The sequence below is a fragment of the Ranitomeya imitator genome, chromosome 10 (genome assembly GCF_032444005.1).
Source record: "Ranitomeya imitator isolate aRanImi1 chromosome 10, aRanImi1.pri, whole genome shotgun sequence".
NCBI classification, from domain to species: Eukaryota; Metazoa; Chordata; class Amphibia; order Anura; family Dendrobatidae; genus Ranitomeya; species Ranitomeya imitator.
In genome coordinates, this window is record NC_091291.1 from 47,096,372 (window position 1) to 47,168,460 (window position 72,089).

Below are 72,089 nucleotides of genomic sequence, written 5' to 3' on the forward strand. Positions count from 1 at the left end.
CATCACTGCTCTAGAGGAGATCTGCATGGAGGAATGGGCCAACATACCAACAACAGTGTGTGGCAACCTTGTGAAGACTTACAGAAAACATTTGAACTCTGTCATTGCCAACAAAGGATATATTACAAAGTATTGAGATGAAATTTTGTTTCTGACCAAATACTTATTTTCCACCATAATATGCAAATAAAATGTTAAAAAAAACAGACAATATGATTTTCTGGATTTTTTTTTCTCAGTTTGTCTCCCATAGTTGAGGTCTACCTATGATGTAAATTACAGATGCCTCTCATCTTTTTAAGTGGTGGAACTTGCACTATTGCTGACTGACTAAATACTTTTTTGCCCCACTGTAAGTAAAGCTCTTATGCCTGAAAAATTGAGAATAAGCTTTGAAAAGTCACAAAATATTGGCGAAACTCAGATTGTTTCCAAAATTTTGAGCCTTTTGGCATTTTGAAGTCAGTACTTTCCAGCTTCCACAGAATAGTTGGAGCTGAGGCAGGACACCAGAGCTTGTCTAATTCATGGTGAGCTGTGGTATTCCCTAAGCCAGAAACCTTACTCCGCCACCTCTTCATGGATCAGGAGTAGTGATAAGCGAATATACTCGTTACTCGAGATTTCCCGAGCATGCTCGAGTGACCTCCGAGTATTTTTTAGTGCTCGGAGATTTAGTTTTTATTGCCGCAGCTGAATTATTTACATCTGTTAGCCAGCATAAGTACATGTGGGGGTTGCCTAGTTGCTAGGGAATCTCCACATGTACTTATGCTGGCTAACAGATGTAAATCATTCAGCTGCGGCAATAAAAATTAAATCTCAAAGCACTAAAAAATACTCGAAGGACACTCGAGCGTGCTCGGGAAATCTCGAGTAACTAGTATATTCGCTCATCACTAATCAGGAGTGTTCAACTCCAGCACCTCTTAATGGATCAGGAGCTTTGGACTCCAGCACCTCTTCATGGATCAGGAGCGTTGGATTCCAGCCCCTCTTCATGGATCAGGAGCGTTGGACTCCAGCACCTCTTCATGTAATAGAAGCTTTGGACTCCAGTACCTTTTCATGGATCAGGAGCGTTGGATTCCAGCACCTCTTCATGGATCAGGAGAGTTGGACTCCAGCCTCTCTTCATGGATCAGGAGCTTTGGACTCCAGCACCTCTTCATGGATCAGGAACGTTGGACTCCAGCACCTCTTCATGGATCAGGAGAGTTGGACTCCAGCACCTCTTCATGGATCAGGAGTGTTGGACTCCAGCACCTCTTCATGAATCAGGAGCGTTGCATTCCAGCACCTCTTCATGGATCAGGAGCGTTGGATCCCAGTCTCTCTTCATGGATCAGGAGCGTTGGACTCCAGCACCTCTTCATGGATCAGGAGCGTTGGACACCAGCACCTCTACATGGATCAGGAGCGTTGGACTCCAGCACCTCTTCATGGATCAGTAACGTTGCATTCAAGCACCTCTTCATGGATCAGGAGCATTTGACTTCAGCACCCCTTCATGGATCAGGAGCGTTGGACTCCAGCACCTGTTCATGAATCAGGAGAGTTGGATTCCAGCACCTCTTCATGGATCAGGAGCGTTGGATCCCAGCCTCTCTTCATGGATCAGGAGCGTTGGACTCCAGCACCTCTTCATGGATCAGGAGCGTTGGACTCCAGCACCTCTTCATGGATCAGTAGCGTTGGATTTAAGCACCTCTTCATGGATCAGGAGCGTTCGACTCCAGCACCCCTTCATGGATCAGGAGCGTTGGACTCCAGCAGCTCTTAATGGATCCGGAGCGTTGGATTCCAGCACCTCTTCATGGATCAGGAGCGTTGGACTCCATCATCTCTTTATGGATCAGGAGCGTTGGACTCCAGCACCTCTTCATGGATCAAGAGCGTTGGACTCCAGCACCTCTATGGATCAGGAGTGTTGGACTCCAGCACGCCTCCTCATCAAGACCAGTCTTAACAACACTGATCTTAATTAATCAGGTGATTCATTAATACTGAAGTGAGGCCCGCTAGTCTTAATGAAGCTCTCGCTGCAGTAAAATTACTTAATTTGTTGATAACTGGGGAACATCTAATGTCTAGCGAGCCCCGTCAAAAGAAATGTACGCCAGACAGATTTATGGCTTAAAGAGAACCTGTCAGCAGGTCACTGGAGAATCGTCCGGTGTCCCTGTGCTCCAGTCCGACCCTGCTGATGACACACTCATTCAAACACTGATGATACACTGATCCAAACACTGATGACACACTGGATCAAACACTAATGACACACAGAACCAAACTAAATGACACACTGACCAAACACTAATGACACACGGATCCAAACTAAATGACAAACTGGCCAAACACTGATGACAAACAAACCAAACACTGATGACCCTGATCCAAACACTGAAGACACACTGACCAAAGAAAATGACTAACTGGTCAAGCACTGATGACACACTGACCAAAGAAAATGACAAACTGGTCACACACAGAAGACACACTGACCAAAGAAAAAGACAAACTGGTCACACACAGAAGACACACTGACCAAAGAAAATGACAAACTGGTCAAACACTAATGACACACTGACCAAAGAAAATGACACACTGACCAAACACTGATGACATACAAACCAAAGAAAATGACAAACTGGCAAAACACCGATGACACACTGATCCAAACATTGATGACAACCGGACCAAACACTGATGACACAGGGACCAAACACTGATGAGACAAGGACCAAACCAAATGACACTCTGGTCAAACATTGGTAACACTCGGATCCATAACACATTTTTTTGTGTACGTGAAAAACAGTGACTTCTGAATGAGGCCCGCATCAGTCTGCTCAAACGCCTGTTCTAGCATCTATAGGACAGATAAAACATACAGGGGAAGAGTTTAGGGTACCGTACACAATGTTCAGATGTTTACTCCTGTTTCCACCAGTCCTTCCAGCTTACAGGTAGAAGAAGCTCTCCATATGTTGTGATGCAATAAGGAACGTAAAGGAAAGTGAGTTTTCCTTGCTAAGTATAAATGTGTTTTTATTCTGTGTTGCACTCTGAGGTCATTAATAAGGAGTTGTCCACTACCTGTCCATCTTTGGGACAATGCAGAATGTGCTGTTCGGGGCTTGTCAGGCCCCTTTCATCTATTTTGTACCAACTGTGAGAGGCTGCGGTCAAATGCTGCATCTCGCACAAGTGTCATTCTAGGCGCAACTTGCATTGAAGTCTATGACAAGTGCGTCGCGCGTGGCTCTCAACACATTTGCAAACTTTTTTGATTCTGTCGCACAGTTTTGGAGGTTGCAACGTGACACCATAGGAAATCATTACATCTAATTTTGCAATTTGTTACTGTGATTTCAGTGTCGCACAACACATCACTTTATCGCCCTAATGGGAACCCCAAAGTGACCCTAAAGGAAAATGGAGGTTTAATGCAGTACAAGATTGGTGACTGTCATAAAGCCCTTGCTTGGGAGTTACACTTATAACAGGTGCCTCAGCATTGTTTTTTACTTGGGGAATCCAATATTTGCTAAAACAGACATTTTAAAAGGATCGTTCTTTTTAAAACAGGTGTAACTAAGCTTTCAGTATGATTTTTTATATTTGGCAGCCACTTTAATTGCCTTGCAGATAAGGGTTTTGGGACCTGAGACCTCCATGATCATTAAATGCAGGTGTGTGGATGCAACGAGCAGAGATCACGAGGCGGAAACAGCCAGGGGTTGATATAATGGTATTTATATACAACAGTAACTGTTAGTAGATATGTAATGTAACAGTAGAGAGAATAACAACAGGTTTAGAATAAACAAGAAAGTCTTGTCCTTTTGACAAAGGTGGTGCACCCAGTCTTGGGATTCACCATGTAAGTTCTCTCTGAAGCTTTGGCCCTAGCGGGGGTCACCGGGTTTTCCCGCTAGGCCACAAGTTTCTTCCTGACATAGTTTATTAAAGCCCATTGAGCCTCCCATGCATCAATCGGCCCCCTACCAATTTTCAGTGGAAGTCTCTCAGGCTCATGGAGAAGACTGGGCCTTAGATCTTGACAGGTATAGTTGGGCTTCAGAGGCTTGACCAATGCTGACCAGTGTAATCCATTCTTGGGTTTACCATCTGGGGAATCCAGACCTTACCAGGTGGTGACCAGCACCTGGGTGGTATAGGCTCCCTTCTGAGGCCTGTCTCCTTGGTCTCAGCAGTGTTTCTGGAGCACATCTGCCCGGTTCCCTTCCCTGGCGCCAAATCTCATGGTTGGGCACGCAGGGCTTTTATACCAGGAAAGTCTTTCGTGTGGGTCATCTGATCCAGTCCAGCACATGAGATCACTCCCACTGCAAACCTTTCAGCATGCTTTGGTTCCCCTTGATTTTGGCTTACTTGCAGATGACAGCCTCTCCTCATCAATGGCACCATCTGCAAGAGTTCTCCAGATATATCATGGCTTTTTGTTACACTTGCTCAATAGATCCCCAAACAGTGCGCCGCTCAGCAGACAGAAGCACATAGCTATGAAACCTATACTTTTGATTGAATAAATGGCTCACTCTGTGTGCGCTCAGACAGGAGCCTTATGCTCCTGTCTGCTGTACTGATTACTGTTCCAGAGTCTATTGAGCAACTAAAATACCTGCCAAGTATGAAAAATCATCATATCCAAAGTTTTGCTATTCTTTAACCTTTTCAGGACTGACCATAGACTTTAAACGCGCTCGCGGTCCACCTCCTGTTCTTTAGTGATGTTCTAAAACATTACTGTATAGTGGCTTAGCTGCATGCGATCTTGTAGCTGAGGAAGTAGGGATCTAGCTTTCAGAGACAACTGGAGTTCCATAGAAACAGGAACACATGGGCTACTTGCACAGTGAACAAGTCTGTATGATCATGTTCACACACCACCAAGAAACCTGAAGACACAAAAGAGAATAGTAAAACCAAAAACACTCAGTTTGAAAAAATGTTGCAGTAATCCGCAAGTGCTAGTAAAAGATGTAAAAAACAGGGTATTTGGTTGATACGTTTTTTGCAAAAAATGTATACTAAGCTGCTCTACCAATCTTCACGGTATACCCTTATCAGAGCAGTCCTAACTAATGTATGCAATCCCTATCTGATGTATTTAAAAACCTGATCATCTGTATATAACCTGTGTGAACAGGGTTCAGAGAGGAAAGGATTTTTCCTCTCTGAACCCTGTTCACACAGGTTATATACAGATGATCAGGTTTTTAAATACATCAGATAGGGATTGCATACATTAGTTAGGACTGCTCTGATAAGGGTATACCGTGAAGATTGGTAGAGCAGCTTAGTATACATTTTTTGCAAAAAACGTATCAACCAAATACCCTGTTTTTTACATCTTTTACTAGCACTTGCGGATTACTGCAACATTTTTTCAAACTGAGTGTTTTTGGTTTTACTATTCTCTTTTGTGTCTTCAGGTTTCTTGGTGGTGTGTGAACATGATCATACAGACTTGTTCACTGTGCAAGTAGCCCATGTGTTCCTGTTTCCATAATTGTTCTCTTGTGTCTACAAGACTGGGGAGTTCCACCACTCCTCTTGGGCTATCTGCACAATAGCTGTTCTACCCTGTATGCACACATGGATTTTTCCTCTCTGAACCCTGTTCACACAGGTTATATACAGATGATCAGGTTTTTAAATACATCAGATAGGGATTGCATACATTAGTTAGGACTGCTCTGATAAGGGTATACCGTGAAGATTGGTAGAGCAGCCTAGTATACATTTTTTGCAAAAAACGTATCAACCAAATACCCTGTTTTTTACATCTTTTACTAGCACTTGCGGATTACTGCAACATTTTTTCAAACTGAGTGTTTTTGGTTTTACTATTCTCTTTTGTGTCTTCAGGTTTCTTGGTGGTGTGTGAACATGATCATACAGACTTGTTCACTGTGCAAGTAGCCCATGTGTTCCTGTTTCCATAATTGTTCTCTTGTGTCTACAAGACTGGGGAGTTCCACCACTCCTCTTGGGCTATCTGCACAATAGCTGTTCTACCCTGTATGCACACATGGATTTTTCCTCTCTGAACCCTGTTCACACAGGTTATATACAGATGATCAGGTTTTTAAATACATCAGATAGGGATTGCATACATTAGTTAGGACTGCTCTGATAAGGGTATACCGTGAAGATTGGTAGAGCAGCCTAGTATACATTTTTTGCAAAAAACGTATCAACCAAATACCCTGTTTTTTACATCTTTTACTAGCACTTGCGGATTACTGCAACATTTTTTCAAACTGAGTGTTTTTGGTTTTACTATTCTCTTTTGTGTCTTCAGGTTTCTTGGTGGTGTGTGAACATGATCATACAGACTTGTTCACTGTGCAAGTAGCCCATGTGTTCCTGTTTCCATAATTGTTCTCTTGTGTCTACAAGACTGGGGAGTTCCACCACTCCTCTTGGGCTATCTGCACAATAGCTGTTCTACCCTGTATGCACACATGGATTTTTCCTCTCTGAACCCTGTTCACACAGGTTATATACAGATGATCAGGTTTTTAAATACATCAGATAGGGATTGCATACATTAGTTAGGACTGCTCTGATAAGGGTATACCGTGAAGATTGGTAGAGCAGCTTAGTATACATTTTTTGCAAAAAACGTATCAACCAAATACCCTGTTTTTTACATCTTTTACTAGCACTTGCGGATTACTGCAACATTTTTTCAAACTGAGTGTTTTTGGTTTTACTATTCTCTTTTGTGTCTTCAGGTTTCTTGGTGGTGTGTGAACATGATCATACAGACTTGTTCACTGTGCAAGTAGCCCATGTGTTCCTGTTTCCATAATTGTTCTCTTGTGTCTACAAGACTGGGGAGTTCCACCACTCCTCTTGGGCTATCTGCACAATAGCTGTTCTACCCTGTATGCACACATGGATTTTTCCTCTCTGAACCCTGTTCACACAGGTTATATACAGATGATCAGGTTTTTAAATACATCAGATAGGGATTGCATACATTAGTTAGGACTGCTCTGATAAGGGTATACCGTGAAGATTGGTAGAGCAGCTTAGTATACATTTTTTGCAAAAAACGTATCAACCAAATACCCTGTTTTTTACATCTTTTACTAGCACTTGCGGATTACTGCAACATTTTTTCAAACTGAGTGTTTTTGGTTTTACTATTCTCTTTTGTGTCTTCAGGTTTCTTGGTGGTGTGTGAACATGATCATACAGACTTGTTCACTGTGCAAGTAGCCCATGTGTTCCTGTTTCCATAATTGTTCTCTTGTGTCTACAAGACTGGGGAGTTCCACCACTCCTCTTGGGCTATCTGCACAATAGCTGTTCTACCCTGTATGCACACATGGATTTTTCCTCTCTGAACCCTGTTCACACAGGTTATATACAGATGATCAGGATTTTAAATACATCAGATAGGGATTGCATACATTAGTTAGGACTGCTCTGATAAGGGTATACCGTGAAGATTGGTAGAGCAGCTTAGTATACATTTTTTGCAAAAAACGTATCAACCAAATACCCTGTTTTTTACATCTTTTACTAGCACTTGCGGATTACTGCAACATTTTTTCAAACTGAGTGTTTTTGGTTTTACTATTCTCTTTTGTGTCTTCTGGAGTTCCATAGAGTAGGCAGAGATGGTTTATTTCCATCTGTGTATTTTACATCTCTTTATATGCAATGCTGGACAAGCGTTGTGTGCACAGTAATAAGTAGCGCTGATATCGCTTCCTTCTCTATACACAGTGGTCATGTGATCACTGTATATATGGAGGGTCGTGGAACTATTGGGTCATAGGAGACCCAGACAGCTCTGCCATTCAGCCTGGAGGCTGCATTTCCTTGTAGGGACTAATATACAGTGGGGGAAAAAAGTATTTAGTCAGCCACCAATTGTGCAAGTTCTCCCACTTATAAAGATGATAGAGGCCTGTAATCGACATCATAGGTAGACCACAACTATGAGAATCAAAAGGGGAACCAAATCCAGAAAATCACCTTGTCTGATTTGGCAAGATTTATTTTGCAAATTACAGTGGAAAATAAAATAAGAATTTGGTCACCTAAAAACATGCAAGATTTCTGGCTCTCACAGACCTGTAACTTCTTCTTTAAGAGGCTCCTCTGTCCTCCACTCATTACCTGTAGCACAATTGGTGGCTGCCTGGCTCTCACAGACCTGTAACTTCTTCTTTAAGAGGCTCCTCTGTCCTCCACCTCATTACCTGTAGCACAATTGGTGGCTGCCTAAATACTTTCTTTCCCCACTGTACCATCCCTAGTTACAGGGGAAATAAGAGGAAAATAAAAATATTTCAATATTGAAATGACCCACAGAGGTCTTTTATGATATTAAAGGGGGCACAATGTGTAACATAAATGAAAAATAAAATGAATGACTAAATAAAAAATAGCAGGTAAAAGATAAATAATTAAAACTAATAAATATGAATGCTACTGTAAGTCCAAATTGCTGTTACTAGTTCGTCCCCTGTAAAATAAAAAGAAAAAGCATGTACTATATATAAAAATAATTTTCACGGTATTGGATAACATTTTACAAGGCATTTTAGTGCTCCTTTGTGGTTATACAAAAAACATGGGGAAAACATGCTAATTTCCCCACTTGAATCACCCCGATATATGCAAAAGAAAGCATGACAGTGACATAGAAATAAAGCCCCGTGTATCTGTTACGCTGTGACTGTACGTAAATAGGGAAGGGGCTTTGCACTGTCCCTAGGGCTATGCCTGCTTCCTAAGGTACCTCTGAAGGTGAAGAGCTTTGGGCCACCAACCTTACTGTTCTCCTGTTATACCCCGATTTCTCCCCACCCACTCCCCATGGTGCCTGGGGCAGAAGAAATGCTAGTGTATAAACACGTAAGACCAACAGTGTTAACAAAATGCAACTAACACAAAACACTCACCAAAGGTAGAGAGGTATATAGAGAAGGGTAGGAATGTACAAACCAAATGGGAATAGGACAATGAGGAATGCATACACCCAAAACCAGCACGCAACAATGATCCCCAACTCAGCACAGCAACTCCAAGGAGCTAGGAAGTGAACTTTCAATGGCGAGGAAGAGACGGTCTGGACAGATTTTATCAAGAGAGGAAATGACCAGGTCAGGAACAGCTGTGAGATGTGTCTGCAAGTTTCTAACCAGCATAGAAAAGGTCGTTACCTCTTCAGCACCAAAAGGAAACAAAATCCATTTAATATGAAACACAAACACACAGGCTAAATGGAAGATTTGAGATTCACAATACTTAGTGATTTTCTAACCCTAGATCTCCCAGAAGGACGTGACAATATCTTGAAAAGAAGATACAAAAAGTACTTGAATATCTGAACGAGAATATTTTTACAATTATTTAAAATGCATGTACAGAAAAAAAGTTAATTTGCATGGTCAGTGTGTGATGACGGTGGGTGAGGGCCCACTGCGCCACTGACCTGGCTTACCATGGAGGGGCATAACTATGTGATTACTTTGTCTTCACTACAATCTCCGATGGTGCAGATTGGCTAGGGCCTTAAGGCTAGTCACCTTGTGCCACTCCAGGGCAGTGCCTGGACCTACAGCAGCTGACCAGAAGGTCCAAGGCACAAAACAAAGGACAGAGGGTGAATACAGAGATGTGGTCAGGAAGTCTGAGTTCAGGGCGGGCAGCACAGGATCAGAATACAAAGTCGGGGTCAAGAGCAGAGAGTTAAGACAGAACAAGTCCTGTCAGTAACAAGAAGCGATAATGTACCTTGGCAGGAAACTAGAGACAGGCTTAAATTCAAGTAAGATGTGAAGGGAGAAGATGCCTAATATATCCACTGCTGGCAGAGGGTAGCCAAGGGAAGCAAAACTCTGCAAGATTAGAGTGATTTTAGGTTCCTGCAGAGACTGGTGGTGCCTCCCTATTGCCAGGTGGAGACTCTCCGGCAACTGGAGAATGTAGCAGTGCTGGCATGACGCAGCTCAGCAAGATGGTCAGTTACTGGGAGAAGCAGAGCGGTGCATACAATGAATAGGATGGCGCCTACCACCAGTGCACGTCACCAGCATAACAATCAAAAACTGGAAGAAAATGGCCCAGTCTTGAACTGGTTAATAATATCAGTTAAGGCAGTTCAGAAGTGGAGATATTGAGAATACATTTGTGTTTTCATGGGATGTTTACAACGCAAATCTGTATTTTTGCCATTCACACCTCTGTGCAATCCTTACATTTAATACTTTCTGCATACACTGACTTTGCAGATGGATGCACCCCTGAACATTCTCTAGTTGAAGAAGAGTGAGCATCATATATGGCATATCCGCAAATTCCTGGTATTTGTTCCGGAAAGCATTTACCACTAGGCTTGACTATATGCTAGATATTTATGCCAGCAATGTTCTAGACCTTTATAAATCTGCAATCTTCAGTCACTCCATCTGCCTCTGATTTCATGGTCCGACTAGTGTTGCTAAACGCTGCAGCAAGAAACACTTCAGCGAGTCTTCTTTTCTCTTTCAAGCTTTGCAGAACAAATTTCTAACCTATTACACTACAGAAGGAAAAAAAACATTTATTTTGAAACGATGAACCTATCAATCAGGCCGGAGGCAAGTTTGTGATGGTGACTGAACACTACATGCGGCACAGTTGATATTGTGAGGTATTTTCATTCACGCTTCAAAGATGGGGAGAGTCATGCATGTAATTTACGGTGACTAAAAGAAATTAACTCTGGTTTTATTGTAGAAGTTTATTCTTTTTATTCATTTTCTGGCATATAGTAGAGAACAATACACCTGTTACTGCATTTATCACAATTAAAACAATTTCTGCATTATTTAACTTTGTCAAAACTAATGACAATGTAACACTGTAATTCATCTTCATTGTAGGGCTAATTCAGTAAAGGGGCCTGTGAACGGGGCTCTGGGTTTCCCTCTGAATGAAGCAACGGTGTGGCATGCACACTACCATCCTGTGCCTCTGGGACTGATGGAGAAAGCCAACTACTGAGCGCAGGCATTCCCCAAAACAATGAATGAAACACTGGTGCACGTGCGAGACCACCACTCCATTCAAATTCGAGACTCTAGAGATCCGCTCATGGGATTGGTGGTCAGTGGATAGGTAGTAAATTTCTATGATGGGCCAACTACTAGAACTGCTGCTGCTGTTTGACTATGTAAAAGTCACCGAGTCCGACCGCTGCATTTAAATGAGCTTCTGTGCCAGTCCCTATTGGCTTCTTCCATGACACAATCATGGAGAATTGATGAGTTACCATGTTAGAGGGCTGCCAATTGAGGATATGAGCCCACCCAACAATGGCCCTGATTTATCAAAACTGTTATGTGAAAAATCTGACAAAAATTTTTTGAAACGTCACAAAACTTTTCTCAACGCATGGCTACACAAAAATGTTGCAACTTACGGCGTTCTGATGCCATTTTTGTCTCAGCTTCAACAAAGTGGACAGTGGCATAACCCAATAATCTTATTCCAGATGCATCTTGCCTAGCCGTGTGCCTCTTAACAAAGTGGTCAGGATGGGGGCATGGCAGGGCATGACGTGTCTTACCCCAATAATCTTATTCCAGATGCCTCTTGCCTAGCTGTGCGCCTCTTAACAAAGTGTACGGGATGGGGGCATGGCAGGGCATGACGAGTCTTACCCCAATAATCTTTTTCCAGATACCTCTTGCCTAGCCATGTGCCGCTTAACAAAGTGGAAGGGATGGGGGCATGGCAGGGCATGACGTGTCTTACCCCAATAATCTTATTCCAGATGCCTCCTGCCTAGCCATGTGCCTCTTAACAAAGTGTACGGGATGGGGGCATGACAGGGTATGATGAGTCTTACCCCAATAATCTTATTCCAGATGCCTCTTGCCTAGCTGTGCACCTCTTAACAAAGTGGACGGGATGGGGGCATGGCAGGGCATGACGAGTCTTACCCCAATAATCTTATTCCAGATGCCTCTTGCCTAGCCGTGTGCCTCTTAACAAAGTGGATGGGATGGGGGCATGGCAGGGCATGACGTGTCTTACCCCAATAATCTTATTCCAGATGCCTCTTGCCTAGCCGTGTGCCTCTTAACAAAGTGTACGGGATGGGGGCATGGCAGGGCATGACGAGTCTTACCCCAATAATCTTATTCCAGATGCCTCTTGCCTAGCTGTGCGCCTCTTAACAAAGTGGATGGGATGGGGGCATGGCAGGGCATGACGTGTCTTACCCCATTAATCTTATTCCAGACGCCTCTTGCCTAGCCATGTGCCGCTTAGCAAAGTGGATGGGATGGGGGCATAACAGGGCATGATGTGTCTTACCCCATAAATCTTATTCCAGACGCCTCTTGCCTAGCCGCCTCTTAATTAATCTGGCCCTTCACACTCCACCCCACGCCCCATCATGAAAAAATCCGACCTTAATGAATATGAGTTTTTTTAGTGGAGGCTGCCTCAGCAATGCTTTCCTTCTTTGCAGAGATTTTGAAGGAGTTTTTCGTTTTCTGAAGCATGTTTGAAGCGTGTTTTTTTAAGCGATTTGGAAGAATTTTGTTCCCCGTAGCGTTTTTTTTTTTTTGTGCAGCCTTTTGATTTGACAGTGACTAATTTGGAGGAGTATATTCCATCAGAAACCACTTCAAAGAAGTAACATGCACATATCTTTTGTCCTACCAGGCATTTCTCAAAAGCTGAAGCTGACAAAAAACACGCTCAAAATATTGTATATTTTATTTATATTTATTGTATATTTTATCACCAATTAACCTTCATTGAATTTGTTTACTCCATTTTTCAGTACATCATATTATTAATTAATTAATTAATATTAATTTTATAATTCAAAACTACAAATCTTCCCCACCCCCCCCAAAAAAAAACAAAAAAAAAAACCCTTATATGGCTGTGTCGATGTAAAATGTAAAAAGTTATAGCTGTTGAAAGAAGGGGAAGGAAAAACAAAAGCACAGAAATTAAAAATTGCAGGTCATGAATGGGTTAAGCTAAATTTGATCTGCCTCTTCCGCAAATAGTGCTTCATTGATTCTCAGAGTGTGTGTAGTATCGTAGGTTAGCTCTGCACACTTACAGTAAGTGGACCTGAGCTGCAATACAACACACAACCTGTGGACAAGAGTGGTCACCATGGTTACAGACTACAAACAGATGAATCAGACTACACAGTTTGTAGTCTGTAACCATGGAGATGTATATGACTGCTTAAATCTATAGACATAAAATAGTAGGAGATTTTTCAGAAAAAAATTGCAAAGATGCTTCACAAATTAGTTTACATGCATTGGATCAATTAAAAATGGAAATAACGTTGTGTCTAAATATTAAAATATTTACTGCAATGTTTTCTATGAGGCTTCAGATCTACCATAGCTCTTCAGCCTCATTTACATATCAATTCAAAGGCTGATTTCACAGTAATAGAGGAACGGACTGGCCATGTAAAGGCAATGTTGGACTTACAGTCATATATAAATAGTTTGGTGAGTAAAATCAGGCAGTTTTCCTTTAAACATAGATATTTTCTTCACAGCATGTGATATTATTGGTACAGTTATATGCTGATAATACGTTGCAAAGTCTAAGGCTTATCCACAAGGTGTGAACACAGCCCAATGTTCTGTTAGTCAAGAAATAACGTATTCAGGTTGCTTCCGTGGCTCTAGTTTTCAAAGCGTAGACTTCAGACAGAATGTGAAAATTGGTTCCATCAAGATCTCCGCATGGAGCATTTCTGGTGTAAAAAAGTACTAATAAGTTTATGGAGTGGTGAGGACCTGTTTACAGCTGAATATAAAGTTCTCTAAGTTACAATTTACCTAAGGGGTAAATGTTATGGTCCGCATCTGCATGTGATGGATGCATGGTTTGATACACCAATAAAAGTATATTTAGTATAAATCATGGTAAAACAATAATTAATTGATACAAAAAAATATACTAGCAAGACCTGGGAAACATTCATCTGAAGAGCTATGGTAGAATAACATTTTCAGAAAATATAACAACTCATATTGCAGGAAAGTAAAATTCACATATTAGATTGCTTTATTTAGTTGTACAGCATGAAAAGAAGCAAGTTTGCAAATGCTTTGCTTTTTTGTGTCATATCATTCTCCTGATACAATAGCTTTTATCGTACATAGTGTACAGCTTGATTTCAGGAGAGGAGTTAACTCCTAACATCCTAGTTAGCTTTCTCCTGCACATTGACTTCTGTAGCACAGTTACAGAGAATATTTAAAATCTACAAACCCCTGTATCAAAAATCATATCAAGAAGGATAATTTCAGATTTTTTTCCACCAATAATGTCAGCAATAATTGGTAGAAGTCCATTGAGACATAAGCTGAAATAATATGAGGGAGAAAATAAAAATAATGTGATAGCATAAGTGTGAACACCATCTTATAATTGTACATGTGATTGTGTTCATATTTAGCCAATCATGGTTAAACTCATGTTGAATAGAAGTCAGTACACCGCCGCCATCATTTACGGTAATTCTGAAAAGCCCCATATAAAGTTTAGCTATTTTAGTAGGACTTTCCTAGCATTTTCTTAGTTTAATTTTGCAGTAAAAACCTTTGTCCTTAAACAGCTTACAACACAGAAATAAAAACTAATTTTTCAAAATGATCATTCAGGGACAAGATAAAATAACATTTTAAAGGTAATATATATATATAGATATATATATATATATATATCATGGAACACTGTCAGGATAGTCATTAAGAAGAGGTTCAAATTTGGCACAACGGTCACAGCATGTCAGCATGCTGACAGCAGGTGACAGCATATTGAGGGACAGGAAAGTCCCTCAAAAATTGATGAAAAGACATTTTTTCATTTGTCAAACTTGTGTGGTAGGGTGGGAAGACAGAAGCTTTTTCTTACAAAGAAAAACATTCAAGCTTGGCTATGTTTTGCCAAAAGTAAATTAAGTCTATTGAAAGCATGTAGAAAAATGTGTTATGGTCTAATGAGCCCAAGGTTGGACGTTTTAGCCATAATTGCAAGAAGTAGTGTTGCTGCAAAGCCATCATTGCTTCACCAAAAGAACACCATACCTACAGTGAAGCTTAGTGGAGGCATCATTAAGCTTTGGGGCTGTTTTTTTGGCAGCTGGAGCTGGGTCTTCATTCAAGGTAGAGTTAATTATGAACAGTTCCAAATGTCTGTCAATTTTGCAACAAAACATTCAGGCCTTTGCTAAAAAAGCTAAAAATGAAGAGGAATTTCTCCTTACAGAAACACAACGACCCTAAACATACCTCCAAATCAACGAAAGAATTGAGTTTGTCAGCAGAAGATCAAAGTTTTGGAATGGCCCAGCCAGAGCCCAGACCCAAATCCAATTGAAAAGTAAGTGCGTGACATGAAGAGGACGCTGTACATGGAAGATGACTTCGCCATCTGGCAGATTTGGAGTGGAGGAAGAGTCGACAAAGATTTTCCATTCTGGATGTGCTATGCTGTTAGACTCCTGCTCAAAAGGACTGAATGCTGTCATAAATTCAAAGGGTGCATCACCAATGTATTAGCTAAAGGGTGTGCATATTTATACAACCACATATAGTTGTTTTTTTCCACCTTAAAAGACTGGAGTTTTAACAGAGGTGTGTAGATTTTTTTAATATCCATCTCAGCTCCTGACCAAGGTGCTCTTATCTGTCCTGTAGAATTACAATCTCCCTGCCAACATCAGCAACAGCTTCCAGAGCAGTTCTCCCAATCACAGGTCTGGATTTTATTTCTTAAGCTGTCTACTTGTTCAAAGGTCCTGTTATCTTTATATGTAAATACAGTGATGACAGAGTGGATAATCACTGGTATAACATTATTGTGTTATTGCAGGATTAAGCTCCTGACCTGAACTGTCACTCGAAAAGGAGTGCACACCACCAAGCAGCAGAGAAGTAAAGAGACTGCAGAGCTCTCTAGTGCTCAAGAGACAATTTGAGAAACCCCCTTTAATATATTAACTTGTATGATTGAATGCACACGTTTTTGAAAGATAGAAGCTCCAGAAAATCATCACTTTTTTCATCAGTCAAGTCATTGATCTGATAATTCCTGACTTGTATTTATTTTGCTCATGATATAATTGGATCAATCTGGACAACAAGTCAAGAAGAAACAAAATACCAATACATACCGTACGTTTAAGACATGATGTGTACATTTCCTTAGAAATCGAGTAGGTACAGAAATAATGTTGGATGCCAGTTATGTTAGCGAAACAGAGAAGGAGGCACAAGACTCGTCTGTACCTGCCTTAGTTTACCAAGGTAATCTTTCCCCAAGAAAGGAAGCTTTCAACAGACATCTTGGCTTCTTTCCAATGTTGTACTCTTCAGAAAATGCTCTTTAAAGGCAATTATTGGATAATACAGATCTTCTTCCATGGTTTACGTCCTCAAGCCAATTGTGTAGTGAACAACTTTGATGAATTCCTAAGCACAAATATGGAGTCGAAGATACAAACTTGAAGGGTATTCAGAAAAGGTTTGAAACTTCAGAAAGAGTTATTATTATTATTATTTATTTATATAGCACCATTAATTCCATGGTGCTGTACATGAGAAAGGGGTTACATACAGGGTTATAGGTATCGTTAACAGTATACAAATTTACGATGACAGACTGGTAGAGAGGAGAGGACCCTGTCCTTGCGGACTTACATTCTACGGTTAAAGAGATAAATAAATTACATTGTTACACATATTAAGTCAGATAGCAGACATGTTTAATGGACCAAATATGTATTTTGCAGACATCATTATTGATGTTACAAAATAGGAAAAAACAAAAAAAATAAGAAAAACCAATCGCAAAATAATAGCTCTACTGAAGTAAGGCAAGAGTGTAAGACATCTTTAAATACTTTTATTTGGACATAAAAGAGTGCACAGGTGGACACAGTACCTCCAGTCAAATATGGTGGAAGTTCAAAGATGTTTTGGGGTTGTTTTGCTGCCTCTGGCACTGGGTGCCATGACTGTGTGGAAGGCATCATGAAAAATGAAGATTACCAAACGATTTGGGGGTCGCCATATGGTGCCCAGTGTCAAAAAACTGGGTTTGCGTCCAAGGTCACGGGTCTTCTAGGAGGACAATGACCCCAAACATGTGTCGAGAAGCACCCAGAAATAGATGGCAACAAAGTGCTGGAGAGTTCAGGAGACTGAATATAAATCCCATTGAACACCTGTGGAGAGATCTTAGAATTGTTGTTGGGAGAAGGCGCCCATCAAATATGAAAGACCTGGAGCAGTTTGCAAAAGGAAGAGTGCTCCAAAATTCCAGGTGAGAGGTGTAAGAAGCTTGTTGATGGGTATAGGAAGCGATTGATTGGAGTTATTTATTTCAAAGGGTGCAACCAAATATTAAGTTGAGGGCGCCAACAATTATGTCCAGCGCATTTTTAGTGTTTTGTCTGAAATTAAGTCCAATTTGCCTTTTTTTCTCCTTTTTTTGTGTTGTTCCAATACACATAAAGGAAATAAAAATGTATATAACAAAGCATGTGTAATTGCAATAATATTCTGGGAGAAATACTTCATTTTCTGGAACAATTTCAAGGGCGCCAACACTTTTGGCCATGACTGTATGTGACCATCATCCCTCTTAGTTTTAAAGGAGTTTTTTCACTGAACTCTAAGTGACAAAACAAAGCTTGTTTGTGCACTTCACTACATAGTCAATCATGTCAAGGTAAAGCATCTTTGGGATATGGTGGACTTGCTGCAGCATGGAAGTTACGCTCCCTGAAGAAGCTGCTGCGAAACGCGCATTGGTATGTGTGGTAGAGGAATAATTCTTACTATGCAGTCTAGCCTGTATCACACATTCATTATACTTGTTTATTTCTTTTCCTTTGTACAATTTATTTTACATTAATCACGTCTCACAATTCTAATTATGTTTATCATGTTTACAAAATGGGTTTTGGCAATATTTTGATCAAAATAATTAATATTAGTGTTGTACATTCTAGATCATGATATTGATTAATTAATTCATCTACTAATCATATATTTTATTTAGACACCCTGATTAATTCTTGCAGACCCCTTACTATGTCATGTATACTATTCAGATCAGTTATTCCTCCTACACTTCGTCTTTTGTGTGGATTTATATGTCCTTTGGCTCAATAAATTTATTCCTATTTTTCATCAGTATTTTAATTGTTTCTAATCTTCCTTTTTTTTTAATACTTTTTGGGATTTATATTTTGTTGGCATTCCTTGACTTCACATTTTTATGATTTATTGGCATTTTCTTCTAAAATTAGTTTTATAGACCAGAATGCTTTTTTTTTTTTACCTTCACCAGCTTTTTTACCAGGTAGATGGGAGGGACACATAGTGACTAGACCATAGACAACTCATTAACCATTCATTGTAAAGGTCAGATTAAAGAAAAATATATTTAATTATCGGGTTTGTCAAGGTAAAGACTCTTACAAAAAAGCAACAAACATACAAAAGCGGTTGTGTCCTTCTAACGGGCTGACAATTCACAAGCCTAAAGCAGGAGAATGCATATAAAATATCACAAAAAGTAGTCTGTGCCGAACCCAAACATCGAGCGTGGACTGCTTGGATGGCACAGGTCACACTTTGACAGAACAGAATAAAGCTTCGTTCAGACGTCTCAGTATTTCCAGACTGGCCGCCGGTCTCCAAGAGGAATTGGACAGTCGCTTAGGCCTCATTCAGGGCTTGGTCCCAGTATGGTCCAAGTGTCATCAGTTTTTCCCATACTTTGAGAAAAAATAAAAGTATCTTCACCTTTTCTTACCTAAGAGTCCTTGAAAATCGGACTGCACTCGAATGTCATCCAAGTGCAGCCTGATTTTTTTTTTTTTTTATTCCTTTCCTGTGTTAATAATAATCGGTAATTTGTTTGTAATTAGCACATTAAAATACTTACCGGTCACTGTCTTCTGCCATTTCCAGAGCTGCTCTGGTCATTTTCCTGCATCCTGCCCCTTCTATGCGGCTTACACTGAAGAGCGTTAGTTCCTCTATAAGGCCACGTTCACACGTACAGTATTTGGTCAGTATTTTACCTCAGTATTTGTAAGCCAAAACCAGGAGAGAAAAAATTGAGGAAAAGTATAATAGAAACACGTCACCACTTCTGTATTAATCATCCACTCCTGGCTTTGACTTACACATACTGAGGTAAAATACTGAGCAAATACTGAACGTGTGACTGTGGCCAATGTCACTCTATAAGAGCCTTAGGCCACGGTCAGTATTTGGTCAGTATTTTACCTCAGTATTTGTAAGCCAAAACTAGGAGTGGAACAATCAGAGGAAAAGTATAATAGAAACATGTCACCACTTCTGTATTAATCACCCACTCCTGGCTTTGACTTACAAATACTGAGGTAAAATACTGAGCAAATACTGAACGTGTGACTGTGGCCAGTGTCACTCTATAAGAGCCTTAAGCCACGGTCAGTATTTGGTCAGTATTTTACCTCAGTATTTGTAAGGTAAAATCAGGAGTGGGTGATAAATGCAGAATTGATGCTCGATTTCCTATTATACTTTTCCTCTGATTGTCCCACTCGTGGTTTTGGCTTACAAATACTGAGGTAAAATACTGACCAAATACTGATAGTGTGAAGCCGGCCTCATTCTGAGTCTCATAAACCTACATTGAGAATTGGTCCACACAGAAGATGTGAGAGTCGGCTAATCACAACTACAGTCACATGAGGCAGGAAACAGAATGGAGCAGCGCTGGAAACGGCAAGCGGTAGGTATTTTACCAGTCATTGGTAACCGAGAGGGCAATGAGAAAAACGCTCGAGTGCTCCTTTAAGCCATTGATAATGGTAACAAGTAGTGTCTCTCTTTTGGACTGTGCTGAACTAATACAACTGATAAACTAATAAAACACATTTCTGGATCATAAAAGTATCAGATTACAAAAACATTTATATAAAAATAAGAGGTTTAATACCGTTGGATTATTATGCTGGATTGTGATGACTTTGTGATTTGGGTGCACTGTGGGATTTATCACTTCGGACATTTTTCGGACATTCCAGGATTTCCTTTTAAACTGGAACTCAAACCACTAAGTACGTGCAGACCGTTGTACGTCCGTCAGCCGTACTCTCCACATATAGCAAGCACTGTTTTATTTTTACCCGCGGCAGGTTTTGCTTCAAAGATATCGGAAAATCTCTTCACTTTTGTCACTTAATATCAGTCATTTCGTAGAAATTGGATCATTATTTTTAAACAGTCCACCAAGGAGGCGTCAAAATTGCTGAAGGGGTTGTCGGCCCTAACATATTGTTCATGACCTATGCATGAGATCATCAATATCAGATTGGTTGGGGTCCGACACTTGGTTTCTCCGTAATTAGCCGTTACCTGCTCGCCGGTGGTGGGATGTTAAGGATGTATAGAACCAAAATTCAATATTACTATAGGTCAAAGAGAATCAAAGTACAACCAAATAACCTATAATCCTCAATTAACTATATAAAACAATACTTTCATTGGTTAAAACCATAGACACAACCACAAGCATAACACAACTAACAACCGTGCTCTCTGGATATACCCTATCGAGGGGACCCTTAGTACCTACTACCTATCAGTGGAGATTGGCACCCTAAACACAATCGAGATTGGCGCCCCCACTCGACGGCGTTTCGCCCTAAATCTCCTGTTGCTGCCCTAAATATGTGTCACATACGGGCTCACAGATATACAACAGGAAGTGATTGGGTAGATAGATATCAATAGCCAATATTGCCCATTGGTAGATAAGGCACAAAAAATTGTATTTGTTATGATAGGGTGAGAGACACAGACATACAAAAGTGCAAAACAGTGCAGAATAAAGTGCTAAAAGTGAACAAAAAATCCTAGCTACACTGCTCCCTAAGCTCAGTTCCTGCCTAACAGTGGAGGTTGGCACCCTACTGTACAGCGGAAATGGCGCCCCCACTCCGCGTCGGCTATCCCTTGGATTCCCTATGGGTAGCTATGAAGGATGGCAAAAAATGCCTAATAAACAACTTGATATAATGTAGCAAGTAAGGCAGGAATAAATAGATGCACTGATTAAATAATAAATGGCATAAACAACCTATCTATGTACACGTAAGATACATGAACAGACCAAAGATTATGCACAGCTGATACAAATCATCATGATATGAAAATTATTTTACAAAGGCCACCCTAATCAATAACCAGAGATATAGCACTCTTATATAGAGATAACGGCCTCATTTATAGTTGTTGCATAGAGTACCATACAGTTGTTCAGTATAGTATAGCCAATATAGTTATAACCACATCAGTCTGTCAGTGTATATAGATAACAATACGGTGGAGCAGTGAGCCAGGAACAATACTCATCATTCTGAAGATGTCATAGTACGCCTCTACGCGTTTCACCTTCACGGATCATCAGGAGGCTTTGATGTATGGATGTATCTGTTCATGTATCTTACGTGTACATAGATAGGTTGTTTATGCCATTTATTATTTAATCAGTGCATCTATTTATTCCTGCCTTACTTGCTACATTATATCAAGTTGTTTATTAGGCATTTTTTTGCCATCCTTCATAGCTACCCATAGGGAATCCAAGGGACAGCCGACACGGAGTGGGGGCGCCATTTCCGCTGTACAGTAGGGTGCCAACCTCCACTGTTAGGCAGGAACTGAGCTTAGGGAGCAGTGTAGCTAGGATTTTTTGTTCACTTTTAGCACTTTATTCTGCACTGTTTTGCACTTTTGTATGTCTGTGTCTCTCACCCTATCATAACAAATACAATTTTTTGTGCCTTATCTACCAATGGGCAATATTGGCTATTGATATCTATCTACCCAATCACTTCCTGTTGTATATCTGTGAGCCCGTATGTGACACATATTTAGGGCAGCAACAGGAGATTTAGGGCGAGCCGCCGTCGAGTGGGGGCGCCAATCTCGATTGTGTTTAGGGTGCCAACCTCCACTGATAGGTAGTAGGTACTAAGGGTCCCCTCGATAGGGTATATCCAGAGAGCACGGTTGTTAGTTGTGTTATGCTTGTGGTTGTGTCTATGGTTTTAACCAATAAAAGTATTGTTTTATATAGTTTATTGAGGATTATAGGTTATTTGGTTGTACGATGTATAGAACCAGAATAGTACGGCTCCATACTTATATATCATTCAAATGAATGGCAGCTAAGGATCAGACCAACTGGCCACTACAGGAGCAAAGAATATCTGATAGTTGGACGTGCTGGGTTTCGGACCCCAATTAGTCTATCTTTAATGGGAACCTGTCACCAGATTTTTCCCATATAAACCAAGGCCAGCGCCTGTAAGCCTCCTGTTACAGAATATTAGAATGCTGTACATATGACCCCAATCTGCACAGCAAGGCACAAAAAAATAACTTTTCTTAAAATGACAAACGGTATGGTCCGATGGTGTAGCTGGTCTTAGTCTGGCTCCTCCTTTCTTTCTACAAGTGCCATCTTCCTGCTTTCTTCATGATCATACGTTCTACGTCATCCACACAGTGTCCTCCATCACTCTCCTGTACAGGTGCACGTCTTTCTATTCTCCTGAGTGCAGAGCAAAGTACTGTAGTGAGCATGCTCCAGCACACTTTGGCCTTAGCCCGCGCATGCGCATTACAGTACTTTTCCCTTACTTTCATCAGGACAGAGAGAAGTGCGCCTGCGCAGGAGCAAGATGGAAGACACTGTGTGGATGACAGAAGAAGCGTCTTCCACATGAAGAAGGGAAGGAGGACGGTGATCGTAAGAGAGGAGGAGCCGGATCACGACCCGAGACGCCCAGCGGAGCGAACTGTTGGTATAATAAAACCAATTTTTTGTGCCTCGCAGAACAGATTGAGGACATATATACAGCTTTCAGAATAGAGATTTAATAGGTGCTGGCCCTACTTTATATGGGAGAAACCTGGTGACAGGTTCCTGTTAAGATGTGCTAGTCCTGGACAACCCAAGTTGGCCCAGTGAGCAGAAGATTTCTGTGGGTCTTTAGAAACCCTCCTTCCATCACCTGAGGAAGTTGCACTTGGCCATACATTTTTCCTGCAGGGGTTTCAGAGAGTAGTTTTACATGATAACCAGTCCAATGGGCCAGGATTGATAAAGCAAAATCTGTGCCTTCGTGGTGCCGCTATTAGGTTTGGACTGATGGACTTCACCAGCACTAAACCTCCATCCCTTTGGGGATGTTAAAATTTACGGAAAGGGATTTTGTTAATTTAACAACCTATTTTAATATTACATTATGTTATTATAGGGGTTATTATAGGGCTTTACAAGTGTGAGCCTTCTTATGGTAAGCCTCAGGTCAAGGGATTCAGGTCCCATGGACAGGCCACCAGAACGTGGGCACCAGATACTGTCACCGTATTCTTCGAATCCCCATCCACTGTCCAGGTGGTGAAGGGAGAAGTTTTCGTAATCACATGAAATCATGAAATGTATTTAATAAAATATCCAAAACAGGGTTATAATCTGTATGCAATCACCACTTTTATATTCTCAATCTGAAAGTACTAAAAATATATATATAATATTATAGTATTTACAATGGCAGGAAAATCAGAAGGTCATTTCTAAAGCGGCTTCTCCCTGCCTTCATGCCTTCTAATGCCTTGTGATAACACTTCTATGGTATCTCGAAAACGAAAATATTGGCACCTATGATGTACTCTTTATAGTATGACTTTTTCATTCTTAAATGCTAACATTATGAAAGATAAAAAGTAAAATAAATCTTATAAAGCCTTATATGTCTCCTATCAGAGCTTTTTCTACGCAACATCATTTATTTTCGAACTGATGGTGGCAAGTGGACAACCTCTTCATGAAACTTGCTCTGCTGAATCAGACTGGGATGAGTATTTCTGGGAATGTGGTGATCCATGACGTGGGGGAAATATAGAATATTGTTAATACTCCAAATGGTGACGTGTTCACAGGACAGACCCGACAGGTCGCTATCCTCAAATCTGTCCATTGCTTCTCGCTTATATCTCTACATATGTCGTAAGGAAAGTGTCTCTTTTGGTTACTCCCGTTTTCTTAGGTGGATGTACATGATGCCACTCAACATGCTGAGGGGAAAAGCCACCCAAGCCAGGACAAAGCAGTGGCCGAAGGATCCTCCTTCACCCTTATCTTTATGAAACTCTGTCACATGGGTCGCATAGATCACGGCTCCCGAAAATACAGCCAGACCTGCACAAAGGATACAAGTAGTCAGTTACTCGGGATGCTATCTAATGGAGTCCAGTAACAATGCTAAGAGGAATACAACCCAGAAGATTATCACACTCCTAGAATAATTTGAAAAAAAAAGCAAGAATGGGGAGAAGAATTTCAGGACCACCCATTAACCTTGAACTTCCCGCTCATACTCTTCCCAAAGTCAATGCATAGTAGGGCAGCTATACTCGATCATGTAGTTGTGGGCACAGGAATCCAGATGTTAGAGGCAGCTGGATTCACCATAGAGAAGGCAGAGATGGTTTATTACCGTCTCTGGCTTCTTGATCGCTAGAGCTAAAGAAAAACATTATATACACTATATAGGAAGCGTTGATGGGGCTTTTAGGGCTTTCTCCTTCATACATAGCGGCCATGTCATAGACAGGAGCTGCTGGGTCATAGATAGACAGCTCTGCTATGCAGCAATGAGGCTGCATTTTCCTTGTAACTTGGGCTATTACATAAGCCCCAGTTACAGGGGAAATAAAATAAAAAATATTTCAATTTTGAAATGGCCCCCTTCCCAAAGGTCTATGCAGCCATGAGGCTGCATTTCCCCTGTAACTGGGGCTAATACACTAGCCCCAGTTACAAAGGAAATACAATTAAAAACATTTCAATATTTAAATGCCCCCCTTCCCAAAGATATTTTATAACTTTAATGTGGGGCACAATGTGTAAAATAAACGAAAAAATACATACAATAATAACAGGTGAAAAATAAAATATATAATAAGAAAAAATATGCCACGCTAAATCCACATTGCTGTTACTATCCCCACCCACCATTGAAAAAAAATGTGTCCGATGTAAAAAAAATTATTTGTTACAGAATGGGGAAAACATTTTTAAATGCATATTATTAATGGTTTGTAATAAAAAAAAAAAATGGGAAAAACAAACACTTATTTCCTGCATTTTTTTAAAACTGATATCACCTAACCGACAAAAAATAATAGAACGAATAAAACAGTGACTTAAAAATGAAGCCCTGTGTATTGTGGAAAAAAAGCGCAAAACTCACTTGAAAATCAGAAAGCGACACAAAAATAATGCTCTTTAAACTGCATGTAGAGGAAAACCCTAAATTGTGCCTTGATCAGGAACGAGGGTAAATGGCGCGGTTCTAAACTGGTTAAGAAATACACTATTTACAATCTGTGTTAGGGACTTTGCCTCTGTAAGTAGCGGGAGGGAGGCTCAGGGAGGGAGGCTCAGACAGGGAAAGTCTCCTACTCTAAGGGTAGAGATGGATTTTTAGGTAGGTTCAACTAGGCAGTTACAACCATCTTGCTACATGGGAAGCAAAATAAAGCAACTACGGTAAGTATACTGCAAGAATCCATAACTTTGCAAAAAAAAAGGTTAGTTACTCTTTAATACTTGGTTGGCCACAGACGTGGTATAAATGGAAGGATCTTATATTCACAATAGCATGGTGGAAAATCTATTCTGTGATATTTCCTTAGGTGTTTTAGTCCGGCTCTTGGCTCAATCCATAAAAAACTACTATTAAAGGGGTTGTCCAGGACTATTTTTTTATAAATATGAGTCTAAAAACTAACAGGCAGGAAGTTCCTAACAGATGCTACTACTTGACATTTCTATCTGTCACCGGCTTAGAGCAGTCACCGACCACTCCTGCCGGTGATTCAGCTGCTCCACTTTAAGGCTGCTCTGTTGATGGGTTATGACTGCCGAGGTCATGCTGATTCATAGCCTGCTCCCCACAGTTAGGCAGCGGGCAATTGGCTGTCAATAAGCATGACACAGGCAGAGCGTAAGAGAAACCACTTCTAGTACCTGCCTGTTCTATCTGGCACCGGCTCAGAGCAGTCACCCACCACTCCTGCCGCTGATTCAGCTGCTCCACTTTGAGGTTGATCTGTTGACAGGGTTTGTCTGCCGAGTTCATGCTGATTCATAGCTGGCTGCCCGCAGTTAGGCAGTGGGCAGTCGGCTGTCAATAAGCATGACACAGGCAGAACATAAGAGAAAGTGCTGCTAGTACCTGCCTGTTCTATCTGGCACCGGCTCAGAGCAGTCACCCACCACTCCTGCCGGTGATTCAGCTGCTCCACTTTGAGTCTGATCTGTTGACAGGGTTTGTCTGCCGAGTTCATGCTGATTCATAGCTGGCTGCCCGCAGTTAGGCAGTGGGCAGTCGGCTGTCAATAAGCATGACACAGGCAGAACATAAGAGAAAGTGCTGCTAGTACCTGCCTGTTCTATCTGGCACCGGCTCAGAGCAGTCACCCACCACTCCTGCCGGTGATTCAGCTGCTCCACTTTGAGTCTGATCTGTTGACAGGGTTTGTCTGCCGAGTTCATGCTGATTCATAGCTGGCTGCCCGCAGTTAGGCAGTGGGCAGTCGGCTGTCAATAAGCATGACACAGGCAGAACATAAGAGAAAGTGCTGCTAGTACCTGCCTGTTCTATCTGGCACCGGCTCAGAGCAGTCACCCACCACTCCTGCCGGTGATTCAGCTGCTCCACTTTGAGTCTGATCTGTTGACAGGGTTTGTCTGCCGAGTTCATGCTGATTCATAGCTGGCTGCCCGCAGTTAGGCAGTGGGCAGTCGGCTGTCAATAAGCATGACACAGGCAGAACATAAGAGAAAGTGCTGCTAGTACCTGCCTGTTCTATCTGGCACCGGCTCAGAGCAGTCACCCACCACTCCTGCCGGTGATTCAGCTGCTCCACTTTGAGTCTGATCTGTTGACAGGGTTTGTCTGCCGAGTTCATGCTGATTCATAGCTGGCTGCCCGCAGTTAGGCAGTGGGCAGTCGGCTGTCAATAAGCATGACACAGGCAGAACATAAGAGAAAGTGCTGCTAGTACCTGCCTGTTCTATCTGGCACCGGCTCAGAGCTGTCAGTGACCACTCCTGCCGGTGATTCAGCTGCTCCACTTCGAGGCTGATCTGTTGATGGGGTATGACTGCCGAGGTCATGTTGATTAGGTCATGTTGATTCATAGCTGGCTCCTCGCAGTTAGGCAGTGGGCAGTCGGCTGTCAATAAGCATGACGCAGGCAGAACGTAAGAGAAACCGCTGCTCTGTCTAGGTTGCATCAGCGCAAGCCACTGAATTGTTGGCAGGAGCGGTGTTTGACAAGAGATTGGTGACGGGCAGAACAGTCAGGTAATCAACAACTACCTGCCTGTTAGATCTTAGGCTCATAGTAAAAAAAAATAGTCCTGGATACCCCCTTTAATGGAGAATCCTTGCTTTAAGGTTTTTTTTATGAGACGTTGGGGAATAAGTCTTATCATAGAAACGATGGTCCTTGAACAAGAACCCAGAAATGTCATTCATATTTAATCAGTTTTGTTATATGTGAAACCTTGACAAATTCTCTATGTAAGTGCCAGATTAATTACATTCCCTTTGAATCTGTAAAAACTAACAGCACTAATGTAGTGTGAACTAATCATTCATCATCTCCTGCAATGTCTCTGATTTATCATCAAGACAAAGACACTTGAAAATCATTTGTAACTATGAGGATCTCATCCAAAGTTTGCTCAGACAATGCTAAGTACAATCACAGTAAGTAAAGCACGAGCGGGATTCCAGATAGAACAAACCTTGAAATATATCCACTCTGAAATGAAGTAGAAATTGAGGATTGAATACTTACTAGCCAGAATTTGAAAGACACCTGTTGCATAAAAGAGTCCTCCTTTGTCCATGGTATAGAGCTGGCACATGAACAGCATGAAGGAAAAGCTGGAAAACAGGACTGAGAGCACAACCAGAGCCTGAACTGCGTGGAACCACTCTGTGAAGGACAGAACACAAACTTGTCATTAACTTTTCCTGTATATGGTGCTCAGTGTAATCACCAATTGTTGTCTGTGACACTCACGGCCACTTTTAGTGGAAACATTCTGGCTTGTACATTTTATGGGGTACCTAGTATGGCTGGGGTCACCCTAGCGTAGAATACGGACAAGTGCTATGTGAGAAAACATCGGACCAGTGTTAATCTTTGAGGCAGCTCACATCACCATATTTTTTCTCTGGGCGTATTCTACGTGTGTGTAAAATCGCAGCATGCTTCAATTGTATGCATATATCGTACGAGACTCGCTAATGCAAGCGTATGGATGCGAGAAACAAATCGGACACCACACGGACCATACGTATGCGGTCCGATGTTTACGGCAATTCATGTGTACAGTACAATCACTTTGATAGATTACAATAGGATAGAATAGATATACACATAGAATACATAGATGCCATATATATATATATATATGTCAGTGACACACACATCTATATACGGTATGTACTTATAGTGCATAGATAGATAGATAGATAGATAGATAGATAGATAGATAGATAGATAGATAGATAGATAGATAGATACAAGAAAAGCCGGCAAATCATCTACCGTGTTCTGTAAAATCACTGCAGGAGCCGACAGGATAGAAGAGATGGATTACATACACTATATACTGTACAAATAGAATAGGTAGATATAAAGATGTTTGTGACAAATACAATTAGTGCAGTGTGTGTGCAAATTACTGGACATGTATTTAATTAATAAAAGATTCTTTTTGGGAAAAAAAATGACGGAAAAATTCTCACCGTGATCTACTGTGAAGACACTGAGCTTGAACTGCGGTGACCTCATCACTGCCATTTTCCCACGGTCCAGAGGTCACCGCAGTTCAGCACGGCTGGGAGTGCAGCCTCAGTGACGTCACTGAGGCTGCGTTCGCAGCATCTCATTCACCAGTGGTTCTCAGCCTGGACAGTCGCATTTTGGCACCATCCAGGTTGAAAACTAATTATCCCCAGACATGGATTAAGGCGTGGGACAGAACGACGGACAGGTATGGTATATTGTTGTTTTTTAATTTTACTTTTATTACAGGAGATCGAGGGCTTAGGTGGAATTAGGCTGGGTCGTAAGTATGGTTTAATTAAGAATATTAAAGGAATCTGTCTTTCTTTCAATTAAATGACTTTTCCTGGGTGTCTGTTTTCTTACAATGTGACTATGGGGTTAGAAATGGGGGCGTCTTATTGATGCCTCTCCATTACTAACCTCGGGGCTTGATGTCCCCTGACAGTGATATCAACCCCTCTCAACTATTACCCCACTTGCCACCGCTACAGGGCAAGTGAGAAGAGCGAGGCTAAGTGTCAGAGTTGGCGCATCTTAGACATGCGCCTTTTCTGGGGCGGCTGAGAGCTGATGTTTTCAGCCAGATGGTGGCAGTGTCCATGGCCCCATACTAGGCTACTAATATCAGCTCGCAGCTGTCTGCATAGCCTTTGCTGATTGTTAATTATAGGGGGACCCCACATCTGTTTCAAGATTGTTAGTCCTCATTAGACAAGTCGTGTCTAGCCAACATATAACCTACAATTAAATTCCCGTGGCCAAAACGGAATAGTACCCCTTAGGCCAAATTCATTGAACCCAAACAAAAAAAGAAGAAAAACTTTAGTCTCCGTAACAGATGTATCTAGCTGTATTACCAAGCCATGTCACAATCAATATGTGATTTCGAAGCTCTTCAAGAGAAAAATAAGGGGATTTTTTTCAAATTAGCATAATATAAATTTTATCAATTACATATAATATATCAAACAGACAAATTTACAAACGGTATTCATGTATGAAAAGCAGCTAAAAAGATTCCCTGGCACTGTCAAAGATGGAAAATTTAACACCAGGAGATAGAAAAATGACTGTCTCAATAGACGCTAATGTGCACTGTTGTGTAAAATGGAGACCACAAGAGGGCTAAATCTAATCCCTCATGCATACCGTATAAAACCAATTGGTAACGCAGACTGAAAACATTGGCTACTAGCTGTGACTAGAAATGATCCCATATTAGGTCAGCCAGGAATACTGTCTGAGGTAGTTACAGCCTATAGCGAGTGGCTCTCAATTGTTCCTTATCATAGTCTAATAGAGTACTCAGTGATTGGTCAGCCAATCAGTCCGCAATGTCATGGTAAAAAGCCAAGATTCAAATATATGATAGATATTTACCTTGCGACATGGTGGTCACCCAGTGCAGTAGCGATTATGAGACACGCCAAAGTTATTTTATTTCCATGTAATTAAATACATCTGTTTCAAGATTGTTAGTCCTCATTAGACAAGTCGTGTCTAGCCAACATGTTGGAGATAAGTGCAAATCTGCATGTTCATAATGGCCTCCTACTGAAGTTCTGGAAGTAAAGAGTAGGGGACACTATGTACTGATTGATAAAAGAGAGAGGGGTCGTTGCAAATGGGAGATTCTCTAAATGGGATAATGTCAGCAGTGGGGGCCACAAGGATCTGTACTAGGATCAGTGGGGACCGCTGGAATCTGTACTGGGAGCAATGGGGGCCACTCAATGTCAGGCAGCAGCTGCAAAAGCAAACAAGATTTTAGGATGCATAAAAAGAGAGATGAAGTCCCGTGATCCCAATGTATTATTACCCCTCAATAAATCACTTGTAAGACCACACTTGACACGGAGCCATTGTCTGATTTCTGCTGCCCGTAGTTTGGACAGCATGAATCAGTTGTCAGGTTCCCTTCCCAGATTGCTGATTAAAGCAGCAGCAGACATAGACAGAAGAGGGCCCCTGTGCAAGAACAATGTATGGGTCCTCTGCAGTCCAATAGATCATCATAATACACAATTCCACCTGCTTTTGAGGTAGTAGTGGCCCCTTTACCTCTTGGACTCCAGTGCAGCTGAACTGGTTACACCTGTCACAGGTTTCCCACGGCAGAGAGGTTTAGAAGACTGCGGTGTCTGATTCCACATACTCCTGCACTGATTAGAAGTACCTCACCTTCATATTAAATTGTGCAGGTTTCTGCTAGCAGTGAAGTGGTCAAATCTGTTCAGTTGAGAGTCTCTAAAGCTTTCCTGCTTGGATGATATAAGCTGTTCAGTGTTGGCCACTCTCCCTTGCTACTTATACTCGCCTCTGGCAATCAGTATTGCCAGTGTTAGCTTTATACTGCCTGGTGTGAAGTTGGAGGTGTTTGTTGGGGAGCATTTTGGAGTGTTTATCTAAAGTCTGTTGCTTGGTGATTTGTCTGTGTGCATATTCCTATCCTCTCCTATTTGGTGGTTCCTTCCTTTTACTTCCCAGTGTCCCATTCTGTTGATTGTGAGCGCATATTTGTATGCTTGGTATTTTAATTTATCCCTGTACGTCTTCCCTTATTAATCTGGTTTCTGTATTCTTATATACAACTACTCCCCACTTCCCTGGGTGGAAGAGGGAACAGATAAGGGCTGATTCAAAAGCTCAGCAAAGTACGTGGCCCCAGCATCCTCACCATTAGAAGTAATCCAGGGATCAAGGATAGCTAGGGCGCCCCTAGCTTTTGGAATAGGGTAGGAGCCCATAACCCTGGAATATCAAACTACTACAGTCATGTGACAGTACCCATGGTGTGTCTGCCCTTGGATTAAAGGGGTTTACACTACAATACTATCTAAAAATTAGAACTCAAGCATGTGTTTGCTTCCCTCACTCAAGTGTGTTCTATCTCTTTAACTCACTCTTGTAAAATGGGGCTAGAAGGGAAAACCATCAAATGCTAATAATAATATAAAGTGAATTATTCACTTAAATTGGTATTCTTGAAATTGAAAGTTATCCCCTATTGGCCAGATAGGGGATAACTTACTGATCACTGGGGGACTGACTGCTGCAACCCTCATTGAAGCCAAGAACACGTCTTTTGACCCTGAGATTCTGGTTCTGCATAGTTCCTTCTTGAATGGAGCAGTGGTGCGTATTCCCGGTCCCTGCTCCATTTGTCAGTTATAGTACTGCTGGAAATAGCGCCACTGTATTCAGATTTCTCTGGCAACCCCCTGTGTTATGAACTGGTGGTTTAGGAGCAACATGGGACGAGCTCTGAAGGAGGTGGTACCTGTACTGACCGCAGTCCCTAAGCTCAACACAACACTAGAAGTAGCCGTGGGATGCTCCTGTCACTCCCTAGGCACCTCGTCACAGCCTGAGAATTAACTACGCCTAAAGATAGAAACAGGAAAACTATCTTGCCTCAGAGAAAATCCCCAAAGGATAGATAGCCCCCCACAAGTAATGACTGTGAGTGGAGAGGGAAAAGACATACACAGAATGAAACCAGGATGTAGCACATGAGGCCAGTCTAGCTAGATAGATAGGACAGGATGGAATACTGTGCGGTCAGTATTAAAAACTACAAAAATCCACACAGAGTTTACAAAAATCTCCACACCTGACTAAAGGTGTGGAGGGTAAATCTGCTTCCCAGAGCTTCCAGCTTAACTGAATTAATCGATACTGACAAGCTGGACAAAACATAGAATGCACAGAACGAATAAGTCCACAACATGTGGACAGAAAAGAGCAAAGCAAGGACTTATCTTTACTGAACTGGTCAGGATATCAGGGAAATCCAAGCAAAGATGTGAATCCAACCAGGAACCATTGACAAGTAGCACTGGCTGAAGGGAAGAGCCAGGCATAAATAGCCGAGCAGAAAGACAATCAGTGGAAGCAGCTGCAGACTGCTAAATCCAAGGAGCAGCCATTCCACTTAAAACCACCGGAGGGAGCCCAAGAGCAGAACTCACAAAAGTGCCACTTACAACCACCGGAGGAAGCCCAAGAGCGGAATTCACAACACCCCTGACAATCAATGGAGCAGAGGAAAAGCATGAGCACCTTAGTTCCTTAAAAGATGAGTATCAGCAGATCCCAGTTTTTGGATCCAGAGACTTATGTTCAGAAAGGCCGGTGGGTCCTAGTAGCCGCATCCCCAATGATCAATAAGTTATGGGAATTCCCCTTTAATGCGAGTTGCATCGTTATGTAATCTTCTAATATACAGAACTTTTGTTTCTTTATGGCTGAATGGTCTTTGATCATTGTCAATGTCAAGAAAAAACATAAAAATGAAAAATGCCTCCATATTAGATGCCAACAGTTTCTGGTGCCATCAAGATGGGATTTCAAATAAATATATCTCAATGTGTAATGAGACTAAAACTTACCATTTGTAGACACCGAAGTGCACATCCAGCTTTCGGAGCTGTTGTTATAAATGCAGTCGTGCCATAGGTTCAGAGTCTCATCTTGTGAAAGCACCCACCAAGACTGGAGGTATAATAAACACAGGTAGGTTAGGTTCATTTTCACCCATTTAATCCTTAGCACTAACCGCCATTACATGTAATTTTTTGTAAAAGCAGCCAATGGACATGTGTTCTAACATAGGCTTCAGTATTCCTAAAAGGGCAGTATTATTATTATTATTATTATTATACATTTTTATGGCGCCATTTATTCCATGGCGCTTTACATGTGAATACGGGGAAAATATAGACCAATACATTAAACATGAGCAGATAACAAGGCACACAGGTACATAAGGAGGGAGGACCCTGCCCGCGAGGGCTCACAGTCTGCAGGGGATGGGTGATTAAACAGTATCACATTAAACATTGGTGGTATATGACGGGGATGTCATCACCAGAGTTCAGATCTCTGTGACTCTCAATGATCACTAGAATAAATTACAGAACAATGTAGGTACTGTACACGATCCCAGTGCCCGCCCCTGCCAGCACTTGCCTGCATTTGGGGTGATGTACTCTTTATATATGTACTCTCTGTTATACACATTTGTTATGTTTTCTTACGCTATTAGAAACTGGTCTGGCACTGTCCAACACAGGATGTGATATTATTTTTGTATTTATTTCCATCTGTACACCCTTGTGGGTACATCTCATGCCCCTTTTAGTTTTGTTTGCTTTTTGTTATTTGTGTTATTTTTCATAACTCACATACCTACAGTACGGCGGGTCCATTTCTCAGTGCCCTTTTATTTAATGTCGGGTGATTCTGTTGTCACCATTGTCTCATTGCCCTACACAAATAAAGCAATTTTATCTTTGACAAAAGGTTATCGTTTGGATTTATTCCTCCCTCTTGAATGTATGTTGTTCTGATAACTGGTCACATTTTGAATCCATGGCAAATATTTATTCTGGGGATTAATTATCTTTATGTCTTATCACTTATCCACATTTCTCCCAGATGTTGTACTTTATATATTTTTTGCCTCTGGTTACCCCTATTCTTTCTCATTTTATGCTGCTGATGGTGCACGCAGAGGTCCAGGCTATGGGCTTGGTGAAACTGTGCCTGCTGCGGGAGCACAACAAACACACACAGCATGTTGATCTAGTTTCTTGTCCCACTTTGTCCAACACGCACGCTCATCCACGATACCAAGCTTCCTGTTCCACTTTGCAGGGGGGCACAGGACACCACTCTTGAAGCCAGAACAGTACAAACAGGTGGTCGGTTGTATAGCAGATAATTATTCCAGTCTGTTTACCAGCATCACCCTGTCTTCCACACAGTCCAATCTCACTAGTGAAGAGTCTGGAGTCTGGACCACATAATCCTCACCCTGACCCTCCTTCCTCTCATCATGGCGACTCTCAAGAGAAAAGTGATCCCACACTCGGACATTTCCACTTATTGATTCTGAACTCTCGCCTTGCACTTTTCAAGATGGACATGAGGAGCTTGTGTTTAGTGATGTCCAAATATTTGAGCAACCCTGGTCAGTACAAGATGACGGTGGTGAATGGCAATTAGTGTCTCAAAAGGTAGGTGATGTTTTCTGAGGCCCTACTCCAGGGTGTTTAGTATTCCCTCCTTTAAATTTTTACTATCCTTTGTGCATAGGCTTTACCAGTGTAGGAGTCCCACTAACAATTTTAGCAGAATGTTTTTTTGAGGTCTTCCTTTACAGCTAATAGAAAGTGTATCGGAGTCCTTCTTTCTTCTAATTTTTGGCAGTTTTTGCATTTTCCGCAGAGGCTTTGTGAGTTTCAGAGTCCCTCCTTCATAAACTAAACAGGATGAATCTGACCATGTCACACAGACCATATGCCAAGATAAGGTAGTAAAATGTTTACATTACTATTAATTATGAATCTTTTTTTACAATTGAAAGCAATGAGAAAGTACAAAAATGCCGCAAAAACACTATGTGAACATAGCCTGAGGGGTGAAGAAGGCTTTTTTTTCTCTCTTTTTTTTTAATTTGCCTTATATGCAAGTCATTAAACAGAATAGAATGTTTCCTAACATTTTTTCTGTAAAATCCATTTTATCTTCGATTTTTAATGTTTTATTGCCACTCCCTAAAAGTGGCGTAACACTCAGAGATGCATCCAGGCATCTTCCCCATGCTGTTCTCATTATGTTTGAGTGCTGTTTCCATCTATTTCAGTGATTTTCCTGCCCCCCCCAGGGTCTGCCAGAAAAATGCTTGAGTTTCGCATTGACTTCCATTTTACTCGTCACTTGAATCAAGCCGGTCTGAGCATCTGATCTGCTCGATTAGAGTCCCAAGCACTTGAGCATTTTAATGCTCGCTCATCACTAGTGTAGATGCATGTGAGATATACAGTGGGGAAAAAATGTATTCAGTCAGCCACCAATTGTGCAAGTTCTCCCACTTAAAAAGATGAGAATGGCATGTAACTGACATCATAGGTAGACCACAACTGTGAGAGTCAAAATGAGAAAACAAATCCAGAAAATCACCTTGTCTGATTTGGCAAGATTTATTTTGCAAATTACGGTGGAAAATAAGTATTTGGTCATTAACAAAAGTTTATCTCAATATTTTGCTATATTTCCTTTGTTGGCAATGACAGAGGTCAAACATTTTCTGTAAGTCTTCACAAGGTTGGCACACACTGTTGGTGGTATATTGGTCCATTCCTCCATGCAGATCTCCTCTAGAGCAGTGATGTTTTGGGCCTGTCGCTGGGCAACACAGACTTTCAACTCCCTCCAAAGGTTTTCTATGGGGTTGAGATCTGAAGACTGGCTAGGCCACTCCAGGACCTTGAAATGCTTCTTACGAAGCCACTCCTTCGTTGCCCTGGTGGTGTGCTTGGGATCATTATCATGCTGAAAGACCCATCCACGTTTCATCTTCAATGCCCTTGCTGATGGAAGGAGGTTTGCACTCAAAATCTCACTATACATGACCCCATTCTTTCTTTCATGTACCCGGATCAGTCGTCCTGGCCCCTTTGCAGAGAAACAACTCCAAAGCATGATGTTGCCACCCCCATGCTTCACAGATATGGAGTTCTTTGGATGCAACTCAGCATTCTGTCTCCCCCAAACACAACGTGTTTTGTTTCTACCAAACTCTGGATTCATCAGACGATATGACATTCTCCCAATACTCTTCTGGATAATCCAAATGCTCTCTAGCAAACTTCAGAGGGGCCCAGACATGTACTGGCTTAAGCAGGGGGACACGTCTGGCACTGCAAGATCTGAGTCTCTGGCTGCGAAGTGTGTTACTGATGGTAGCCTTTGTAATGGTGGTTCCAGCTCTATGCAGGTCATTCACTAGGTCCTCCCATGCGGTTCTGGGGTTTTTGCTAACCGTTCTTGTGATCATTTTGACCCCACGGAGCGAGATCTTGCGTGGAGCCTCAGATCGAGGGAGATTATCAGTGGTCTTGTATGTCTTCCATTTTCTTACTATTGCTCCCACAGTTGATTTCATCACACCAAGCTGCTTGCCTATTGCAGATTCAGTCTTCCCAGCCTGGTGCAGGGCTACAATTTTGTTTCTGGTGTTTTTCGACAGCTCTTTGGTCTTCACCGTAGTGGAATTTGAAGTGTGACTGTTTGAGGTTGTGGACAGGTGTCTTTTATACTGATAACAAGTTCAAACAGGTGCCATTACTACAGGTAATGAGTGGGGGACAGAGGAGCCTCTTAAAGAAGAAGTTCAGGTCTGTGAAAGCCACAAATCTTGCATGTTTTTAGGTAACCAAATACTTATTTTCCACCATAATTTGCAAAATAAATCTTGCCAAATCAGACAAGGTGATTTTCTGGATTTGCTTTCTCTTTTTTAACTCTCATAGTTGTGGTCTACCTATGATGTCAATTACAGGCCTTTCTCATCTTTTTAAGTGGGAGAACTTGCACAATTGGTAGCTGACTAAATACTTTTTCCCCCCACCGTATACTAAAAAAGGCTACAAATTTGGTACGCTTTGACCTAAATAGCCTGATGAATACACCAATTCAGTATCAAAATGCATAGCCTGAATATCTAAATAAAGGAAGCTTAACAACATCATACAACTTCCTTACTGTCATTATCAAAGCTCTCCGGACATCCCACTGTAAGTGTAATTCCCGGTAGCTCCATTTCTGCCTACAGCTCAACAAAAGAGAGAGATGCTTATTTTGGCACATAAGTAATGATGTGTATAAAGAAGTGAATGATTGGCTCATTTCATTAGTTAAAATGGCTATCTGAGACTTTACATATTTTCCTCTATGGAGCTAAGAAGTTATAGGCAGGTAGACACCAACTACCTGCCTGTTCTGACCGGTGCCAATCTCAGTCGAATCAGAGTAGTCACGCACCGCTCCTGATGCCTAACTCTTTCTCTTTTGGTGTGCTGTTGCCAGGGCATGCTGATTGACAATCGGTTCCTCGTTGCCTAACTGCGTCAGCTTTAATGCCCCATTGACAGAGCAGACCGGAAGAGAAGATTGTGCTCTATTGACATGGGATCAAATGAAGCAGCAGAATCGCCGGCAAGAGCAGTCTGTCTCAACTGTGAGCCATCAGAGACTGCACCAAGCAGAACAAGTTCTTAGCCCCATACGGCAAAATAGGCAAAGTACCAGATAACTGCCGTAAGTCACAGAGAAGAGAGCTGGTTTACCTACTGAAACCGGTCTGACACAGGAAGCGCGCTCCTGACACAGAAGTGGAGCTGCCAAAACCTGAGACCAATGTTCAGCGTAACAACCGGACATGGACAGAACTTTGATGATGAAAGTCTATTGCATTTTTAAATTTTTAACACATCGTGTGAAGTGAAAATCTTCATAGTTGGACCACCCAATTTTGGCTTTCCTTGTTTAATCCAAATCCACCTTTATAGAACTGAATGTTCTCCACTTTTCTTACATCCTACTCTTTTTAGCTTTTCTTGGATTAACCACGTGAAGACCACTCAGAGACTTTACACTTGTTCCATCATATGATGCCTCCATATGGCACCACATTGTACATTAGAATGCCTCATGCATTTGCCTATGTAATATTACCATGGGCCTATATCCTTTGAGTTTTCTGCCTTCTTGATGACTATATAACATCAATCAGTGAGCATAATAATGAGGGCTAAAGAGTGTAAAACATTTTGAATATTTTTATTTTAACTTTTTAAGTGAAGAACATTTTTGAAGACAACTATGAATGGTGGGCAACACTAAATGCAAAACTACCGTAAAAGTGTAAAGATATCTGACTCCTAGTAACCGTATTACGGGCAATGATTAACACTATAACGGTGCATACTCTAGATATTTTACATAAATGTTTTAACAAATGCTTTACAGTAACACTACTGAGTGTGCTATGGAATGATTGTAAGTACTATATTAAATATGGAATGCAAGACAGCAGCAAAAACTAAGATTCTTCATGCCACATGAATCTCATCATTGATATTTTGTAAAGAACCATTAAAATATAAAGAGTCATATACCCAGTGTCGTATGACTCAAAAAAGGAGCAAGTCATGAGAACATTTTGCTGCCTGTTTGTGCCAGCTCTGATGGAGACTTTATTTACTTACGCTGTCAAGGGTGGCAACGAAGAGAATGATCAAGATGATGATGTGTAGGGCAGTTATACCAAAGAGCAGAAGACTCATTTTCGGATCCTTTATAAGAAACCTGCAGAAAAACAATGATAAGTGACCTCTTAGTAGATATTGTAAAAATCATGAAAGAAACTTGCAAACCAAAAAAACAGACACCTTATATGTGCTACCATCATCACATTTTGCAGATTCGGAAAGTGCTTCAGTAGATTTTGACCCTATATAAATAGGGATTATTATATGGCTTTATGTCATATAGTCATCTGATTGAAGAAGTATTTTGTTGTTTCCTAGTTGCTAAACATATCATAATTAAAATATTAAAACTATTATTTATAAATACATTGCAACACAGTTTGAAGCGAAGGTTAGAACTTTAGTGAAATGTCCTACTTAATATTAATGAATTTATGATTATTCTCTAATATTAGGATTGTTCCCTTTGAGGAAGCAATTGTTGTGGCACTGTTGTCTGGTGTTCCGGGACCAGGGGCTCATTCCCTGTCTCTAACACCAGGGATGCCCTAGCTCGCCCCGTTCCCGGATTACTTCTGATGGTGAAGATGCTGGGGCCACATACCTTGCCTTAGCTCCTGAATCTGCCTCAGTTTGTACCCTTCCGCCACCCGGGGAAGAGAGAAGTAGTAATGTACCGAAATACACTATCTAGACTAACAAGATAATACAAACAGGGATAAAGAAAAATACTAGTCATACAAATATGCACACACATATAACAGAGGTAAACACTAGGAAGTTGAGGATGGGGTTAAACTAAAGTAGGAGAAGGAGGAGAAATTAGCACACACCCAAAACCTAGCAACAGTCACAGATAAATTTACCAAACGCCTTCTCCAATAACAACCACCAACAACCTCCAGCCATGCAGCATAAGCTATCTCTGACAATGAGCGCTTGCCAGGACCCAGATTGTATAGGAGATAGGAGTGTAAACAGTGATCAGCTGAGCTTTAATGCAGGAATGCTTCCAGGAGCTCTCAACTGAGCAGATTAACCCATGCACTGCTAAAATAAATTTACACAGTTTAAAATTAAGGCGAAGTTCTTCTAATCAGTGCAGGAGTAGGAGAAATCAGACACTGCAGTCTTCTGGCTCTTCTTTGGTGAGGTAAACCCAAGACAGCAATGTAGTACCACAGGTAGAGAAATGGGGAAAGCCAGTCCTATGTATTTCATCTTTCCTGTCAAAATACAAGTATGGCGCCCCAGGGTCCTGGTCGTCACAGTAGCATTGCTTTCCTCACAGGGAGAGTGATGTTACGCTTGAAGGCAAGAAGGGATAACTGCAACCAGGTACCACAAACATGCAACACACTCACACTCCAGGCCACCAGGGGGAGATTTTGATCCTACTTGCTAGGTGACTCCCCATATGTATATAACTGGTAGTCTGTAGGGAAAGTTAATGTTTAGAGCAATGGCGTGCACACTGAAAAAAAAGACACCAGGTGCAGGCTGAACATGGAGTAGATTCAATTAAATCATAAATTTGAAGAAAACAGCCGCACTCTATATTTGGATTTTCACATGCGCATCAAAAGCAAGCGTTTATTGAAGTCACCACAGTAAAACATAAGGGTGTTGAGGTAATGTTTCGACCCAATAGCGGGTCTTTTTCAAACCTCACTTAAAGGAAAATAGTTTGAGAAAGAGAAATAAAACGCAGTGCGGAATACTGAGATGTGGGCTCCTGGAGAGAGCAATTGGTTTTGATAACAAGAATCCGGAAAGGCACGGGAATGGATTATGGTCCCTATAGAGACTGCAGGTCCAGACTGCCGAGTTCCGTGTGGTGCTGTGCCCTGCAGGCCGCGACCAATCAGCGACGCGGGATTTCAGTGACAGACAGACAGACAGACAAACAGACGGAAGTGCCCCTTAGACGATTATATATATAGATGGACCCAAGTCTCCATCCTACAGAGACATTCATGTCATTACGTTGAGTGGTCACAACTTGCACTAAGGATGGTCTATCCATACATAGCTGCTGGCCAAAATAACGACCCTACACACTAATATAAATGGGATTTTATGGTATCAGAACATGCCAGATCTGAGGGACAGTGGTGGATTACTTTCTGTGTCTACGTACACAGCACTATTTATAACAGTGCACCCACACATCGGGACTAGGAAGTTCTGAGGGTTATGGTCACCACATTCTTCCTCCTGAGTCCTCTCCTCCTCCATGGTTCTCCTCTCTGGTCCTGTTTATCCCTCTGGAAACATGTTTTCCTCTTTCTGTGTTCTATGCCAATGTTACACCCCTCTGCCCACAACTTCAGACACAGGATGAGATCAACACGGTCTGAAATAACTTATGATAAATGATGACTGAACTACTCCAGATTCTCTTGGAGAAGCGTAAGACCATGTTCTCACATACTTGCTGCAGAATTTTAGAACTAATTCTGCACATTCAATCTGCAATACAAAATGTTATGACTGGGGTCTAGGAAAAATCTGCAAATTTCAGTTCATTTTGCGGATTGTAATTTATCATCTACACTTTTGTAAAAGGACGTCTTTCACCATTAGAAGTGGAGTCCAAGGGGGAATGCTTCTGCATTTGGAGAGTGCCAAGTCGGCGTTAGGAGACTTATAGGCCTTTAAATGCTCCTCTCGGAATTTAAATATGCAAATTATCTCTTCAGAGAGGAAGAGAATTGGAACTCTAATGCCACCTGTTGGGAGTAGAAATCCTAAAAGTCAATATTGACCCTTTAAAAAGCCTTGCCACATGAATTACCCTTTAATATAGTGAACAGGGGAAAAAATACAAGTGGGGCGAAACGGTCTAAAAAATGCAATCCACCCCTAATTTTTTTTTTCAATTTATTTTTACAGTGCTCAATTATGAGCTCGGTTGACGAAATATTGGCTGCGTATTGCACATTTGCCTCCTATTGATTTGAATGGGGAGTGGCAGTGCAGTTCCCAGCCGCGGCCACTATACAGTCGTTGGAGCTGTGCTGTGCAGCTCCGTACCAGAACAATTCCAGCCTCCGCCAACATTGGGAAAAGCTGATTGATGGAGGGTGCTGGTTGTCGCACCCCCACTGATCAGACATTGATGACTTATCCTATTATGGAGGAGCTTACTCTTTGCCACATGGTTTTTTTTGCCTTCCTCTGGATCAACATGTTAGGGCATGTTAGGTTAGGCTATGGGTTGAACTAGATGGACATATAGTCTTCCTTCAACCTTAATAACTATGTAACTATGTAATGATAGGCCATCAATGTGAAAGTCTCAGGAATGCCTAGCCTAAATAGATTTGTATCCTTACAGTGTCTCTAATACAACCATTAAATGTAAATTATGTATGGTGAATGATCGCATTTTGTAAGAAGAGTTTATGTTCTGTTCGTCAGCGATGAACGTCTCTGCCTTGGGCACATCTGGCTCGACATCAGGAGGCATTCCTTCTTCATTCCAGTAAACAGTGGAGCAATTGACAAATAGTCATACTTTCCCCACATGAAAACTGTTAAGTTTAGAAACTCCCCTGTTCCGCTACACAGCCACCATTCACTGAGCTGCTCATATATGCCAATCATATATGGTTTGTGAAGGTACTGAGAAATCTAAACTAGTGTCCAGTTATGCTACAGATAATGGCAGCTACTTGGAGCTAAGATATTAGTATCCGATTATTAAATACGGAATAACGTACTCCCAAATATGTATTCGGATGTTTCCAAGGGGTTCTGTGGTCATATAAAGACTTGACGTTTCTGAAGGCTTGTGATATTATTAATAAAGTATTTTATTGGGTATATTATGGTATATAACACATGTTCCTGCCTCAGAGCCTTTGCAAGAAAAGGATGTAGCATTAATCTCCTTTAGTTTGACATTTAAAGTGGATCTGTCACCAGATCAAAAGTGAACATTTTTTTCTCTTATTTTATTCCTTCCGCTCCTCCGAGTATTCCGGTTTTTGTTTTTTTTTAAATGCACCATACGGTTCCAGAGATACATGACTTTTTATATAGTGCCGATTTTTATGGACTTTACAAGAGGGCGTAGCTCACAGCCTTCTCTGAAGGCGTATCTGTAGACTGCTCTGCATAATTACTTTGTGAGCCACGCCCCCTTAGTAAAGACAATAAAAATCACAACTAAATTAAAAAGTTCGTATCTTTTCAATGGAACGGAGGATCAAAAAAAAGTTTTAAAAAATTTTGAAAACTCGGGGATGCATAAGGAATAAAATAAGAGGAAACTCTGGTCACTCTTGATCTGGTAACAGATCCTATTTAAAGGGGTTGTCCACTACTTGGACAAGCCCTTCTTGATCTAAATGTTTGGCCCCAATAAAATAAAAAAAGCTGATTATTAACCCCCCTTGCTGGCGCCGTTCCCGAACTGTCGGCACTCACATTTTGGGGTCTGCCATGTGGCTGCTGTAACACGTGAGCCTGGCACCCAATCAGCGCTGGTGTCACTGTCCCCACCTTCTTACAAATTGAACATGAAAAGGAATTCAGAGGTCAGCAGCAACCCAAACTAACTCTTCATGTTCAATTCGTATTCGGGGACAGTGACACCAGCGTTGACTGGGCGCCAGTCACCACATGTCACAACAGCCGGGAATCCGAGTACCAATACCACTGGAACGTCACCAGCATGGGAGATGAGTGTAAGCTTTTTTGTTTTATCAGGGCCAAACAAATAGATCTAGAGGTGGTTGTCCTAGTAGTGAAGAACTGCTTTACGAAGTCTTATGATCACAAAAAGTAATGCCATATCCCTAGAATATGTCATTTCATTATTAGTCGGAGTCTTACCTCTGCGTTTCATGCTGCCCACCTCATAGAAGTCCTCTTGGCTTCCTTCTTATTGTACAGCAGCACTCCAACTGGCCTGACTTAGGGAACTCCAAAACAACTCCCCTGCCCTTCACTAAAAAGTGACTATACATGTGCCATGTTGTTATGACCTGGTGGTTAGGACAATAATGGACCTGGTGGTTAAGAGCACACGGAATGACCTGATAGTTACAAATAATACAGAACAAGCTCTGAGACGTGGGAACTCTGCTGACCGCAATCCCTAATCCTATCACACACACTAGAAATAGCTGTGGATTGCTCCTAACACTCCCTATGCAACTCATCACAGCCTAAGGAACTAACTAGCCCTGAAGATAGAAAAATAAAGCCTACCTTGCCTCAGAGAAATTCCCCAAAGGAAAAGGCAGCCCCCACAAATAATGACTGTGAGATAAGATGAAATTACAAACACAGAGATGAAATAGATTTAGCAAAGTGAGGCCCGACTTACTGAACAGACTGAGGATAGGAAAGGTAACTTTGCGGTCAGCACAAAAACTACAAAAAGACCACGCAGAGGGCGCAAAAAGACCCTCCGCACCGACTCACGGTGCGGAGGCGCTCCCTCTGTGTCCCAGAGCTTCCAGCAAGCAAGACGAAAATCAAAATAGCAAGCTGGACAGAAAAATAGCAAACAAAGGAAAACGAGCAGGAACTTAGCTTCTGCTGGGAAGACAGGTCACAAGAACGATCCAGGAGCGAACTAGACCAATACTGGAACATTGACAGGTGGCATAGAGCAATGATCTAAGTGGAGTTAAATAGAGCAGCCAGCTAACGAATTAACCTCATCACCTGTGGAAGGAAACTCAGAAGCCGCAGCCCCACTCACAACCACCAGAGGAAGCCCATGGACAGAACCAGCCGAAGTACCATTCATGACCACAGGAGGGAGCTTGACAACAGAATTCACAACACCATGTATACCTAGGGTCCTCTGATTGCCTCCCACTGTGTGCTCTTCCCAATTTCAAGCCCAATATTCCAGTCTTTCAGCATCCAAGGTGGCCACCAGAGATACATGTGGAACCAAGTGGTGAGTCTAAACCAAAGCTCCACAGCACAGGAGAGGCAATGTTGGACATGGTTTAGATTTACTAATGTGTTCCTCATGTTAATGAGATGGTCATATTGGTTTAAGGAGGACCACAATGCCAGTCTTGGTGGAGAAGTCACCAGGAAGCAAACAGAGGGCACCAGGCAAATGTCAAATGAAGGGTTGCTTTAACTAGTATGTAGTTTAGGTAATAAACCTACATATCAATAATGAGCAATACTAAATAGACCAATACTCACTTTTAGATGGAAAAACCTATAAAGAATAAGTGGAAGGCACAGGGAGATATAGATGAAAGCTAAATTGTATTGAAGAATTAATTAAAACGTGTGAGACACAAGATAATCAAAGCTAGTGCAAGCAATAGATACAGGCATTTGAGCAAATAAACTGCACATAATTTAAGTGGTGTACTGTACAAAATGTAGGACTAATATTGCAAACAGATACCACTATATAGGTGTAAGGAGGTTGCTTTCCCTGATCCTTACCTGGAACAACTTAGTCAGACAGCTGGGTTGTTGGGGGGAAGACTTTCTGCCCTGGACAGAAGGGACTATGTGACTGCTGGGGGGAGAGAGGAAGAGAGAGGGGTGTGGTCAGAAAAGAGCGGGAGAGCAGAGCACGCGGGGCAGAGGGGACAGTGCGCCAGAGAGAGAGCAGGCTGCAGCGCCGCGCTCCCCGAAAGAGAGTGCTCCCCGTGAGGGCACTGAGGCTGAGATACAAGCCGTAGTGAAGGCTGGATGTGAGAATGTGGACTTGGAAGCCTCCGTAATCAGAGAAGATGTATTCCCTTACAGTGACCTGAATGCGCAGCCCCGATGAATGCACTGACAAGCCAGGACCCCTGAGTGTGACAAAGTAAGCTGCTCAGTGTGTGTGTAGCATTGCTGCTGCAGAGAGAGACTGTCAGCCTAATACAGAGACTGGCAGCAGAGTGGCTGTGTTACTTCCTGCTTCCAGCTTCACTGGGAGAAAAGACTGCAAAGACTTAACCCCGGAGTCTCCAGTTCCCAGGAGACAGAGGAGAGACTTCAGGATCTCAAGCACTGCTGGTGACTGTACCCACGTTGGAATAAGGACCCTCTAGTCAGGACCGCCCTGGACTGATAAGTTACAAGAACATTAGTTAACGGTTTCGATTCCGCTTAACTATTTACTGTTTGTTTTATCTTTATTAACCCCCTATTTACTCCCTGCGCGGAGAATCTTACTCCTGTTAATAAATTCTCCTCAACAGTTGGTCTGTCTGTTCTGTGGTGACATATTCAACCCTGCACTCTACTACATAGGAAATAACATAAGATCCAGAGGCATAGCTCCGGGTTTTGGTTCAGGGGGGGCAAACTTCGGTGTGGCCCCTAACCAGGTAACCTTGATTACAACTGGGTGATGCACCCTAATAGTGGAGGAGAACCTCAGCAGATGACCGCACCATTACTAAAAATAATCTCTATATAAAGACTAACACTGATATTACCACCATATGGTCAGTGGTAGATACCAGTCCTGCAGAACAAATAAGTGATTACAGCACAGTTACAGATAATGACTTACAGCTGGTGTTCCTTCTGATGGAATTGTTCACTTTTCCCATCTTTTCTATCTGGCCCCCCATAGGCAGACTCTATATAGTATAATGCACTCTCCATATGCAAACTCTATATAGTATAATGCACTCTTGATATGCAGACTCTATATAGTATAATGCACTCCCCATAGGCAGACTATATTGTACAATGCATTCCCCATAGCCAGACTCTATATAGTCTAATGCACTTCCCATAGTCAGACTCTATAGTATAATGCACTCCCATAGGCAGACTCTATAGTATAATGCAGCCCCTTATAGGCAGACTCTATAGTATAATGCAGCCCCCCATAGGCAGACTTATATAATGCAGCCCCCATAGGCAGACTGTAATATAATGCAGCCCCCCGTAGGCGGACTCTAATATAATGCATCCCCTTAGGCCTCTATAGTATAATGCACCGCCATAAAAAAAATACAATACTCACCTTTGTTGCTCCTGGTTCCTCCGCAGCTCCGAACTCACGCACATCTCCGGACAGCAGGCGCCGAGTAGTGATGTCATCGCGACCCCTGTCAGTGTTTGTATTAGAGACGTCAGACACTGACAGGGGGATGATGGGAGAGGGAGCGTAATACTACATTTCTCATCAATGCGGTCAGCTGTATCAGAATCCAGCCAATACAGTTGAACCTGTGATAATGGGCGGGAGGCCCACTACTGGCACAGGGCCCCTCCGCCTGCTCTGCTGCCACGCTGATACTGTTACAGTATCCTAGCTCTGGGTAGGCCCACTCAGAGTGCGGGGAAGATATAAATACCATAAGTGAAAAATGTAAACATGCACAGTGGCATAGGGAAGGTCTCATCAGACAATGGAAGAACTGCACCGAAAATACATTTTGCATCTAGCTTCCTCAAGCTTTTTTTTATAGTTTAGGTAGTTACATTTGAATAACTACCTAGACTGGCCCATAGTGGGAGCGTCTAGTGTTAGGGAAAGTGCCAGAATTCCTGTAAGTTGTTAGATAAGGTTTGGAGAGTAAATATAGGAGAGCTGCATGCAAGGGTGACCTCAAATGAGAGGAGACAAAGAATGAGGGATAATGCGATCCTGAGAAGTGACTGACGAGACAGAGTGGCCTCCCGCACAGATGACCTTGGATAGGACACCGAGCCACAAACCCCAGAGCTTATAACGCAGGAGGTAATGGACCTAAGCAGGACTGAGTTACGATGGACAAGTGGGGTCCCAAGGGCTCAAATAGTGGAAGAAATAGCATGAGTAAATGAAGAGCAAGTAAGGAGAATTGCTGATCAGGACAGTAGCATTAAAGCTGGGCTGTGGCAGAGTAGGACAAATGAGTGTTCCTCACTAGCCTTGGAGTAAACTATGAAGGAAGAGGTTTGGAAATAAAAAAAAATGCTTTATACTGTAAAGGAAATGTCCATAAGACTTTGTACCCCCTATCCCTTGTTTATAACCTTTACCAAGTTACCACCCAGTATAGATTATGTGTTTGAATGGAAGTCTCCCTCATTGAAATGTAAAACACGATTCTAGCCAGCCCACACCACTAACTAAACGAGTATGTTGGCCTCATGGTAGAAGTCTACACAGTCAGTCAGGACCCACACATTCATGTAGCACACTGGGGCGTAAAAGAAGAAGAGTGCCTTGCCTGCAGCTATTGCCCCGTGCTGCACTATATGTGTGTGACTTCATACTATATTTCCTCCTCCTGTGCTTGCTTGCTTGTTTACCCCTTGGTCATGTAGAGTACAGGGGAGCCCAGAGTCAGTCTACAATCAGGCAAAGCCTGGTGCTGATGCAGAGTCAGAGTTGTGCTGCTGGGTGCACCCCCAAAACCCACAAAAGCAAATTGATCATTCACAGCCTCCAGGTGTCCCAGCAGCTGGAAGCTCCAGTAACGTTAAAGTCTCCCTGCAAGGATCCCTCAAGGTTTCCGGAAACTGGTGGCTGTGAACTCTGGTAACCTTAAGGTACCTTCACACTCAGCGACGCCGCAGCGATACCGACAACGATGTCGATCGCTGCAGCGTCGCTGTTTGGTCGCTGGAGAGCTGTCACACAGACAGCTCTCCAGCGACCAACGATCCCGAGGTCCCCGGGTAACCAGGGTAAACATCGGGTTACTAAGCGCAGGGCCGCGCTTAGTAACACGATGTTTACCCTGGTTACCAGCGTAAGAGTAAAAAAACAAACACTACATACTTACCTACCGCTGTCTGTCCCCGGCGCTCTGCTTCTCTGCACTCCTCCTGCACTGGCTGTGAGCACAGCGGCTAGAAAGCAGAGCGGTGACGTCACCGCTCTGCTCTCCGGCTGACCGACGCTCACAGCCAGTGCAGGAGGAGTGCAGAGAAGCAGAGCGCCGGGGACAGACAGTGGTAGGTAAGTATGTAGTGTTTGTTTTTTTTACTTTTACGCTGGTAACCAGGGTAAACATCAGGTTACTAAGCGCGGCCCTGCGCTTAGTAACCCGATGTTTACCCTGGTTACCAGTGAAGACATCGCTGGATCGGTGTCACACACGCCGATCCAGCGATGTGAGCAGGGAGTCCAGCAACGAAATAAAGTTCTGCACTTTCCTCAGCGACCAACGATCTCCCAGCAGGGGCCTGATCGTTGGTTGCTGTCACACAGAACGATTTCCTTAACGATATCGTTGCTACGTCACAAAAAGCAACGATATCGTTAACGATATCGTTATGTGTGAAGGTACCTTTAGTTCACAGCCTCCAGGTGTTCCCAGCAGCTGGGAACTCCAGTAATCTTAAAATCTCCTGGCTGTGTGGATATGTTGCATTTTTACCACATTTTGCCCGTTTTTTAATAGCATTTTTTCACCTAGTTTTTGTACAGCAATGAATGCTGTTCAAAGCTAGTTGAAAAAAAAGGAAAACATGCCTAATTGAAGAAATAGATAGAGGGATAGATAGATAGATAGATAGATAGATAGATAGATAGATAGATAGATTTTTAATAACTAGCTAAGGCAAAGCAGACAGCTGCAGGCTGATATTATCAGAGTGTGACGGGCCATGATTATTGGCCTTTTCCCAGCCTAAAAATACCAGCCTTCAGCTGCCCCAAAATTGCCACATCACATTAGATGCCCCAATTCTGGCGTCCTGTCTCAGCTCTTCCCGACTGCCCTTGTAGCAATTGTTGTAATGGGATTAGGGGTTGCTGACAGCAACTGGCGCTGACACCAAACCCTGGGTTTAGTAATGGAGAGGTGTCAGTCAGACACCCTCATTACTAACCTTGTAAGTAAAAATCAGTGAACACACACACACACACACACACACACACACAAACACCACACACACAGAAAAGTCGTTTTAACAGAAAAAACCCAGACACCCTCTTCGCCATTTTTCCCCCCCAAAAAAATCTTACTCCAATGGATCCACCATAATCCACATTGATGTCCCACAGTGAACCTCATCCAAAATTCCAGCATAAGGAGCCCCTTTCTCTGAATGGGGCTTCATAGGCTCACACCAGCACACCTGCCGGATCTCGCAGTGTTCTGCGATAGCTTCCAGTATGTGTGACCAGCAGTGACATCAGTGAGTATACCACCAGTCACAGACACTGTTTTTCATGCTGTCACAGTTGTCATCAACCCCAAATCCCTTTACCCCGATTTCCACCGCACCAGGGCAATCGGGAAGAGCTGAAAAATGGCACCAGAATTGGAGCATCTAATGTGATGTGCCAGTTCTGGGGAGCTGAAGGCTGGTATATTTAGGCTGGGAAGGGGCCAATAACCATGGTACTTTCCAGTCTGATAATATCAGCCTGCAGCGGTCTATTTTATTGGATCACCAATAGATGCTACTGCGCAGGCGCGGCCGGCACCATCTTGGTGGAGACATTTTTTTCCTCTAGCGAAATGGAGCTGGCGGTGATGCCTGTGCACTAGCATCTATTGTGTTTCGAATTATGCTACAGTACAGATACGGCCGGCGCCATTTTGAGGAATAATTTTTTTTTTCTCAAGAAAATGATATCACTAAATAAAATGAATATATATATATTATAGATCGTATCATGCTACAGTGCAGGCATCGGCATCTGCATGATGAATGTCATTTTGTTCCCAAAAATAAGATATCAGTATGTAAAATAGGGGGCAGGTAAGTGAGGGATCAGTTACCCGTCATAAGCCATAAGGATGAATATCTAATCAGAGCACCACATAAAGACCCCCATAAGCCACCCCGGAGCACGAGCATATCATTACCTCTAAACCTCCATTATACTCAATACTCGGGTTGAGCACCCGAACATTATGATTTGCTCAATTCAAGAAGCAAGCACCCGAGCATTTTAGTGCTCGCCCATCATTAGGTATCAATCCTAAAAAAGCAGGTGGCCGAACAAAAGCACAGAAATTGTGATAAATTTAAAGCACTGATTCTAAGATAGGGCGGCCATCGGTCAGGATTTGGCCCAGAAGCTGATATCAGGCTGCCAGGGCAACTAGCAAAAGTCTTACAGAATAAGGGTCAACACTGAGTTTTTGAATAAACTTTATATATTTGTCAAATAAACTTTAAAAACTTATAAAATGCTGATATACTTGTACTTCAGTAACCATAGAAACATCTGTCAAAAAACATCTAAAAACACTGAAACAGCACATTTTCTGAAGACCAACAATTCGTGTCAGTCTCATAACTTTTGGCCAGGATTGTTTGTGTGGGGCAAAGTGAATGGTGTAAAGCTATGTCTATAGGGAAAAAAAAAGATTATGGCTCTCGAAAGATGGGGAGTTAAAAAAGTGCAAAAATGAAAATTGGTCCACCTGGTCAAGAGTTGGACAGTAGCTGATTTTCATAGAAACGTTGCCTACAGCCGATCTGCCCCCTAAGGGATGTGTTCCATAATTTTGACCACAGAATGGATTACTATTAGTGGATAGCTGCCTCCCCGATTAGTTCACTGATGAGTATATACCTTCAGGGCCTATGAATATTTCCCGACTGCTCACCTAGGCACCGCAACCAGGATTTTTCCGCAGTTTGTCTTTCCACTGCAAACTTAATTAGGAAATCGGAAACACAGTTAATCATTCCTGCTAAAAACGAATGGAAATGGTTATACTATACATAATCCCCCCGATCATCCACGGAGGGGGTCTCTAACCCTGCAGTTGTCCTTGTTATGTGCCGTGCCCCCCTCTACAAGCTGTCAGGAATGTGTACAGGGTATCCAAAGTAGTGCTGGAGAATTCTGCACCACAGGCAGAGGCCGCGCGAAAACAAAAAGGATTCAAGATTTATTGTGGCAATGTGAACGCTCAGATGAATGAAAGTACATAAACCCGCACCCATGTGGAGAAAGAGATAGAGAGAAAAAAAATGTCATTTAACTTCCTGCGACTTACACAAAAATGTCCCTATGTTCTGCTAAAATGAGAAGCAGATGTGAGTCATCTGACCGCAGCCCGGGCCCCTTCCCACACCATGTGCTTCACGCACTGAAAATTCGATTTCTAGCTTATTTTATCCTCATGCTACTATGCGAGGTGCACACACCCTTGTATGAATCCTGGGTCTATTTAGGACTTTCATGAAAATTGGGTGACACTGAGATACCGTAGGCCCCATAGGAGGCTATAGGCACTGGAATAATGCGTCATATATCATCTCTCTCGTAGATTTGACTTCTTTCCAGAATCATCGAAATGTGTTCCTTTAAAGTCCGGGTTCAGATGAGCATACGTAAAAGAGCCTTTTTTAATAAGTAAAAAAAAAATCCTGACTATTTTTCTTCTATATCATCATCAATATGCCATTTTTACATCTGTCGCAGGCGGAAAGGGGCTCCTGTTTGTTTATTTGCCCCCTGTGTGTCTTTAACGGGACCCACTTGCTAATTTGATGGTGAAATCTGCCCCCTTACCTCACAGGCCCTTGTGCTGCTGCACTAATAAATCCGCCCCTGTGTATGACGTCCGTTAGTCTGTTTTTAGCCTCCATTTGGAATCCAGTTTTGACATCAAGAAATTAATAAATAATAATAATACAATTGAAAATATAGCTGATAATCTCAATGGATCTATAAAAAACAGATGGCATATGGATGTTAAGCCGTATAGAATCGTTTTTTGCACGTCTGATCCAAAATACAGATCCAAGTGGCGCAAGCTGCGACTTTTTGCACGTGGACCGCCATATTTATTTGCATTGGTCAGTGTCATATCCGCATGCTACCAGTTTTGCATAAGGAGCGATTCTCCATTCCTCGTAACGAGTCCCAAATCAGAAGGCGAGTCACAGTCCCAGCGCCATCGTTTGATCCAGCAGAAACCCGTTACAGACTATCAAGTCTGATCAAGTAGTCAATAAGGAATACAAAATCCCCTTTAGGGTATGAGCACATGGCGGCATTTACACTCCGGTACAACTGCTCTCCCAGGCGAAACAGTTCAGAAAATGTGTGGCGGTCTTTTTCCATAGGTGGTTCTGTAGGTGTCTTAGCCGTCGTTCTTGTGACGTCTTTCTCCCTGAGCAGGTGGAATTGGAATAAAAGTCACCAAATAATGACTATGTCACCTTTTTTAACCGATTCTGAGTTTCCAAAATCTCTAAAAGACGTGACGTAGCGATAAGTCACTTTGCGTTTCTTTGCTCTATGTTCATTTTACGGGTCACTTTTGTGGTGTGGACATATCCTAAGTTTCTATAAATGAAAACCGGTCATGTAAATCTCCTACAAAATTCCAGTATAATGGCAGCTGGCACTGGGTCTACATCTTCTCTGAACAACTGGGCCATTCGTGGCATCCACAGCTAAAAGTAAAGATGATATTGTATGGTGCATTGGAGTAGGTGGAATAATTGATAGCACAGAGATGGGTTATTATAAGGAGTATCACATTTGCTACTGATCACTCTTGCTGATTGAAGTATTATAAAATTGTAGATACGGTATATGCATTATGCTTATATATCCCTGAAGTTATGACTAAAATGTGTCTACAACTCTTCTTTTTCCAAGCCTTAGTTAGAATTCAGGTGTCAACAGGAGCTATGTGCATTCAGGACATACATTGAGGACATACAGTTTTAAGCGTGCCCTAAAAACTCATTTGTTCAGACTGGCCTACCGCCTCAATGCATTAACCTAACGATCCCTGTGTGGCCTATATTAAAAAAAAAAAAAAAAAAATTAATTAACTGGTTCATGCAGCTTTACATGAACACCCAAGCCTTACACTATGGCTGGTCCGAATAACTATAGCAATTGTTACCATCCACCTCTCGTGTCTCCCCTTTTCCTCATAGTTTGTAAGCTTACGAGCAGGGCCCTCACTCCTCTTGGTATCTGTTTTGAACTGTATTTCTGTTATGCTGTAATGTCTATTGTATGTACAAGTCCCCTCTATAATTTGTAAAGCGCTGCGGAATATGTTGGCGCTATATAAATAAAAATTATTATTATTATTATTATTATTACTTAGATGAGTGCTCGGAAACTTCCCGAATTGTACCAATCAGTGCAAAAATTAGACTTCAATTTTGTAATAGTATACATGCGAAAAGCTGCCATGGTCCTCCCTGGTATTACAGCTCAGCCTCATTCACTTGATTTATGATTCTTCGATGTCTTTTGGAAACAGTCCCGCTTTGCCAGGACAATCCCTCAAACTGTACCATCAAACGGTTGGGTTTATGTAAACCTTGGACACAAGTGAGTCCTTCTGGGCTTTTCAGGTGACCCTGTATAGTCTCTGGAGAGGGCTTAAGGGGTGTTCTGAAGTTGTCTCTTGAGCTGGTCAGAACTTTGCAGTCTCCTTACTTCCTGGTTCCTTGGCTGGGCAGGTGGTCCTTCTCGAATGATGATCCAAGAGTTTCATCCTGCTACTACACTTAATAATCTGTCAAGGTTTGTTCTGAGTCTACACTGTTATCACTATTTTCAGAAAAAGAAACTTTGAACAAGCTGTAACGGGGTCTACCAAGCTGGGGTACCTCTTTCAGTACCACCCCGTGTTTCAGGAGGTCCACTCTGCTTTGGCTGGAGTCTGAATGAAGGACACTGGCTGGAATTCCTTGGTTACCTGGCTGGGGTACCTCTTTCAGTACCACCCCGTGTTTCAGGAGGTCCACTCTGCTTTGGCTGGAGTCTGAATGAAGGACTATAAAGTAGTACTGAGTATTTGCCAAAGTAGCTCAGACGACCCACCAGCTTGCCAATGTGTTATTGTGCCCTCTATGAGAGTGGGCCCATGGTAGTTGGCCCCCTGGTTAGCTAAACCTCTGTTCCTTGTCCTTGATAAGCAGTTAAGAGACTTGGCCAACCCTTATATATTCATCAAGCGGACCAACATTAAATGAAAAGTAGACTCCTCTACCGATCCCCAGCATCCCACTTCGTACCACTGCCCGATCACTCGTTGATCTCCACTCTTCCTCTTCGGGGGGGTTGGCCAACACTTCTCTGCAACATAATATTTAAAGGGAACCTGTCATTCTACCTAAACTGCATGTAGGATGGATCAGATTCTGGTTGCACGATTGCAACTAGGGATGTTATTTTCTGAAACTTCGGAGAATTCCATGAGCTCCACAATGCTCTAGTTGATTGACAGATCTCTCCCGTATGTACATATGTAAGAGAGACCTGTCAATCACCTGGAGCGGTGCAGGAAAAGCCTGTCCGGGGTCTCTTCAATCTATAATTTAACTTCAAATCATTTCAAAAGAAAGCTATACCTAGCTGCAATGGTACCGTCAGCATCGGATGTTGTTGGAGCTGCCGGAATCAGCTGACAGGTTCCCTTTAATGCATTTCACATATCACTATGAGCTTTTGATGTCTGCAGTGTGACGGCCATGACTATATGCCACTCCTCCCATTCATCTCGTTCACCTTTAATGTCCGCCATGTGACTGCCAGGATGAGCTGTACACATTGCCCACATGCCAAGGCTACGCTCACATGGTCAACCATTGACGATTTCTCAAACAATCAACAATTGAGAGCACCCGTCATCTCCATGTTTATCTCCGTCTTATGGATGAAATGTGATTATTGCACATTTCTTTAGTTATTATTCGACTTTCCTCTGTAGAATACCAGTGATCACTTGAAACAAAATTCATTTAATCTTCGATCTAACATTTCATAGCGACGTTGAGCTACAAAATCACCCTCAATGTCAAGAGAAAACAACCAAGAGATAGGACAGATAGCTAGTACGAGCTTATCTACGAAGGCTGGCGTGCACAAAGAGTTCTTAGAACAATCCGATCTCTACATCCAATATTCTATCTTAAAGGGGATTGTGGAGACACGGGGGGTGGCGGGCGCCTATGTCCACTAGCCATAACCGCATGGACCAGGTATCGTCCCACCGAACGCCCGTTCTCCTATTCAGTGAAAACAAGTTATCAACTATCTGCTGGGACCCGATCGGTTACAAAATGGAGTGGCAAGTCGGACACTTGGCTACCAACTCCGTTCATTTATTATATTGGGCTGCCAGAAAAAGCCAAGCACTCAGTAGGCCCCAAGGCTCTTGCACACTGCCGCTCCGTTCTAATGGGAATAGAAGTGCTCGATTCTGCCGATCAGTGCAGGTCCCGGCAGTAGGACCACCACTGGTGGACAAGTTATCACCTATCCTGTGGATAAGTGCCAACTTGTTTTCACCATATAACCTCTTTAACAATGAAAATGGAGGGCCACTGGTACTGATGTCTTGGGTTGGAATCAAGCCATGGGCGTTTGTATATTTGTGTGGATCTCCTCTGGGATCTATGGTTTTCTCCACATGTAAGGTTCACTGGGATAACTGGGGGTCACTCGCAGCCATTCCCGGGTGTGGTGGTGGCTCTAGGCTTTTGACAGAGATGCAACACCAACTTTCCTTGGTATAATCAGACAATGGACTTCTCACCGTGGTGCACACGGGCTTAGATCCTTAGCAGTTCCATAACAAGTTAGCCATTGTGATCTCATTGTTGGAAGGTAACATGTCGTATTTATGGGGCAAAAAAGAGTACACCCCAGGGCAGCACTCAACTTAGTTTTCCATTCCATCTCAGACATGGACCCTTAACCTGAGCATCAACGTCCAGCTGGGTAAGGAATAGGAAGATGTGACTCCCACCATGACCAAATTCTCCCAACGCCATGATAAACCAGGGAGATGTTAGCCATTACAGAAGACAATACCTCACACCATGATAGGCTATGATCAGTTTCTCGGAGACCAAAACGCTGGCCGTCCATATTGATCATTTTGAAAGCTTACATGCAGATTCGGCCATAAAGATATTATCTTCACTACAATAACTGGAGAGCGGTGGGAATTGGTATAACTTTGCTTGGATCTCTATCCTACCCATGACCTTCGATATTTGTCCCGGTCCCCGGCCAGAATTCCTGCGTGGTATACAAGTCCTCACACCTACATCCACAGTGCAGACCTGTGTATCTCAGCAGATGACAAACAATACAAAAGCACGCATGCGATAACGCCATCATTATCATTATAAATAAACATTATCACAACATGAATGTGAAAAAAATACGTCACTGTCCAAGGGAAAAGGCAATGGCCGACCGTACTTCTTACACACACCAAAACATAATGATAACTGGTTAGTTAGGTGGGTCACTGGTTATCCATAAATTAGGCCTTAGGGTCTCTTCACATATTCCCTGACATGTTTAAAGAGCCCCATGCACTCAATAGATGTTAAAAAAGAGTGTCCCTTTGGCCAATCCGGGGCCACCATGAGTCGGCGGCGTACCTTTACTTTTCACTGTATAGGAAAGAGTAGTCTACAGGAAAGTGTATTTCAGTGGAACTTGGCTAGCATCTCCTCCTAATATATTTTCTATAGAAATGAACAGAGCTGACAATAATTGTGCACTAGAGTAACATGTGCCAAATTCATTAAGAGGCATGCATCTCTTAAAGGGAATTTGTCACCAAGTTTTACTACCACATATGAGAGTAGGATGATGTAGAGCTAGAGATCTTGATTCCAGTAATATGTCACGTGCTGGGATGCTTGCTGCCATGTTGATAAAATTACAGTTTTCTATGCTGCAGATCTAGCAGGTCTCTGAATGCTGAGCTCTGTGTAACCCTGTCCACATCACTGATTGGCAGCTTTCTGTGTACACTCTGCATAGGGGGAGAGATGCCACTCAGTGGTGTTTATACAGATCTTATGAATATGGAGGACTACATGGAAACAGATTTATTGTCCTCTAGTGATAATCTCCTGCCGATAAAACAGTGATGATATCAAAACTACAGCAAGAAGTCCGGTAAGAGACATCACTGGAATCAGGGTCTCTGTCTCTACATCAAGCTAGGTGGCAAAATCCTGGTGACAGATTCCTGTTCAGCTGCTATGATCCAGCATACGACATGTACTCCAGTTAGTGAGTTTCTGTGGGGTTGTATAACACTTTTGGGATGCATTTTGATGAAGACTGGCCCTTTTTGGTAAGCTCTGTTTACTTTGTGAAAAGGTGCTGACGTTGGTAATAACCTACAGTTGCAAAATCTTTTATGAAACCACGACTCGTAGAAAATGTTTATAAAATTTCAAGCAGTTTTGCGCCAGAAAACTACTTACCGAATCGAGACCTAAACTTACTTTCACGAAAATTAAAGGGGTGTTCTCCTCTTAGCTCCTCACCTGCGGGTACGCCATGACTGTCTGAGTGACGGTGGGCCTCAGCGAATCAGACGACGCATAGACTACCATGCTGCGCCTAGTAACACGGGGCACCAGTTCTCATTTTGGCCAATGCTATGTCTGTATCTTGAATATGGGACCAAATCTGGTACTATCTCTCTATTCAACTCTATGGGGGTCCTAAAAATAGCCAAACCAGTGTGCTGGACTGGAGGCTACGCCGTCATTCTTAAAGGGGTTGTCCACTACTCGGACAACACCTTCTCATACCCCACGCTTGGCCACAATAAACAAAAAAAGAGCCTATACTCGCCTCTCGTGCCGGCGCCGTTCCAGGGGCTCATGTGCGGTGTTATGAAATGTGACCCCGGCGCCCAATCAGCACTGGCGTCACCGTCCTAGCCTTCATACAAATTGACCACGAAGAGGAGGTCAAAGCTGCAGCCGATCCCTAATTTTCTCTTCATGTTCAATTAGTTAGAAGGCGGGGACAGTTGATTGGCCGCCGGGCTCACATGTCATAACAAAGGCCCGGGAACGCGAGTGCCAACGCCGCCGGTACGGGAGGCGAGTATAGGCTTTTTAATTTTATCGGGGTCAAACATGTAGATCAAGAAGTGGTTGCCCAACCCCTTCCATTGGTGTGGCGTTGGTCTACAGAGAACTTCTCTGGTCCCCTGAATAAAGGGTCACGGATTTGTTTGTCCGGTGGTTCTGACGTTCACTCACCCAGAGGTTAATAATTTTATAGCTGGAACGCCCATAACATTTTACGATTGAAATTCCCCTTGAAGAGTTTTGAGCATAACCATATGTGGACGCACACGGCTCATTCTGCATATTCATCCTGATGGAAAATACCTCTTCGTCCCGTAAGACGCAAATCATTTTTTTTTTTGTAGTCATCTGAATGCACAAATAGTTTTTGCCACTGTAAAGAATGTCCGCATGGACCCCGATGGTCAACAGACAAAATCAATGACTTCGGTAACAGATAGAAACCACATGTTCATTCTATTACAAGCCTGGAGCTCATTTCACGTCTCCCTCCACATCTCGGGGCCCCAAACGTCCCCCAAGAGCTCGGTCTAACGCGGCAGAAGAAAAAGGAGCTTTATAGTCTTATTGCTCTATATATTACTATTTACGTTCATCTTTGCTTTGGATTATTCCGCCTAAATACTTAAATCTGCTCGGAAATAACAGGTAACGAAAGAAACCAAATCGTGAAACGCGAGAGGCTGAGTCCGGTCTAGGGAATTGTTACCGTAAAGAGTAAATATCTTACCACCAAGATGTAGGGGGCTCAAGAAGTAACGTCTTCCAAGGAGATGGGTCTTCTCCTGCCTTCCTCCTTAGCACTGTAGCCCTCTGTGCTCACACAAGTGGTGCCTGAAGTGGGAGTTCACATGAAGTGTTTGCACTACTGCACTCCTCCCTTCTGCTAAAAGTTGATGGAAGCCTATACCTCCCACCCCACACCCATCCGAACCACAGAACTTAGCTAGGCATATTCATCACAGCCCCCTTCCCTTTTCTAAAACTGGGCATCTCTCCAGCACTCAACATTCTGCAACAACTGTCTCCACAGGCAGATGTTTTAACTTAAGTTGGGATCATAAGACGTCGCCCTGGTATAAAGGAGCGAGCATCGCAAGCCTTGGGGGTCACAGAAATGTATCTTCAATGAATTAACATGGAATGCAAATATTCAAAGTTTGGAGCAAGAAGGTGTCATCACGTAACAGGGTCGCTTCTAGCAAATGATGACGACGATATTTAGTGTAGAATCGGTGCAAAAAAATGGCAAAAACCTACAGAATATAAGAGATAAAGGAACTCTTCTTCCTTTTTAGCACTTTGATGACTTTTTTGTTGGCAGGTAGGAAGGGGTCATACACGTTTGATACTTGCTCGGACATTGATACTACAGTTTTATATCATACATCTTACAGAGTTACGTAAGTAAAAAAAGACATCCTTCATCAAATTCACCCATTCTCTATATGATTATGTAGAACACACAATGCCATTTGTTTTGAGAAAATCATTAAGTCCTTCTATAAATGTTGTTATAGTGTCGGCTATTACTACCTCTTGTGGTCGGCATCCCACAGTCTGACTGCTCTAACTGTAAAGAACCCTTTCCTATTTAGCTGTCGGAATCGCATTTCTCCACCAGTTAGACAATTTGTCACTAAATGAAATATAACCTGCAATGTTATGTGTGTTGAGGAAATCTTCCAGCCCTTCTATAAATGTTGTTATAGTGTCAGCCATTACTACCTCCTGTGGTCGGCATCCCACAGTCTGACGGCTCTAACTGTAAAGAACCCTTTCCTATTTAGCTGTCGGAATCCCATTTCTCCACCAGTTAGACAATTTGTCACTAAATGAACTATAACCTGCAATGTTATGTGTGTTGAGGAAATCTTCCAGCCCTTCTATAAAAGCTGTAATAGTGTCGGCCATTACTACCTCCTGTGGTCGGCATCCCACAGTCTGAATGCTCTAACTGTGAAGAATCCTATCCTGTTTAGCTGTCGGAATCGCATTTCTCCACCAGTTAGACAATTTGTCACTAAATGAAATATAACCTGCAATGTTATGTGTGTTGAGGAAATCTTCCAGCCCTTCTATAAAAGCTGTAATAGTGTCGGCCATTACTACCTCCTGTGGTCGGCATCCCACAGTCTGAATGCTCTAACTGTGAAGAATCCTATCCTGTTTAGCTGTCGGAATCGCATTTCTCCACCAGTTAGACAATTTGTCACTAAATGAAATATAACCTTCAATGTTATGTGTGTTGAGGAAACCTTCCAGCCCTTCTATAAATGCTGTTGTAGTGTCTGTCATTACTACCTCCTGTGGTCGGCATTCCACAGTCTGACTGCTCTAACTGTAAGGCTATGTTCACACATAGCGTCGGGTCCCTGCGGGTTCTCCCGCAGCGGATTTGATAAATCTGCAGGGCAAACCCGCTGCGGTTATCCCTGCAGATTTATCGCGGTTTGTCCTGCGGGTTCCGCTGCGGGATTTTACTCCTACTATTGATGCTGCATATGCAGCAATATGCAGCATCAATAGTAATGTTAAAAATAATAAAATCATGATATACTCAGCCTCTGACGTCCCGATCTCCTTGGCGCTGCAGGCGGCGGTCCGGTTCCAAAGATGCTGTGCGAGAAGGACCTTCGTGACATCACGGTCATGTGACTGCGACGTCACCGCAGGTCCTGGTCGCATAGCAAACCTGAGACCGGACGGCCGCGTGCAGCGCTGAGAGGTGAGTATAGCTTATTTTTTATTTTAATTCTTTTTTTTTACCCACAAATATGGTTCCCGGGGCCTGGAGGAGAGTCTCCTCTCCTCCACCCCGGGTACCACCCGCACATTATCCGCTTACTTCCCGCATGGTGGGCACAGCCCCATGCGGGAAGTAAGCGGATCAATGCATTCCTATGTGTGCAGAATCGCTGCGATTCTGCACAAAGAAGTGACATGCTGCGGGTTGTAAACCACTGCATTCCCGCGCGGATTTTCCCGCAGCATGTGCACAGCGGTTTGCGGTTTCCATAGGGTTTGCAGGTTACTGTAAACGCTATAGAAACTGCTGCGGACCCGCAGCTGCAAAATCGCCGCGGTTCCGCGGTAAAAACCACAAAGTGTGAACATGGCCTAAAGAATCCTATCCTGTTTAGCCGCTGGAATCGCCTTTCCTCTACATGTAATGAATATCACCTGCTTCTTTGTCGACTGAACCAACTTTTCCAACCTCAGAGAGGCCTCCATCCAGTGTAATGATCTAGTTTCCATTTTTGAACTGACGCTAACTTCTGACGCTAACTTCTGAATATCCTTTTTAAAATGTGGATCCCATTTTCTACATGTGGCCTCATAAGTAATTTACAAAGGTGAAACACTACATTGGAATCATGGGATTTTTTTTTCTCTCTTTTATACACCCTGTAGGGAAGGAGGTAAGGTTGTGGATAGCAGCAGGTATGTGTCATCGAGATGCCTGGCCTCGGTGATGTAGGTCCCGGAATAGAATGCTCCAGTAATAACAGGTTACTGAGAGGATTTTTAGTGGACTGGATTTGGGTCCAGGATTTAGGAGCATCCAAAAAAGATTAAGTGGGAAAGGTCGTTCTCATACACTCCAACCCAGATCTTGCTGGTCCTTTAAAAGTCAGCTGGGTTGGCTCTGATGTGAATGAAATGTTGGAGTTGGACAGTGACCACGACTGCTGCCGAAAACGGGGCTGAAAGCAGTAACTGAATTGTTGCTTGGTTGAGACCATATTGTACCTTTGCCTACCAAGAGGAAGGACTTTTTTCCTGTTATTTGTTTTAGCTGGTGTAAAAGGCCAAATTAACCCCTTTCCAGATTAATCCCAGGTATAGTTTCGCCCAGGCCAGAGTATACCCCGGGGCATATACTGTCCTAGGCCAAACTGTACATGTGGGTGTAAAATAGCCTAGGCCAAACTCTACCCCTCCAGGCTACAATATACGGTACCGCTCTATTTTAGGAGCCCTTGTAAATGAGACAGATTTTAAGGTACCGTCACACTTAGCGACGCTGCAGCGATACCGACAACGATCCGGATCGCTGCAGCGTCGCTGTTTGGTCGCTGGAGAGCTGTCACACAGACCGCTCTCCAGCGACCAACGATGCCGGTAACCAGGGTAAACATCGGGTAACTAAGCGCAGGGCCGCGCTTAGTAACCCGATGTTTACCCTGGTTACCATCCTAAAAGTAAAAAAACAACCGCTACATACTTACCTACCGCTGTCTGTCCTCCAGCGCTGTGCTCTGTACTCCTCCTGTACTGTCTGTGTGAGCACAGCGGCCGGAAAGCAGAGCGGTGACGTCACCGCTCTGCTTTCCGGCTGACCGACGCTCACAGCCAGTGCAGGAGGAGAGCAGAGCACAGCGCCGGGGGACAGACAGCGGTAGGTAAGTATGTAGTGTTTGTTTTTTTTTACTTTTAGGATGGTAACCAGGGTAAACATCGGGTTACTAAGCGCGGCCCTGCGCTTAGTTACCCGATGTTTACCCTGGTTACCAGTGAAGACATCGCTGAATCGGTGTCACACACGCCGATTCAGCGATGTCTGCGGGGAGTCCAGCAACCAAATAAAGGACTTTCTTCCCCGACCAGCGACAGCACAGCAGGGGCCTGATCGCTGCTGCCTGTCACACTGGACGATATCGCTAGCGAGGACGCTGCAACGTCACGGATCGCTAGCGATATCGTCTAGTGTGACGGTACCTTTAGATGCCCTTCTTAATAACATAAAGCTGACTTACATGTAGTGGGAAGGTATTTGTGTTGATCACATGATGAAGATTGATCTTACAATACAATGTGACCGGTAATGGACAACAGTCCTTACAACTGAGATTACTCTGCTGTCCAGTAAGATAAGGGCTTTAGATTGTAATTGTAACTGGATCTTATCACTTCACTGGTTTTCTCACTCGCTTTAACAGAGTATATTCTGGACTTCGGGAATACTATAGTCTGTTACACTGGGAAAAGGCTGTGTTCTTTCATTTGAGCTCTGTTAAAGTTTATGATGGATAATAAACCTTAGACGCAAGTGTCTGTCTGTGTGTATCCAAAGGCCGCCAGAAAGCTAAAATTCCTATAACCCGGAAATTGTGTTTGCTTTTGCAGCTGCTGCTTGACATTGAGTACTGCTGCTTAGCTTACTTGTAACCAGAATGCCCAAGTCCTTCTGTTGTTCTGTAGTCCCAAGTATGGTTCCATTTAATGTACAGTATATGCAGCTACAGGATTACTGCCGCCACTGGGCGTTACTTTGCGTTTATCAATATTACCCTCATCTGCTAAGTGTTTGTCAATGCAGACATCTTTTTGTAATATTGTACTGTCTAGTTCCGTTTTTATTGTCCTTTTAAGTTTTGCATCTTCAGAAAAGACTGAAACTTTATTCTCAATCCCATCCACAAGGTCAATGATAAAGAGATTAGAAAGAACTGGGCCTAGCACAGATCCTTGTGGTCCCAACTGCTCCAGTTACAGATCCTTGTGGTCCCCACGGCTCCAGTTACAGGTCCTTGTGGTCCCAACTGCTCCAGTCACGGATCCTTGTGGCCCCCACTACTCCAGTTACAGATCCTTGTGGTCCCTACTGCTCCAGTTACAGATCCTTGTGGTCCCCACTGCTCCAGTTACAGATCCTTGTGGTCCCAACTGCTCCAGTTACAGATCCTTGTGGTCCCAACTGCTCCAGTTACGGATCTTTGTGGCCCCCACTACTCCAGTTTCAGATCCTTGTGGTCCCTACTGCTCCAGTTACAGATCCTTGTGGTCCCTACTGCTCCAGTTACAGATCCTTGTGGTCCCCACTGCTCCAGTTACAGATCCTTGTGGTCCCAACTGCTCCAGTTATGGATCCTTGTGGTCCCCACTGCTCCAGTTACAGATGCTTGTGGTCCCAACTGCTCCAGTTATGGATCTTTGTGGCCCCCACTACTCCAGTTTCAGATCCTTGTGGTCCCCACTGCTCCAGTTACAGATCTTTGTGGTCCCAACTGCTCCAGTTACAGATCCTTGTGGTCCCCACTGCTCCAGTTACAGATCCTGGTGGTCCCCACTGCTCCAGTTACAGATCCTTGTGGTCCCAACTGCTCCAGTTACAGATCCTTGTGGTCCCCACTGCTCCAGTTACAGATCCTTGTGGTCCCCACTGCTCCAGTTACAGATCCTTGTGGTCCCCACTGCTCCATTTACAGATCCTTGTGGTCCCAACTGCTCCAGTTACAGATCCTTGTGGTCCCCACTGCTCCAGTTACAGATCCTTGTGGTCCCTATTGCTCCAGTTACAGATCCTTGTGGTCCCCACTGCTCCAGTTACAGATCCTTGTGGTCCCAACTGCTCCAGTTACAGATCCTTGTGGTCCGCACTGCTCCAGTTACAAATCCTTGTGGTCCCAACTGCTCCAGTTACAGGTCCTTGTGGTCCCTACTGCTCCAGTTACAGATCCTTGTGGTCCATACTGCTCCAGTTACAGGTCCTTGTGGTCCCAACTGCTCCAGTTACAGATCCTTGTGGTCCCTACTGCTCCAGTTACAGGTCCTTGTGGTGCTACTGCTCCAGTTACAGGTCCTTGTGGTCCCTACTGCTCCAGTTACAGATCCTTGTGGTCCCTACTGTTCCAGTCCCTGTTGTGGTCCCTACTTGTGGTCCCCACTGCTCCAGTTACAGATCCTTGTGGTACCAACTGCTCCAGTTACAGATCCTTGTGGTCCCTACTGCTCCAGTTACAGATCCTTGTGGTCCCTACTGCTCCAGTTACAGATCTTTGTGGTCCCCACTAGGGTTGAGCGACCTTGACCTTTTTAGAGTCGAGCCGTGTTTCGCGAAACCCGACTATCTTAGAAGTCGAGTCGAGTGGAATCGGCCGATTATCGCGAAAAGTCGGGTATCGCCCGAAACACGAAACCCAATGCAAGTCAATGGGGGAGCATAGTCGGCAGTGAGTGGAGGCCAGGAAAACACCTACACTGCCCATTTTAATGGCAAAAACATCCATTCTTGTTAAAGAAGCTTGTCAATCGTAAATTTACCTTATAATAATTGGAAGGCATTTGAAATTGGGGGTCATTTGGCTAAAGTTGTGGGGGGTAGGGCTGGTTCAAGTAATTAGTGGGCCCAGTAAATCTGGACCACGTCACGGCAGTGGAGCAGGGAGAGGTAAGTATTTCAACTTTGCAAGTGCTGTGATCCTGAGCAAGCAGGGGGGGCCCACTCGTTGGCATTGGCACTGGCACAGGGCCCCTCAAAGTACAGCGGTGTGTTTGCATGGCGGGGGCGCCTCCCACCGGCAGCAACACTTTTGCGTACTATGAGAGGCCCTGTGCCAGTGACGTCGCCAACTAGTATTCCTCCCCCTACCTGATGAAGGAACCTGCACTTTCATCTGCACCTTCCTCTTTGTCCCCGTGTAAGGTGGTATGGTATGCGGGAAGAGGAACCTGACTTTCAGCAGGGTCACAATCTTGCTGTGTAGCGTGCACGGGGAATTTTGCGTTATGGGTCAATGTACCTGCAGACTCATCTATCACTGGCTGGGCAATGGGCAGGATGAGGAGGAAACACAGATATAGGCCCAAAGAATAAAGTGGGCTAAATGCAGTTCAAAATTGGTAACACAGGACTAACCAGGGGGCATTGCAGTGGAGGACAACTGGAATGAGAGGCTGACACAGAGAGTAGGCCCAAATCAGTAAGTAGTCGAAATGCAGTTCAAAATTGGCAACCGTAGTAAACAGGCGGCACAGCTTTGTTCAGTGGAGGAGAACAGCAAGGAGTGGCAGACACCAATAGTAGGCCCCAACCCAACTAGTAGGCCAAATGCAGTCTAACATTAACAACTACTTAACGAGAGCCTGAAAATGGAATGTCAGGACAGGAAACCAGGAGAACAGCAAGGAGTGGCAGACACCGATAGTAGGCCCCAAACCAACTAGTACGCCAAATGCAGTTGTTCCGTTTAACCACAATTTAATGAGAGCCTGATGATAGAAGTTCAGGAAAGGCAACCTGGAGAACACCTTGGAGTGTAACACACCATCTCTCTACACCCCATACCCAATTTGTAGGCCTAATGCAGCGTAGTTTCCAACAACTACTAAACGAGAGCCGGAAGATCGAAGCTCAGGAAAGGCAACCTGGAGAACACCTTGGAGTGGAACACACCATCTCTCTACACCCCATACCCAATTTGTAGGCCTAATGCAGTGTAGTTTCCAAGAACTACTAAACGAGAGCCGGAAGATCGAAGCTCAGGAAAGGCAACCTGGAGAACACCTTGGAGTGGAACACACCATCTCTCTACACCCCATACCCAATTTGTAGGCCTAATGCAGTGTAGTTTCCAACAACTACTAAACGAGAGCATGAAGATCGAAGCTCAGGAAAGGCAACCTGGAGAACACCTTGGAGTGGAACACACCATCTCTCTACACCCCATACCCAATTTGTAGGCCTAATGCAGTGTAGTTTCCAACAACTACTAAACGAGAGCCGGAAGATCGGAGCTCAGGAAAGGTAACCTGGAGAACACCTTGGAGTGGAACACACCATCTCTCTACACCCCATACCCAATTTGTAGGCCTAATGCAGTGTAGTTTCCAACAACTACTAAACGAGAGCATTAAGATCGAAGCAATGGCGAGGAAACCTGGGGCACACCTTGGGGAGGCAGACACCGTTAGTAGGCCCTACCAAAGTTGTTCCCCCAATGCAGTTTTAAAATTCCTAGAGGCTGAATACAAGACTATTGACGCTCAGCTTTTTTCAAAGGAACACAGCTGAATTGAGTGGCGCAGACAGACACAGGTAGTAGGACTTAACCCAAAAATGTGGCTCACTGCAGCTTAAAAAAGTTACAGGGGTACACAAGCAGCAGTGCTCTGGGCAGTGGAGGACAATTTCAATAGTGGACCGCAGACAGACTTTGTACGCCTACTATTAAAAAAAGGATGCTCTATGCAATTAAAAATAGGTTCCAGGGGTCCACGGGCAGCAGTGGTGTGGTCAGTGGACGAGTATTGGAAGGAGGGACCGCAGACAGGCATAGTAGGCCTAACATAACAAAATTAGGCTGTAGACACTGTAAAATTGGTTCCAGGGGTACACGGGCAGCAGTGGTGTGGTCAGCGGAGGAAAACTGGAATTAGGGACTGCAGACAGACTTTGTAGGCTGTCCCCTGTGGACCATGCATCCAACACATTAACCCAGTGCGCCGTAATGGACACGTAACTTTTTGTGGACATGCCTACTGGTCCATGCGTCTCTTGTCAGGTGCACCTTTCTACTGTTTGATTGCCTGAGTGCTATGACAATGCAGACTTTTTCATGCCGGTGGAGGGCTGGGATGGCTTTTCTCGCAAAAGAAATGTCGACTGGGTAGCTTGAACCGTTGCACAGCGTAGTTCATCTGGGCTTTCTAAATATAAAACAAAGAAAAAAAGGAGGCTACATGCACTCTCAGCTGGGTTCCAGGGGTACACGGCCAGCATTGGTCTGGTCAGTGGAGAACTATTGGAAGGAGTGACCGCAGACAGGCATCGAAGGCCTAAAATAAAAAAATTGGGCTGGCTGTAGGCAATTTTAAATTGGTTCCAGGGGTACACGGGCAGCAGTGGTGTGGTCAGTGGAGGCCTAGTGGAAGGAGTGACCGCAGACAGGCATCGAAGGCCTAAAATAATAACACATGGCTGTAGGCAATTTTAAATTGGTTCCAGGGGTACACGGGCAGCAGTGGCCTGGTCAGTGTAGTAGTAGTAGTAGAAAGAACGGACCGCAGACAGGCATCGAAGGCCTAAAATAAAAAAATTGGGCTGGCTGTAGGCAATTTTAAATTGGTTCCAGGGGTACACGGGCAGCAGTGGTGTGGTCAGTGGAGGCATATTGTAAGGAGTGACCGCAGACAGGCATCGAAGGCCTAAAATAATAACACATGGCTGTAGGCAATTTTAAATTGGTTCCAGGGGTACACGGGCAGCAGTGGTGTGGTCAGTGGAGGCCTAGTGGAAGGAGTGACCGCAGACAGGCATCGAAGGCCTAAAATAAAAAAATTGGGCTGGCTGTAGGCAATTTTAAATTGGTTCCAGGGGTACACGGGCAGCAGTGGTGTGGTCAGTGGAGGCCTAGTGGAAGGAGTGACCGCAGACAGGCATCGAAGGCCTAAAATAATAACACATGGCTGTAGGCAATTTTAAATTGGTTCCAGGGGTACACGGGCAGCAGTGGTGTGGTCAGTGGAGGCCTAGTGGAAGGAGTGACCGCAGACAGGCATCGAAGGCCTAAAATAAAAAAATTGGGCTGGCTGTAGGCAATTTTAAATTGGTTCCAGGGGTACACGGGCAGCAGTGGTGTGGTCAGTGGAGGCCTAGTGGAAGGAGTGACCGCAGACAGGCATCGAAGGCCTAAAATAAAAAAATTGGGCTGGCTGTAGGCAATTTTAAATTGGTTCCAGGGGTACACGGGCAGCAGTGGTGTGGTCAGTGGAGGCCTAGTGGAAGGAGTGACCGCAGACAGGCATCGAAGGCTTAAAATAATAACACATGGCTGTAGGCAATTTTAAATTGGTTCCAGGGGTACACGGGCAGCAGTGGCCTGGTCAGTGTAGTAGTAGTAGAAAGAACGGACCGCAGACAGGCATCGAAGGCCTAAAATAAAAAAATTGGGCTGGCTGTAGGCAATTTTAAATTGGTTCCAGGGGTACACGGGCAGCAGTGGTGTGGTCAGTGGAGGCATATTGTAAGGAGTGACCGCAGACAGGCATCGAAGGCCTAAAATAATAACACATGGCTGTAGGCAATTTTAAATTGGTTCCAGGGGTACACGGGCAGCAGTGGTGTGGTCAGTGGAGGCCTAGTGGATGGAGTGACCGCAGACAGGCATCGAAGGCCTAAAATAATAACACATGGCTGTAGGCAATTTTAAATTGGTTCCAGGGGTACACGGGCAGCAGTGGTGTGGTCAGTGGAGGCCTAGTGGAAGGAGTGACTGCAGACAGGCATCGAAGGCCTAAAATAAAAAAATTGGTCTAACTGTAGGCAATTTTAAATTGGTTCCAGGGGTACACGGGCAGCAGTGGTGTGGTCAGTGGAGGCCTAGTGGAAGGAGTGACCGCAGACAGGCATCGAAGGCCTAAAATAAAAAAATTGGGCTGGCTGTAGGCAATTTTAAATTGGTTCCAGGGGTACACGGGCAGCAGTGGTGTGGTCAGTGGAGGCCTAGTGGAAGGAGTGACCGCAGACAGGCATCGAAGGCTTAAAATAATAACACATGGCTGTAGGCAATTTTAAATTGGTTCCAGGGGTACACGGGCAGCAGTGGCCTGGTCAGTGTAGTAGTAGTAGAAAGAACGGACCGCAGACAGGCATCGAAGGCCTAAAATAAAAAAATTGGGCTGGCTGTAGGCAATTTTAAATTGGTTCCAGGGGTACACGGGCAGCAGTGGTGTGGTCAGTGGAGGCATATTGTAAGGAGTGACCGCAGACAGGCATCGAAGGCCTAAAATAATAACACATGGCTGTAGGCAATTTTAAATTGGTTCCAGGGGTACACGGGCAGCAGTGGTGTGGTCAGTGGAGGCCTAGTGGATGGAGTGACCGCAGACAGGCATCGAAGGCCTAAAATAAAAAAATTGGGCTGGCTGTAGGCAATTTTAAATTGGTTCCAGGGGTACACGGGCAGCAGTGGTGTGGTCAGTGGAGGCCTAGTGGAAGGAGTGACCGCAGACAGGCATCGAAGGCCTAAAATAAAAAAATTGGGCTGGCTGTAGGCAATTTTAAATTGGTTCCAGGGGTACACGGGCAGCAGTGGTGTGGTCAGTGGAGGCCTAGTGGAAGGAGTGACCGCAGACAGGCATCGAAGGCCTAAAATAATAACACATGGCTGTAGGCAATTTTAAATTGGTTCCAGGGGTACACGGGCAGCAGTGGTGTGGTCAGTGGAGGCCTAGTGGAAGGAGTGACCGCAGACAGGCATCGAAGGCCTAAAATAAAAAAATTGGGCTGGCTGTAGGCAATTTTAAATTGGTTCCAGGGGTACACGGGCAGCAGTGGTGTGGTCAGTGGAGGCCTAGTGGAAGGAGTGACCGCAGACAGGCATCGAAGGCCTAAAATAATAACACATGGCTGTAGGCAATTTTAAATTGGTTCCAGGGGTACACGGGCAGCAGTGGTGTGGTCAGTGGAGGCCTAGTGGAAGGAGTGACTGCAGACAGGCATCGAAGGCCTAAAATAAAAAAATTGGGCTGGCTGTAGGCAATTTTAAATTGGTTCCAGGGGTACACGGGCAGCAGTGGTGTGGTCAGTGGAGGCATAGTGGAAGGAGTGACCGCAGACAGGCTTCGAAGGCCTAACATAACAAAAATGTCAATACAATGGTATTGTCAGTGGCAGGCATTGAAGGATGTCAGCGCATAGACTAAACATTGGTGGAGCTGTGAGATAATTTTGCAAGTGGTAGAGCACTGTTTGAGCTGGGGGGGGGAACTGTCTTGTGGCCGGCGGTACAGGCCCAGAGCCCCTCATATTACAACGGTGTGTCTGACGTTGGGTGCGCACCACCACCGCCAGAGACACTTTATTGTACTAGGAGGGACCCAGTGGCAGTGCCGTCGACCAAAAGCGGGCACACCCACCTCTTCAGACAAACTGCACTCTCACGGGTGCTGTCGCCAAGTGTCGATACCACGGCCCCGTGTGGGGAGTTTGGCCATTTAGTGAGGTGTAAACATGTCGTATGCTGGACAATCAGGTGCAGAAAATTACGAGATTGGAAAAGGCATTCAGAATAGTCCACAGGCAAGACCTTTTCATAGGAAAGCTAGGTGTCAGCCGGGCAAGGTGGGGCAAAAGATTTCGAAATCCAGTTGTGGTTCATTTTAATGAAGGTTAGATCATCTACATTTTGGGTAGCCAGACGAGTCCTTTTTTCTGTTAGTATTGAACCTGCAGCACTGAATACTCTTTCTGATAGGACACTAGCTGCCGGGCAAGCAAGCTCCTGCAATGCATATTCTGCCAATTCTGGCCAGGTGTCTAATTTTGATGCCCAGTAATCAAATGGGAATGACGGTTGAGGGAGAACATCGATAAGGGATGAAAAATAGTTTGTAACCATACTGGACAAATGTTGTCTCCTGTCACTTTGAATTGATGCTGCAGTACCTGTCCTGTCTGCGGTCATAGCAAAATCACTCCACAACCTGGTCAGAAAACCCCTCTGGCCAACGCCACTTCTGATTTCTGCCCCTCTAACTCCTCTGGTCTGCTGGCCCCTGCAGCTCGTGTGAGAAC

At 43.4% G+C, this 72,089-nt stretch overlaps 1 protein-coding gene across 1 annotated transcript; it reads right to left on the minus strand.

Moving 5' to 3' along the window:
• Positions 1-23,536: 23,536 nt before the first annotated feature.
• On the minus strand, positions 23,537-59,652 carry EMP3 (epithelial membrane protein 3 (MAM blood group)). The gene is made up of 5 exons (XM_069742751.1): positions 59,520-59,652; positions 39,047-39,146; positions 33,383-33,485; positions 27,990-28,130; positions 23,537-24,315 (listed from the first exon to the last, which is right to left on the minus strand). The coding sequence occupies exons 2-5, from the start codon at positions 39,122-39,124 to the stop codon at positions 24,146-24,148; spliced, it is 492 nt and encodes a 163-aa protein (XP_069598852.1). The 5' UTR covers positions 39,125-39,146; positions 59,520-59,652; the 3' UTR covers positions 23,537-24,145.
• Between the last annotated feature and the right edge of the window lie 12,437 nt (positions 59,653-72,089).

What these genes read in the sequence shown, in the direction of transcription:
- EMP3 (XM_069742751.1), bottom strand. Translation starts at nt 39,124, where the DNA reads ATGAGTCTTCTGCTCTTTGGTATAACTGCCCTACACATCATCATCTTG. An exon ending in CACTTCGGTGTCTACAAATG is followed by an intron (nt 28,131 to 33,382) that starts GTAAGTTTTAGT and finishes TGTCCTTCACAG; the next exon opens with AGTGGTTCCACGCAGTTCAG. An exon ending in TGTCTTTCAAATTCTGGCTA is followed by an intron (nt 24,316 to 27,989) that starts GTAAGTATTCAA and finishes TCCTTTGTGCAG; the next exon opens with GTCTGGCTGTATTTTCGGGA.